This window comes from Mizuhopecten yessoensis, unplaced genomic scaffold, assembly GCF_002113885.1.
Source record: "Mizuhopecten yessoensis strain PY_sf001 unplaced genomic scaffold, ASM211388v2 scaffold10745, whole genome shotgun sequence".
Taxonomy (NCBI): Eukaryota; Metazoa; Mollusca; class Bivalvia; order Pectinida; family Pectinidae; genus Mizuhopecten; species Mizuhopecten yessoensis.
In genome coordinates this window covers 284,136-342,807 of record NW_018408700.1, presented here as the reverse complement: position 1 = coordinate 342,807, position 58,672 = coordinate 284,136, and the positions used below count along the sequence as shown (strand labels likewise).

General features: G+C 36.7%; 2 protein-coding genes, 1 long non-coding RNA gene and 1 other non-coding gene across 5 annotated transcripts; 2 read left to right on the top strand and 2 right to left on the bottom strand.

Annotated features, from left to right (window-relative positions):
* Positions 1–3,457: 3,457 nt before the first annotated feature.
* Positions 3,458–16,379, bottom strand: LOC110462100. The gene is made up of 5 exons (XM_021515932.1): positions 16,181–16,379; positions 12,856–12,987; positions 9,501–9,632; positions 8,682–8,751; positions 3,458–5,667 (listed from the first exon to the last, which is right to left on the bottom strand). The coding sequence occupies exons 1-5, from the start codon at positions 16,364–16,366 to the stop codon at positions 5,147–5,149; spliced, it is 1,041 nt and encodes a 346-aa protein (XP_021371607.1). The 5' UTR covers positions 16,367–16,379; the 3' UTR covers positions 3,458–5,146.
* Positions 16,380–16,567: 188 nt separating this feature from the next.
* LOC110462099 (prenylcysteine oxidase 1-like) lies at positions 16,568–28,787 on the top strand. Of its 2 annotated transcripts, XR_002464233.1 has the most exons (6): positions 16,568–16,682; positions 21,915–22,121; positions 23,687–23,864; positions 25,655–25,863; positions 26,436–27,320; positions 27,377–28,787. XR_002464233.1 is itself a non-coding variant. In XM_021515931.1 (5 exons), the coding sequence occupies exons 1-5, from the start codon at positions 16,583–16,585 to the stop codon at positions 27,254–27,256; spliced, it is 1,515 nt and encodes a 504-aa protein (XP_021371606.1). In that variant the 5' UTR covers positions 16,568–16,582; the 3' UTR covers positions 27,257–28,787. The 2 variants fall into 2 exon arrangements, 1 of the variants encoding a protein (XP_021371606.1); XM_021515931.1 differs by having other exon boundaries at positions 26,436–28,787.
* Positions 28,788–37,312: 8,525 nt separating this feature from the next.
* LOC110462088 lies at positions 37,313–39,687 on the bottom strand. The gene is made up of 2 exons (XR_002464231.1): positions 39,305–39,687; positions 37,313–37,645 (listed from the first exon to the last, which is right to left on the bottom strand). It is a non-coding gene; the product is annotated as an uncharacterized LOC110462088 (long non-coding RNA).
* Positions 39,688–41,852: 2,165 nt separating this feature from the next.
* Positions 41,853–41,925, top strand: Trnar-ucu. The gene has a single exon. It is a non-coding gene; the product is annotated as a tRNA-Arg (tRNA).
* The last annotated feature ends 16,747 nt before the right edge of the window (positions 41,926–58,672 follow it).

Genomic DNA, 58,672 nt, shown 5'->3' with positions numbered 1-58,672 from the left:
GTAAAGCACCTTAAGACCCTTCCATCTATGAAGAGTATTTGATTCTACCATATCTGGGTCTTGAGAAGAAGATTTTTGAAATTTTAGTCAATTTGACCCTTTTTGGCCCCACCCCTCAGGCCCCTGGGGGCTGGGGCCCAAACCTGCCACTACATTTGTTGACCTTTGGCCATGGAAGGTTTCTGCAAAATTTCATTGAAATTGGTTCAGAGGTTTTGGAGAAGAAGTCGAAAATGTCAATTGTTTACGGACGCACGACGGACGACGCCGGACAAAAGGCCATCGCAACAGGTCACTTAAGGTAATAGGATTGTGTCACCATTTCTCAGTAGAATTTCTTCAAATTTTGTAGTTATATTGCTTGAAAGTTAAGAAAATTTTCTGCCACAAAAAAAATATAGGTTGTTAGAATTTTAAGGATTTTAAATGGAAATTTATGTAAAAAGGAGTGAATTTTGAAAAAAAAATGAAAGACACAATATTTTTACAAAATAATGTCAATAAAAATGATACTGACATATATAAGTATTGCATTCATGTATATCAATTTAATAAATGCTGAAATTGTGTAAAATTAATTCTCTATACACGATATAAAAATTGACATTTTATAATAAAACCATATACACATAGTAATTGCAGGTAAGATTTATCGTTCTTGAAAAACTTCACAGTAGTCAAATAGGTAGCCGGTTTCCTGAAGTACAGAAAAATGGACACATGTGACTCATTGATAAAAAAAAAACCTGAATTAATGCCTGGATTGCTTTGAAATACTTTAATATTGAGAGAACACATTGTTCTGTCAATAATAAACATACAATATTCATCAATTTAATATTAAACATTAGAATTTGCGGAAATTGTGATGCTGTCTCCCTACATTGGATATTCAACTAGGGATGTACTTCCTGTTTCCGTTTATCAATACACTCCAATGACCTTAAGACTTTGTCTCAGGTGACCTAAAAATTCCCTGTATCATATTCGGGTGTGGTTTCTGCGAATATGTAACGGTTGATAACCTTCCTTTACAGTTATTGGTTTAAATATGAGAAGTACATCATAGCTGAAATGATGCAAAGGAAATTAAATGTGAATTTAATTCTCAATGTATCATTGAATTTCTATTATTACTCAAGTAAAGACATATGTGTAAATTATCTTTCATTTCTCGATCACACTGTACATCAATATCATACATTGTGCTCTAATATATGGTATAACATTGATGTTATAGATCGTTATTTAATCATTTAAATTAAAATATCATTAAAAAAATGCTGAAAGAATATAATGAAAGTAATTGTATATTAATGCATCTAACTATAGTATACTGTGCTATCAGTATGTATAGTGTAGGACTTTATAATATATTATTATTTTAATTGATTTTGAGCTGACTCTGATAGGCTGAAACAACATCATGTGACCACCTGTAAAGGTAGTTATAAACCTGAGTGGTTTGCAGGTGTTCAAAAAAGTTGGTAGAACAAGTGTTATTGACCTGCTATAAATAGATTCTGGAACAGGTGTTCAAAAAAGTTGGTAGAAAAAGTGTTATTAACCTGCTATAGATTCTGGAATTTTTGTAAAAAAGTTGGTAGAAAAAGTGTTACTGACCAGCTATAAATAGATTCTGGAAAAAAAATGGGAAAAAAAATGGAAAACTATATTTTTGTACATTTTTTTCTTCAATTTTGAAAAACTCAATTAAAATAATAAAACTATTGTAGCATGGTGATTTCGGTCGATACATGGTTTTATCGACCTAGGTTAGCAATATTGACCTCGGACTGCGTCCTCAGTCAATATTGCTAACCTAGGTCGATAAAACCATGTATCGACCTCATCACCATGCTATAATTGTATATTATAGTATATCATACAACATTATAACCAACTCTACGGTTACGATGTGTGATATTCACTTGTGACTTGCTATATTATAGTGTATTTGAAAGTAATATGTTATATTGTTATGATGTGTGTTGTTGCATCTAAGGTAGCAGTGTACAGTAGAAATGACTTGACCCTTAAAATAAAGGGCATGTCTCAGATAAACATGGATAGTGATTTCAACCTGCACAACACACCTACATATATATACATATTTATAAACTACATTTTGATTTCATTTTGTTTAGAAGACTGATTTTTATTTCAAAAACTGTTTTCCCCAGATTTGTGACTTGTGAAAACCATGGTTACCACATCAAAAAAACACCAAAATATGCAAAAAAAAATAATCTTAAAACCCGTCTGAAATTAAATACCGCCTACTCGGTAACAGAAATACTCACGCTTAAGCATAGGTCAGTCCGGTGAATTTTTCACAATATTTACACATGTGCTGAGTACAAAAATAGACTTCATGAAAAGCTAGCTTTTGTTGTGTAGACACAGATTTGTAAATGCCCAAAACTGTAGTCTCAAACCAAATTCGATTTTTTTTTAAATTATGAAGCCCACCTAGTCCACTTCATCATGTATATGCCAATTTTAGTGCTTTTTTTAAATGTTGATACATGTTATATTACAGGGGTTATTCATTGTATAAAAATATCACCCATGGCCATCCTACGCTACTGTACACTGCTACCTAACTGCATTAGAATAATATGTATATCAATATAATATGAAGTAAGATCAAAGTGCATGTATATGTTAGACTAATTTTCATAATATACATGATACTGTATATTATGTAACGTCTTCTCTCAGATGTGTTGAAAAACACAAGGAAATAAAGAATCTGAATCTGAAAAATATTACTTCCACAGATATTCTAAAATAGATATAGTTACTACTAGTACGTGATTAAGAATGTATTGTGCAAATTAAAGAGATGTGATTAAATATACAAATCACCTAATTAATGCTGTTTGATTTTTGATTTTCTTATTGGGGGGAGGGGGGAGTCGCCTATACTATAACTGTTAACTACTTCCTCTGACAGGCTGTATCACTTTATTTAGTCTATACTTTGTATTTGTATGTTGTGCCCCCTGGTACAACAGTCTGTAACCATATAAAAAAAACATGTTTATTTAGTTTGTCAATACCTTTTATTATTCTAAATGAGTGTACCATGTCTACAACGGCATGTTTACCCACTCCCTAAGAGCGTACATATGAATGAACGTCTGGCACAACCAAACAACACCATTTGATTAAGTCAAACCGTCTTATAGAGAAAACAATACAAAAGAACGCCAATACAGATATAGCTTTGAATGCATCCTCGATATCCAGGTGTTATGCTTACTTTCGCTCTCTACACCCTTGGAATATGTCATCGCAAAATTGAAGGCACGAAGATAGCTGTTTGATTGGTCTCAGGTAAAAAAAAACCTGACCAATCGCTACGCTGATACCTGTCCTTTGACGATTATAAAGGAGAGACACCCGACTTCAAAGCCTGTCTTTTTTTTACGGTTACTCGACCGCGAGATTCTTTTGATGTATATCAAAGGAACAAGGTGGCGTACACTGAGCCTTCAATTTTGATATGACATATCCCAGGAGTGCAGACAGCGAAAGTAAGCATAACCCCTGGATATCGAGGATGCTTTGAATGATACTTTGCAGAATATGTGGGTAGTGATAAAACGTTACTCGCTAAGGGTCTGAACTATTTCATCGTTCCAGAAAAAATGCCGGTTGATTATTTCGTCATAGCAACAGAACAAACGTGAAAGGAACTGAGCCATGCTGTAGATGATTAACGGAGATCACATGTGACGTGGGTTCTAAAATCTACAAACATACCAAGAAGTAGCATGACACAAGAAAAGCAGGTCGCACTTAAATATTAGGCAGGAACAAAGCTATTACAATATTATTAGCTGATAGTTGTAAAGCAACAGTCGTCATGGATACCGACAATTATGAGGGAAAGGTTGTGACCATGCTTCGGAACAGCAAAACATGTGAACAGCTTCAAATCAATCCAACTCAAAAGTTAAAAAGGTGCGAATCCAAACATCCAAGATCCATAAAAAGAGGAACCCATTGTGACCTATTTTGGACTATACTGGTTCCAGGTCTTAAGCAGACATTCTTCGACTGGTAGGAGGAAAATAGGACCACCATGTTAAAACATCTAAACATCTAGCGAAAATATGTTCATGATCATGGTTCATAATTAACGACAAAGCATTCATATTACATGATGTTGTATCTGTCTTTACCAACACACCCAGTGACGATGCACTTAGAATCGCTCGAAAACACATAGACTCGAGTAGATCCTGGTGTCATTTCCTGGTACCTTTGTTTTATTCTCTATGTAAGTGTGTGTTTGCATGATATATATTTCTATACAGCTGATGAAATCAATAGAAAGAAAAATTCAGAAATACGACTCACTTTCAGAGCTTATTTTTATTTTACCATTATTTGCATTACATTTGTTCTGTTTAATTCTCATGAAATATTCTGAAATTAATACCAGAGGATTTCAATAATTGAAAGAGTCAAAATTCATAAGTTTGGAAATACAATAATGTTTTGCTTACTACACCAAGAACATATAAATATGTCAGTGTTTCATTCAAGACTGACTGGTCCCTTTTTCAAGTAATGACTGAGGGATTGATTGGCGTTGTTTAATTGTGCAATGATCATGATGTGATATCATAAACACTCCAAAAAACCTTGAAATGCAAAATAAAAGTTGTCTACTTGGAGGCCATTCTGTTTCCCCAATATATCTTAAATAAGAACAATTACAACTATTAACCAAGAAGATACGCCATCAATGTTTCATCATGATCCCTAAAGCGGTCTCTGAGAAATAGCAGGAACAAGCGCCACATGTAAAATCTGAAGATAAATGCTTGGTGGCGATTCTTTCTTCCAAACAGGAGCATGGATAATTACAGACCAGTGGGATAATGCAAGCAAAGTATCATTTCAGTCCCTTCAATATGCAAAATCATGACATGATGAACTGAATATTATATTTTCTCTTATTTACAAACATTTCAACTTGTTACCATGGCAACCATCATATAAAAATACAAATAAATCTTTTCATAATAGTATCAGAGAGGTATTCACAATTAGGGAACCGGTGACTTGAAAAGTCCATTTAAAGGTACAATATGTTGATGGATTTGTAAACCATACATACAGTCCTTTGTTACTGGTCCTTCCACTGATCTGGGTCAAATTTATCCTTTTTTATTTCCTCCAGAAATATTTCTTTTTCCGTGGCTTTGTCATCGGAATCAACTTGCACATTCTCGTTAAAAATACTATCACTATTATCACTCTCAACATCATTGTTCTCCCCCACTTTGGAGTCGTCAACAAAGGTAACATAACGTTCCTTATTCAGCCTATCTAGTTCATCAGTTTTGAAATCTGTTATAATGACCTCTTGACTCTCTAAGTTTTCCTCTCTGCCAGTTTCTTTCTCCCCTTCAGGGGCTTCCTTTGTTATCTTCTCCTCTCCTTCTTGTTGATTTTTTTCCTCATTTTCTTTTTTCTTTTCTTTTTTCTTTTCCTCTGCCTCAGCATGCTTGGTTTCCTTGGCGATGGTTTCCACCTGGATATTTGTGAGTTCCTTCTCTGCCTCTAAACTTGTATCCTGTATACCTTTCAGGGATAGCTGTGAGCTTTGCATGGCCTCATTTGCAGATGACACCTGGTATTCTATACCTAAAAAGCCAAGGTAGTAAAACAGTTTATTGATATACACACAAACACACATGTAATGAAACACCACATACCCACACCATTTATAAGACACCACATACAAACACCTGTATGATACACCACATACAAACACCTGTATGATACACCACATACAAACACCTGTATGGTATACCACATACAAACACCTGTATGGTACACCACATACAAACACCAGTATGATACACTACATACAAACACCTGTATGATACACCACATACAAACACCTGTATGATACACCACATACAAACACCTGTATGGTACACCACATACAAACACCTGTATGATACACTACATGCAAACACCTGTATGATACACCACATACAAACACCTGTATGATACACCACATACAAACACCTGTATGGTACACCACATACAAACACTTGGATGCTACACCACATACAAACACCTGTATGGTACACCACATACAAACACCTGTATTATGACACTACATACCCACACCTGTAATATAACAACACATACCCCCACCTGTAACATAACACCACATACCCACACTTGTGATAAGACACCATACATACCCACACCTTTAATATGACATTACATACCCACACCTGTGATAAGACACTACATACCCACACCTGTAATATAACAACACATCCCCCCACCTGTAACATAACACCACATACCCACACTTGTCATAAGACACCATACATACCCACCCCTTTAATATGACATTACATACCCACACCTGTGATAAGACACTACATACCCACACCTGTAATTTAACACCACATACCCACATCTGTAATATAACATCACATACACACACCTGTAATATAACACCACACATACCCACACCTGTGATAAGACACCACACAAACCCACACCTGTAATAAGACATCACACTTACCCACACCTGTGATAAGACACCACACATACACACACCTGTTATAAGACTCCACATACCCACACCTGTAATATAACACCACATACACTAACCTTTGATAAGACACCACACATACACACACCTGTTATAAGACTCCACATACCCACACCTGTAATATAACACCACATACCCACACCTATAATATAACACCACATACCCACACTTGTGATAAGACACCACACATACCCACACCTTTAATATGACATTACATACCCACACCTATGATAAGATACTACATACCCACACCTGTAATATAACTACACACACCTGTAATATAACATCACATACCCACACCTGTAATATAACATAACATACACGCACCTGTAATATAACATCACATACCCACACTTGTAATATAACATCACAAACACACACTGGTAATATAACACCAAATACACACACCGGTAATAAGACATCACACTTTCCCACACCTGTAATATAACATCACATACCCTCACCTGTAATAAGACATCACACTTACCCACACCTGTAATAAGACACCACACATACCCACACATGTGATAAGACACCACACATATCCACACCTGTAATAAGACACCACACATACACACACCTGTAATAAGACACCACACATACCCACACCTGTTATAAGACACAACACATATCCCCACCTGTAATATGACACTACATACCCACATCTGTAATATGACACTAGATACCCACATCTGTGATAAGACACCACACATACACACACCTGTGATAAGACACCACACATACACACACCTGTAATATGACACTACATACCCACATCTGTAATATGACACTAGATACCCACACCTGTGATAAGACACCACACATATCCCCCCCTGTAATATAACAGCACATACCCACACCTGTGATAAGACCCCACACATCCCCACATCTGTAATATGACACTACATATCCACATCTGTGATAAGACACCACACATACACATCTGTAATATGACACTACATACCCACATCTGTGATAAGGCACCACACATACCCACACCTGTGATAAGACACCACACATACACACTTGTAATATGACACTACATACCAACACCTGTGATAAGACACCACACATACACACCTGCTATGAGTGCACCTGTGATAAGACACCACACAAACCCACACCTGTGATAAGACACCACACATACCCCCACCTGTGATAAGACACCACACATACCCACCTGTAATATAACACTACATACCCACACCTGTGAATACCCACACCTTTAATATGACATTACATACCCACACCTATGATAAGATACTACATACCCACACCTGAAATATAACTACACACACCTGTAATATAACATCACATACCCACACCTGTAATATAACACCACATACACTAACCTTTGATAAGACACCACACATACACACACCTGTTATAAGACTCCACATACCCACACCTGTAATATAACACCACACATACCCACACCTGTGATAAGACACCGCACATACACACTTGTAATATGACACTACATACCAACACCTGTGATAAGACACCACACATACACACTTGTAATATGACCCCACATACCAACATCTGTGATAAGACACCACACATACACACACACCTGTAATAAGACACCACACATACCCACACATGTGATAAGACACCACACATATCCACACCTGTAATAAGACACCACACATACCCACACATGTGATAAGACACCACACATATCCACACCTGTAATAAGACACCACACATACCCACACATGTGATAAGACACCACACATATCCACACCTGTAATAAGACACCACACATACCCACTCCGGTTATAAGACACAACACATATCCCCACCTGTAATATGACACTACATACCCACATCCGTAATATGACACTAGATACCCACATCTGTGATAAGACACCACACATACCCACCCCTGTGATAAGACACCACACATACACACTTGTAATATGACCCCACATACCAACATCTGTGATAAGACACCACACATACACCCCTGTAATATGACACTACATACCCACATCTGTGATAAGGCACCACACATGCACACCTGTAATATAACACTACATACCCACACCTGTGATAAGACACCACACATACACACCTGCTATGAGTGCAGCCTCAGCTGCAGCAGAAACCATGGTGATCACTGTCTGGTACAAAAGGGTCAAGTCCTTCAACATAGAAAATAATTCTATATCTACCAATGAACTTTAATGCTGATAATTGTTAGTTCTATGTCCCTGGCTGATTAACAATATTTTTTTTTCATAAATTCTGTAATCCATATTCACAAGACAGCATACACAGTAAATTATCTTAAAAAATGCATGTCAAATATCCATCAGCGAATTGGTCATAATTATACTTATCAGTTTAACATTACTTTTTCAGTTTATAAACAAATAAGCCAATGCCTTTTCAGATATTCTAGAAAAAGTTGAAAGTTACTTAAAAAGTACCAAAATGAAGTTCACTAACTTAACCCTTTGCCACATGCAAGTCAATACACTTGAGCACTATGTATTGATGGTGGTGCAAAGATACATTGTTGCAATGCAACATTGCTGCGCTGACTGAAATGTGTATACACCATCTCAATGGCAGTTTTAAACAACATGTAAATGAAAGTCGCTGGATTGAACAATATTTGTATGAAGTTCAGTAACTTTTAATTCTTTCACCACTGTAGGCCATAATGGACTCATCCATTTCAATGCATGCATGGTAGAGTCTACTAAAGTTACGTAGGGGTGAAAGGGTTCACAATATTAAAATAGAAATTCACTAGCTACTGATAGAACTCAGGCAATTTTATAGAGTTTTGTAATGGTATATAACAAAATCAAAGGAAGATACCCCAACACAGTTACAAAATACTTGTGATGGTCCTACTGGAAAGCCTAGGTTACAGGACACTTACCAGTCTCCGTTGCTTGAGCTCGCCCAGTTTATGTCTAGTCTGTAAGATCAAGTCCCAGACTCGTTCCTCCTCTCCTGGTTTGCCAAGAACAGTCAGTCTGACCTTCATAAACTTGACCAGAACAAATGCCCACTGCAAAAAGAAGATGTATAAAATATTCTTATCCACGTACAATGTGTTTAGAAAATTACACACTTTCTATTTTACAAAATTTTGAAACAAGCTCAATCAACTTATATAAGTTGCTCTTTCTTCTTGTGCACTTTCCACTTTGCCACCTGACAAATTGTGTTTACTCTCCTGTTACATAACTTAGAACACTGTTGTTGAATTGTTGATATTTGTTTCAATTCTTTAATTATGTTTATTTTACCTTTATTACTAGTTTTCTAAAGAAGGACTACTTTTCTTTTACACACATAATTTGTATTACTTTGGAAAATCCGTTTAATTTTAAAATTTCAGTAATGCACTTTTTATTCTTTTGTATTATTACATCAAAATAACAAGGTTTTTTTCTGCTTTATGCAATAACGTTGACAAATGTTTTTGTTTCTTATGTGCTATATCGCAAATAAAGAACTTTTCTCCATCAAATTAGAAACATTATGTTTTATACAACTTATAATTACACATGTAATTAAACACAAGCTATTCAGATTGATATGTCTCGCCTATATGCCCCACTTTGACCATCAATCATAAACGCAAAAACTTAATGTTGATGGAGATGCTAACAAAGTCAATGGACCATAAAAGGTAGGCCACATCCAGCATTTGACGATGGGTTGAGATGTACTACCTAAGATACATCTATGGTCCAAGTTTGGTTGGTGTAGCACTTATACTTTCAGAGAAACAAACTTAAATGCTAAAACTTAATGTTGATGGAGATGCTGACAAAGTCAATGGATCACGATATGTATGCCGCATCCAGCATTTGATGCACGGATTGATATGTACTATCTAAGATGCATCTATGGTCCAATTTTAGTTGGTGTAGCACTCATACTTTCAGAGAAACTAACTTAAACACAAACATTTAACGTTGACGCTGTCGCCGTCGTCGCCGGAAAAAGCAACACCTCATCCAAAATGGTGAGTGGATGTTACACAAGGTTGGGGGTGTCTTTTCAAAAGTTGTATACCAAAGGTATAGCCATTTCATAACATGTTTCCAATGCAGATTTACAATCTTGGCAATGATACATGGATCCTTAAAAAAAATGTATTCTGAAAATGTACACTGTAAATCTCCAATGGGTTTTGTGAAATTCTTTACGAATCATGTATATTTCTGTTCATTAATCTTTGATTCAAACCTGCTGTTATTTTCAGCACAGATAAACAATATGAGGTTTAAATCATCAAAATTGGAATTAATCTATTAAAAGTAACTTGGTTACCATATTCACCATTACACTGTATTAGCACCCGGAGCTCTTAAAAACTACGTTAAATGGGGGCACACTAATTAGGATAATAAAATGTGAGTTATGATAGAACAATTTGTGCAACATCAACTACATCCTCGATATCCAGAGGTTACGCTCACTTTCGCTCTCTACACCCCTGGAATATGTCATAGGAAAATTGAAGGCTCAGTGTGTACCACCTTGTTGGTGAGACATACATCAAAAGACTCTTGCGGTCACATAACGGTAAAAATTAACAGGCTTTGAAGTCAGGCGTCTCTCCTTTGTAATCTTCAAAGGACAGGTATCAGCCTAGCGATTTGGTCAGGTTTTTTTACCCGACACTAATCAAGCAGCTATCTCCGTGCCTTCAATTTTGCTATGAGATATTCCAGGGGTGCAGAAAGCGAAAGTGAGCGTAACACCTGTATATCGAGGATGCCTCAACTATTGCTACAGTATAACAGAATGACATTATATACATTCCAGAGCCCTACTGCGAGTAAGATATGCTGTTCAGACAGTAAAGTTTTGTTATTTTGGACTAAGTTATGTTAACTTCATGATAACAATTGGGCTACTTATCACAGTGCAATGTCACAAGTTGGACATTATATAAATATGACATTCATTAGCAGGTGACAGTGAATATTGTCAACCCGAGAAAACCGTTGTCACCCAAGGCGAAGCCGAGGGTGACAATGGATTTTTGAGGGTTGACAATCTTTAAATAAATATTTTTGAGCCCTTGGAGGAAAGAATCTCCTCAATATGTAGCTCAGAAACAGCAGCAAACCTCGATAATGACATCTTGTTTGTTGATAGTCTGCTGTTTACAATCGCTATCGCACCGGCGCTTGATAAAATTGGCTGTTGCCATCAAACGTTCTTGTGACCATCACGGTGGGGAAATGTGAAGAACCTGCAACGCACATTTTTCGCGCATGACCTCTGTCTCATGGTAATATCACCTGCGCCCCTTAAAACCAATGTATTTTCGGAGGGTGACAGAGATTTTTGTTTAACTTTCTCCCAATCAAATAGCTAGAAATTCACTTGAGGTGTAACAATGTAATATGACTAACATCCCGACTACGGTACCTGACTTCAACAGACCCTGAGGAGCATCTTTTAGACTCCCTAAAATAAGCTTTGACTCTTGCATTTGAAGGAACATGTCTATTTCACATGTGTCTTGACTCTCCAAATAAGACAGAAACTTTTTTGACTTCTGAAAATGATAACAGTCATTAGTCAACAGAAAGCCACGGCAGCCAACAGATCACATTATCCTGACTATAAGCTAGATAGGAAGCAACCATAAAAAAAAGAGTTGAACAGAAAAAAAGGAAAAGATCGTTGTCACAAATGTTTCAATGGAGTCAACAGATTTAGCTTCATCTGTTCTACAGAAGAGGAATCCAAACACATCACCACTTTTAACACTCATGTGTAAAATATGTGGGTTAATTAGGTTGCCTTACAAAGGGAATTTCCCTTTAGCTCAGCGGTAGAGCATGGGGCTGGAGAGCCGAGGGACGCGGGTTCGAGCCCCAGCGTTGGCACTTTCTTTCTCACTATTCCTCGCCCTATTACAAATTGGTGCTGTTGACCCTCCCCGTTCAAGGTAGGATAACCCTTGGCGGGGAGTCAAAGAACCTTGGTTGGTGTTTGAAAAAAGGGTGGAATAGTGTAAAAGATGTGGATTAATTAGGTTGCCTTACAAGCGTCAGCTGTAAGGAATTTCCTTTTAGCTCAGCGGTAGAGCATCGGGCTGGAGAGCCAAGGGACGCGGGTTCGAGCCCCAGCTACGACACTTTCTTTATCACTATTCCTGGTCCTATTACACATGTAGTCGGTATCAAGCTCATTCTTTTCTGAAACCTGCACGCAACTCATGAAAAGCAATTTAAAAAAAGTAGTCTGCTTTTGTCACTTACCCTTGCATATTCTTTTTCTACGTCTGACAAAGCCACTGTAGTCACAGACAGAAGTCGGAGGGCTGAGTCGAGTGATGACAAGCTAGCATTCCTCAGGAGATATTCTGTTGTCAGTGTGCTATGGTCAGGATCCTACAATTACAACTCAGATCATTTATCTCAGAAAAGACCCAGCAGCTGTATCGTCAGTCTCTAGCGATCTGTCGTTCCAATTACACTCATGTTACCAAGTTGTTGTACACTCACACTCGGTTGGTGAGTGCAAGGGACGACAACTCTGGGTAGAGATTGCTTTATCATCTGGAAACATACATAAACTAAACATTCAACTCAGTTTCACTGCACACATTCTTATCAGAGTGAATTGTTCACGATAGATCAGAAAAGCATTGTATTGTGCGCATGATTTTGTTTGCATGATCCCCTTGGTGCCTGTATGTGAGCTTGTTCAAGAGAACAGAGAAATAAAAAGATTTTTCAAGAATCCTCAAAATCAAAAATTTGCAACATGTTTGAATGACTTACACTTTTGATTCTTTTGACAATAAAAGTCGGCCTAGGTGATTTCTTAACACATTTTATAGCTGTCCTTCCACAGACACTTGCCTTTATATGAGACCCAAAAAGCAAAAGAGATTCCGGAGCAGTCTTAGCATTCATTGCTAGCACGTTTAAGTTATTTTCTTTTTATTTCTGTTCTCTTCTTGAACAAGCACATTATCAGCAAGATTTTTAATGTGAATGTATAAGTCATACACTAATTAACAGGCAAGAATATATTTTGTCTTTAAAAAATGTTATGGGGATAACACAAAATTAAACCACTGTTGCAAACAGGATTGTTGCGTATCAACCTGACACTCCCACTTCTGCGGGATATTTACCAACTTCCACAATAGGAGATTATTTCAGTGGAGGATTTATATGGAAAGATGAAAGATTAAAAACACATTTTGCAGCAGATAGAATTTAGTTTGTGTTTGCAAAGTAATGGTAGAGGCATGATTTGAATGAGTATGTTGTAAGTCTAGACACAATATTAGGTGGGAGCTTATATTTACCCTCAACTCATGTACAGTTCATGGGGAAATGTTACTTTTGGAAAGATTGAGGAATTCCGAAAGGGAGCTGGTTTCAATGCCTGAACTTTCTGACAAGGGGATACAGATTTTAAAACAGCAACTTTAACATTTACACAAAACATATGGCCAGATGAGCTTATCTACATCTATCTGCTTGGGGGCACAGTTATAAGTGGTCCAATATTTTGGAAAAGCTTGAGGTATCCTGATCATGACTCAGTGTGCAGCCCTGCACTACACCATTTCCATCTCATCACTATTTGTTTAGATGTGAGGGCCCTATACTGTGCAGGCATGTACCCTAGTGATGGTTGTACTAGGGATTCATATGACTGCAATTTGGCCGATGATGTTATGTTAAGCCTGTGTTGAAAGGTTGCCTCATAAAGCCTAGCATCGAAACCAACATGCCAAAGTAACACCATTTTAATCTGCCTTGAATAAAAGCCTTTTAAAAAGGGGTAATATACTATACACATAGTTTACTGATGTGTGTAATATACTAAACACATAATTTACTGATGTGTATAGGTATACCTCCCTTTTCTTTTGAGGCAGATATAATATATGGGTAGAACTAATACCTCTCCCTCCCCACTCCATTAGAATCTGCTAGGGCATATACCAGGATATTTATTTCTAACTTCCTTTGAAATATTTCTAAACATTTTCTGCAGGTTGGTAAGTAATTACAGTAGAAAGGTTATTATCAAAACCAGTAAATGTTTATGTGTGACTTTTCAGTCTAGTACGATACGTACTCTGTCACATTCATCAGACAAATGATCAGTGAAGCGCATGTATCCAAAGGTGTAAAATGTGTACCAGCTGGCAATATATGTAATCAAAGTTGACTCAGATACGTTATAAGCATATTTACACTTAGTTGTTATACTTGTACAAAATGGCAAACCATACTGACAATTTGTTCGGATACGCTTTGTTTAATACCAGTTATTGACTGGGATAACTCCAAAGAATTGGACTGAGAGAGCAACCTGTTCAAGCAGCAGATAAAGGAAACCATCTGTTCAAGCCAAAATGGGCCAGTTCTGAACCGAGATGAGGGGGCTCATAGACTTTCGCACATCTATGACCAGGTATTAAACAAAACATATCGGAATCAAATTGTCAGTTCTTCTTTAGTGTCGTATCGTACATGTATAATAACTAAGTGTACATAGCTTATAGTGTATTGGAATCGACTTTGATTATATAATGCCAATTAAAAAACTGGTATATATTTTAAACATTTGGGTACATACGATTCACTGGTCATTTGTCTGATGAAGGTGATAGGGTATATTTATTGCTATGAGTTGGTGAACTATTTAATAAAAAAGGATTATTCTTGTGTGAAAGTGTCATGTTTGTAGTGTTGGCCATTGTAGTTGTAGTTTGTGGATCATGTCTGTTACTGAGCAGCTATTTTTGCTTTGTGTTGAGTGGGTCCCAAATGGAAGAGCAGTATTCAAGTCTTGGTCTGACTAGTGCTTTGTACGCATTTGTAATAGAAATGGGTCTCAACCCAACCGCTCGGGTCGCTACAAAATATGTTTAAATGTAAACGATAGTGTCCAAAATCTGGTTTAGAGTTGGGGTCAACATACCAGGGATGTTTTCTGCTATCAGGGCGGTGCACTGTGACCTGGAAGATGACACACTCTATTGCGATATATTTGACATTTTTTGTCAGCAAAATCGAAAGTAGGCTGCACAGATCTTTACCTCCGAGCGTGCTCGAACGGGAAAAACAACTTGGGTTTTGAGTATCGGGGTTATAAATACAATGTTTCTTTATAGATCAGGGCAGTCAGACGGATTGATTTTCGGAGAGTGCCACGGCATAGTTTTAGAAGTAAGCAGGGAATATAGGTGTTAGGATGGGAGGGGGTGGTTTATGTATTTATCGCTAGTTTAACCTGGAGGACCTATTGGCATTGGCTGTAATGTTGTTTATGTGTTTGTTCCATCTGAAGTTATTTTGTAATGTAATCCTAGGTATTTACTGGATTCTACTTGGTGTAATGTGTGGTTGTGGAGTTTGTAGTCATATTTTGTTGCGTTTCGATGTAATGTTGAGTATGCTGCATTCGTCAGGGTGAAATTTCATTAGCCAGTCAGTCTCCAATTGTCCATTTATACATAAGCACTTGCTGGTTTGGATACATAACCTTCCTACTATTATTACGATGAACTGATGAAGTAATTGCATCAGAATTTGATATCAGGACAAAATTAACCTTGTGTTTGTCCTCTATATTCGACGATTTCTGTTTTGCGTTATCATCACAGAGTGCTACAAATGTCGACAAAAGAATGAGTTTCGGTGCTGGCCTACTTCCTTTGCTGATTGCATTGATAGTAAGCCTCGTCGGAGTCAACTTTCTCAAATGACAGCACATAAAACGGAAACACGTGGACGCCATATTTTTTGTTTACACCGGCAAATGTAAACAAAGCTGTCATTTTATTTTAGAATTTAATATTTTTGCTCAATATTCATTCGAATTTTTGTCATTTTAATACGTTAATAGTCACCTGATATACAATTATTGAATAAGAATTCAGATATAAACTGATTATTGATATGTTTATTAATTTGTGAACCCAAGTACGAAACTAACGCAGGAAAATCAGCGAAGATGGCGGCCTCCACGACTTTCACGACAGCCTGCATCATATTTTGTGTCCTTATTGGAGCAAATGTCGAAGCAGAAGAAGAAACAAGACCTCCGCATATTGGTATAACCATTGATTCTCATACACCTCCATACAATTGCATTTTATTATTATTATGTTTATCCTGTAACACTGCAAATCCCAAGTTACTGGCATATGCTGTCAGTAACGTTACTGTAGACCTACAGTACCTTATATATGATGCTGTCACACACAAGGACATACATGTCGCTTGCTATACTAAGCCTGTATATCTTCCTTTATGTAGCATGTTTCATGTCCATTATAATATCGTTTGACTTATACAGGCAGCCACACTAGAGATTCGATTCTTGCAAACCCACCTCATTGATTGATTGAAACTGTGTTATACTGTATTAATGCACAGGTCATGATCATGAAGACTTAGTAGCGGGCACACATACAATGCACGTAGAAAGATCTACTGTAGTGTACATTGCATGGCATATAAACAAAATTTAAGGGTGCAGATGGGATTACAGATGTGTCGTTTCAGTACAAATCTGTGTAACAGGAGAAAGAGAAATGCAACGACCAGACAGGGGTTATAACCGGGAACCTCTGAACTCTAGACGGACGCTCTACCAATTGAGCTATTTGGTAGCCAAATAGTGTTGTGCTGATGATCGGGAATAATCAATTAATGCTTGATAGGAGCCTACCGATTCCGATGAGCGATCATGGTGTAACAGAGGTCATTATTTTTTCAATGCCTCCGCTAGGAGTCGAACCCGGGACCTCTGGCTTACTAGTCTTACGCTCTACCAAATGAGCTAAAGAGAAATTCTCCCTAGCCGAGACGGTAGGAAGCGGCTAGTATTTTACCAGGGTGACATACTCCCCATTTAAGAAAGAACTCGCCCCGAGTTTTCCAGGGGTCATAGAGATTCCTTTGCAAGTATCGTCGAGTATTTTTGTCAATATTACCCGGGTCCCTACGTGGGCGCCAATGTAACAGAGGTCATTATTTTGTCAATGCCTCCGCTAGGAGTCGAACCCGGGACCTCTGGCTTACTAGTCTTACGCTCTCCCGAATGAGCTAAAGAGAAATTCTCCCTAGCCGAGACGGTAGGAAGCGGCTAGTATTTTACCAGGGTGACAATGGTCATGTTTAATTGATTATCGGTAGATCCTGTTCGAACGCGCCCAACAGTTACCAAAACTAACGCAATCAGCAATGGAAGCTACATCTATCTGTAACCAATAGGTTGTGTTCACTATAAAAAGTTTTGAAGTACTTCTTTAAAACATTGAAATATTTTGAGATAAAAACAATATTGAATCAGTGTACATGTGTGACAAACTCTTCAGACAGCGGGACATGTAAAAAAAAATCACCTTGAACCGGCAAAATGTTTCAAATACCTGCTCGAATGTCCGGTAATATTTTCAGCTAAATCTGGCAAAATGTCCTATAATGTGTTACTGTTATTAGCAATTTGTCATTCCAGAGTTGTAAAAATTAAAATCCACATGCTCAACGCCGAGGAAATCCAGTTTTAGAGCTTGGAAGGAGCAACATTTTGGTTGAAAACAAACTTTATTTTTTTTGTTTTGAGGAAAAAAATTGCCAGTAGAATACTTGCGATCTTTGAGAATTTGAGGCAGGTGAAAAAGAACTAAATTCTGGCTAAAATAGGCCTAAGGGACAAATAAAGTTTATACTTACTTTTTAGATAACTTCATGTACTAGTTACAACTGAATGACATAATTTTTTCCTGAAAAAACGTCTCAGTTTATCAAAGAGGAAGTTGCAATGGCGTGCCTAATAAGTGGACAGATCTGGACCAGGATTTCAGGAATTAAAAACTAAACAATAAACTCACACAAAATTTATAAATGAAATACCTATCACTGCAATTTAAAAATAAAAATTCCCTATCATAGTGTTGCAGTTACTGAAAAAAATAACTCTTTAAATATTTTCTGAAAAGGAACTAGGAAGGAATGATGTCTGAGACAGTATGCTGGGATAAATCTGTTATCGTTTATAAGAGACTGAATGGATGAATTATTAACAAAATGTAAACAAATTAACTAAAATTGTTGTTTCTGCAGAAATTCTTTTTATATGTAATTTTTCTGACCTATTTTGTTTTGTCCGGTAAAAAGGTTTATTTACCTGCCTGAATATCCTGCAATAATTTTAAAAGTTTGGCAAACACTGATATTGTAATCAACATTCAAACGAATGAATGATGTTTCTCAGTTAATAAACTGAGAAATAAGTAAATAACATTCACAATAATAAAGAAGGAATGAAACTTCTAGTCATGTAGTGTTCTATTTTATTTCTTCCTGTTTTTTTTTATTATTATTATCATAATCGGAAAATCGGTTACGACGGTCATCCGATTCCAACCGATAATCGATTGGCATTTTCAACCGATTACCCAACACTATCGCCAACAATCGACCCAGTCCAGTTCCGCTACAACTGTATCGACACTAGTACTGGTATAGACCTTCTGGTGTAGCAGACCTGGATTGGGTTGTTTGCTGGTAACCAGGTAATTCAAGTGGGAAAGCGTCCGTCCAGAGTTCAAAGGGTCTCAATGTTTTAAAAGGATTTTTCGTCACTCAGACATTGTAAATTTTTGTGTCCTGTTTGTTGCCGATTATATATTTTAAATTCCAAAACATTTTCATCTTTACAAAACAGAGACTGAAAAATACAAAAACATATTTATATGGAACAAAATGTAAATTTAATTCAAGATATTTTAATGTTTCCAAAACAAAGGATTAGACAACAGGTATCACCTATACAAGTCTTCTCCCATTCCGGTTACAGCATGTGATACATGAAAATATATATATTTAACACAGTGGTTAGGATGGACAGGTTATAGAGATTGACTATTTAAAAGTATGATTAATTTTGGGAATAGCGAATCAAATTGTTAAATTAACATAGGTTACTGAAACATAAAGGATTCATACAAATGGGATTTTTTAAATGAAATTTATTTTCATAATTTCCAGATATTTGTGGGAAAAGAAATACTTGTAAATTACAATGAAGTGATATTCAAAGACACGTACATGTATCACTACATGAATTTGATATCACTCAGCTTTGTCAATTATATCAATAATATTAATAGCTACACATCTTGCTACAGTCTCCCCATCAGGCTAGCACCCAACAGCCACTCTAAGGCGATTACAATACATTACATGCAGGCAGGTGTCAGGTTTTATATATGATATACAATGGTTGCCTTCAAGCTTCATGCTAGATGGAGTTTCCCTTTAGCTCTATTGGTAGAGCACCAGACTGGGAAGCTGGGGGTCAGTGGTTAATTCCAAACTTTCTTTCCCATTAAGACTGGTGTCTGTGGTCCTGCATTTGATCTGGATTATGCTCCAAACTTTGTATACCTGGCAAATTGTAATTAATCCTTAGTTGAAAGGTCGCACTGATAAAAAACAATAATGGATTCTTAGTGACAATGAAGTTAAAAAAGAATTTTACTGCATTTGCTTTTGAAGAAATATGTTTAATGTATTCAGCCTCATTATTTGTAAATAAAAGAAAATTGTTTTTATTCATTTGTTTCAAAAGATGATGAATTGTAATTTTTTTTATTGAAAATTGAAATAAAAAATGTTTCAACCACATTTTTGCCCCACTTTTTGATCAATTTTCCTGTTTTGAAAATTGACTTGTGGAGGGATGTAGGTACAAAAAATGACTTAATGATGTGCTGATGCAGTGAGGGGGGAGTGGTATTGTCTTACAGTAAACCTAGTATTCAGATTCTGTAAGAATACTGTCATCTTTTTTTTTTAAATATTTGAAAGAAAAAAAATCATTGATATTATGAAAAAAGAAATAGAATTAATGAAAAACTTAAAACAAATATGATTTTAGACGAGAAGATTTCTCTGGGTTTTTTTTCAATGGGAAGTTGTGTAAAACCTTTCCACACAGCCTGTTTGAAATCGAACTGATGGCCTAGGGTCGTTAAATTCCAGCAGATGATCATGCATGCCTAGCTAGCTTCCTATATGTACATGAGTGATAAGTACTGTATCTCAGCTCTGGATGTGCCCCAGGCAGTGCTGTAGTGTTATCAACTCTATGTCAAAGCCTGGTCGTACATTACACCCGAGATAAGATTACAGCCCCAAACAGATAGGACTTTGACCACATAGGTTTACTTCTTTCCGACTTTGCCACATTTTCCCTTATAGCCATAGCTGCCCTATAATCAAGTGATTATGGGCCTTGGGCCAATAGTTTTGTGGAAGTCAATGTAGTGGAATACCAAACTGCATTCAGAAATAGCCAAAACTCTCCAAATTTTACTTGGGTGTTTATAATTTTTGTCTTGCAGTGATTCTTTCAAAATCCACTTCAATACTGTACTAGACGGTTGACTGTTCATATTGCTATTTATTCAGTGATCAGGAAGTCTGTCAATTGGTGTCAGTTTTCTGAGAAACTACAAAAGGGATAATGTGAAAAGTTGGTATACATAATCCCCTTGTCAGCCAATTTTTCGAAACTGGACCCCTCCCCCAAAAAAAACACGGAAGAAGTTAGGTATTAATTTCCATCAAACTTCCATCCTAGAAACCCAGGGATTGAACAGATATTTTAACTCTATGTACCAATTGCAAGTGAGTTTATGCCATGTTGCAGCATCTATCCGTCTCCATCTAAATACTTCAAACAACTTCTTAATAACCAATAGGTCTAAAGTGCTGATAATTTGCAAGTAGTATGCTGGGATAAGGGGATATTAAAATGAAGGGCTTTAAAACAATTTGTTCAATATATTACTTTGTCCTGTTTTCCATATCACATAGGTCAAATTGCTTGAAAAGTGAAAAACACTCCTGAAGAAGAACTGATATACTAATTAAGAGTCTGGTATTTGACCTATAGCATGCTGTGCCAGAGTTTTTTATGTGTCAATACTTAGAACCATAAGATCTAGACATTTTTAAAAGTTCCATGCTTGGAAGAGGGGCTATCAAGTGTATAAAAATTAATGACTTTCCACAGTTAAAAGGTAACAAGTGTCAATTGTAGTAAAACATTAAAAAACAAACTATAGATCATCATATTGAGGTTCTATTACATTGTGCTTGTGGGCTATCATGTTTGTTCAATTAAATGACCTTGACCAGCTTTAAAGGTTAAAAGGTTTGAATACCAGTATGTTAAAACCTTAATTCATACCATTTTTAGGTGACCTTAGATGTTGCTGGATGTTACGTAATCAAACACATGTTATTCATTCTTTTTTTCATTTTTTTAGCGATTGTTGGAGGTGGGATAGGAGGAACATCTGCAGCCTACTTCATGAGAGAGCTCTTTGGGAGTGATGCTGTGATAGACCTATATGAAAAGAACACCATTGGTGGTCGCCTGGCAACTGTAAACATCAACAGCAGAGAATATGAGTCGGGAGGATCTATCATACATCCAGAAAATCTGTACATGGTCAATTTTACAAAAATACTAGGTAACGCATATAGAATCTTCAAGACCTTTTAAATTTTCTTTTTATCCTAGATGATATCCATTACCTTCTGTATCAACATGTGTGCATGATGGAAAATATAACAACGGTGAGAAGATGTTGGAAAAAATTATTAACAAAGGCTGCTTGCAGCCTGACTTGTTTATTTGTCACACATGTAACCCCAAGTTACATTTCCCCCCATAATATATAAAGATATGTGATTGTATCTATTCTACCAAGTAAAATGTAGTGAAAGTATTTTTCGTGTCTACTTCAGTGTCCATTACTTATGATAAGCAAGGTTACACAGATGATTTAGTTAATTAAATTAGGCTGTACAAGGTGCACATTTTATAATTCCTAACTCATTTTTAGCTCACCTGGCCCAAAGGGCCCAAAGGGCCAGGTGAACTTAAGTTGTACTGCGTTGTCCGTCCATCAACTTTTTCTTTTTGAACGACTTCTTTAGAAGAACTGAAGGACCTAGGGTCATCACATTCGACCAGTAGGTAGATGGGATGAGTGCTATAAAGTTTCCTCATGAAAATTACCTTGACCTAGTTTCAAGGTCACAGGAGTTAAAGGTCAACGAACAACAAAATCTGAAGAACAGTTTAAGAGATGTAAAAATGCCTTGTGTTCTAGTTACCAAAGGACTATGTATGGTTTGGGCCTTTTTTGGCCCCCAAATCCATCAAAATTAAAAATCTGCAATATAACTTTCAAACGACTGTTTCTTTAATTTTGAATACTTCCCAAGTACTATTATGTAAACATTTATTTGTGTTTTCAATTTTGGCTGCTATGGTAACCAGGTCATATTTTCAGTCAATTATGACAGGTTTTCACCTAGTTTTTCTCTTAGCTACCATAGAGCGCACTCTTGAACAAACTTTATATTTCTCCTAAAGATGTATTTCAGGTGCCTACACATTATCCTTTGATATTAAGTTTGTTCAAGCATGCGCTCTATAGTTTCTAGGAGAAAAACTATGCAAAATATCACGATATTCACTGAATATTCAAATTTTTCTAATTTATGCAATTTTGAACTTGTTACCATGGCAACAATAATTAGAAATATAAATAAATATTTTCATAAAAGTATTTGGAAAGTATTCAAAATTCAAGAAACAGTCATTTCAAAGTTCATTTAAAGGTTTTGAATTTTGATGCATTTGGGGGCCAAAACAGCCCAAACCATACATAGTCCTTTGGTCTGAAGTTACCTATATGTCAGTTTCATGTAACAAAAGAAATAGGTGAGCAATACAGGCCCTCTGGGCCTGTTTTTTTTTATTATTATACCGAGAGGTCCTTTTTCCAGACCGGTGCCACAAATGTCATTTAAATGGAAAGTTATAACAAAGGACAAGATACATACGTGTTAAGTAATGTATGTAAGCTATTACAAAGTTGTATAGTCAGATTTTTGCATTTTCTCAACAACAAATGATCTGAATATACAAGTCAATGAGCCACATGCACTGTAACTGCAGTTACAAATCCAATTACTCAAAAAGGGAAGGAAGGGAAGAGTAGATGATATGTTTCTATTGTTGTAGGTTTGGAGAAACGAGAAAAAAATTCTGGTGCAATCATGGGCATATTTGATGGTGAGGAATTGAGACTAACGACTAGTCCTTACAGTGTGGTCACCCTGGCCAAAATGTTCTGGCATTATGGTATGGACATCTACAACCTTCAAACGTGGGTCAGCAACATTCTGGTCAAATTCAAAAGGTACAGTACTATTGTTTAAAAAACCCGGAAGTGATTGCCTTGAATTCATTTCTCTATAAAGTTTAAAAAAAAATAAGCATTGTCTCAGATATTTATATATATTATATAATGAGGCGATGGTATGTTTAAATAACTGACATTTTCATCTGGAATGTGATGAAAAAACTGACACGATTTGTTATGAGTTTTCAAGGTAACCAAATGTCAATAAGAACAAAATTACAGGGTTATATCTGTCATCCCTGTGAAGGTTTAAATCTTTGTCAAAATGAATATCTTTGATTTACATATATACATGTAATAAAAAAAAGCACCTTGATGAATATCTAAAATACTGTTTTCCCTTAAAAATGATAGTTTCTCAAAGACACTGTAACCAACTATTCAATATTGTGCTTCATGCAACATTTATAGGTGTTTTTTCTGGTGTAACACTGGCTGATTAGTGTGTACAAACCTTTTTGTGTCGCCTGCAATGCAAGGCGACATATAGGTATTACTTTGTCGGCATCGTCGGCGTCGGTTGTGTTGTTCGAAACAAGGTTTCCATGTGATAACTTGAGTTCCCTTGGGTTGATTGAACTCAAACTTGGTACACATTGCATACCAATATTGCTTTTACAATTTTGCATTTCAGAAGTTTGCATGCATTTTTAGTGGAGTTATGCCCCTTTTATTGCCAAATATAGGTATTGTGTAGTAAATGCAAGAACTTTTTTATTTTTTAATCAATTCCTTTCAAATGTTGTACGGTAATGCTAGAAGCAACAATGTTCAACATATATTACAGGTTTTTCTGTCGAGTTTCAACTTGCTACATTTTGGCATATCTGTTTATGCGATAACTCCAGCCAAAACACATTTCTTACTAAAAGCACTGAGCAGGGGACACATCCACTCCTGTGGGAATCTTGTTTATCATGGTGGTACTTTACAGGGTATTCCCTATGCCAAATATCCCGGGTGCTGCTGTGTTCCTTGCACTCAATGAATTCTATTCTGTTCTGAATGTCACTGTCAAGCACTTGGTCATGTATCTGTATGTCTGTGCTGGCAGTGACCAGTATACAGGTAACTGGACCTTATCGTATCCGACTAACCACACTAAATTTCAATAATTACCAGTATTGTTTAAGTGCAAAGGAGGTTTCAGTGAAGACTTAACAAAGTTGAGCCACAGACCCATGGAGATCATTATAGAGAAGTCATGATACTAAGTATGTTTAACATCTCTTTGATCAATAAGATGCGAACCCAGGGCTCATAGCTGTGCGCTCAGTGCTAAAATATTTTTGGGCAAGTCCCTTCTTTAACATAAAATAAAGCATATGTATTTATTGGTGCTTTGCACTGTAACCTTATGAAGTTTTATTTTACACAATACTTCTTAGCTAACAATGCTGGTAATTGTTTGCCTGTGTATTATTCGGATTGTCCTCGGTAGAGTTATTGCCCCTTGCATCTTTAAAGCTCATCAATTTAAAGTCTTGTAACTTTATTTTCAGATTAATGTTAAATTAGCTTCTTGTAAACTCCAATTTGAAATTGTTGGATTTTTATTTTTAACTCTGGCATATTTGGTAGACTTATTATTCACTGTATATTTCTACTGTAATACACATACAGAGCTGTATATTATACTGTAACTATCAACACACTGCACTCATTTCAACAGGGCCTTTTGTTCAAAATATATAAAACATGGTAAATTAACAAAGGTAATATTATAATCTTTTTGTACACAATGTCTACACCATATAAACTGATTACTTCCCCTTTTTACACTCCAGGATCTACACAACACAGGATGCTGGCTATGCGTATACAAATGTTCCAGAACTATTAGCTTCAATGGATCCATCCTTTGCTAACTACTTAAAAAAATCTGTGATAAAGGTTATGCGTGAGGAAGGATTTCATGACGCCCTGATCTATGAGCTTGTGTTGGGGGCCATGCGGACAAACTATGGACAAGGGGTAGAAATACCAGGTTTTGTGGGTAAGGGCATGTTTGTATGTTATTAAGCAATTAAGGATTTAGTTAATCTAAATCTTTGCAGAATGTACATTTCTTGTTAAAAAGGAACAACAGTCACAATGCTTTTGGAACCTTAGCAATATCTATAAAAATGTTTATCACTTTAACACTGAAATCACTGATATTAATCAGATACACTGAAACATGCTTAACATTTTTTTATTCATGACTAGCAGTACATGTACATGTATTTAACCCAAAAATTAGGAAATATGCTAACTTTTTTTTAGGAAATTCATGGAAGGATTAAACAGTAGAAGACTTAAGGTTATTAATAAAATGGCCCACTGGGCCAGATAGATTTGACAACTATCATGAGCCTATATTTGGCCATCCAAATATTTTCCAAAAAAAAAGAAAGTTTTTTAAGATGTTCAAGTAAAGAATCTAATTAAAGCAATGCATTTTTGAAATAACATTGATTTTGTTTGAAGTCTTATGAACAGATTTCCTTTAATTGAGTGAAATATGGCTAACTTCTTAACATTTTTCTGTATCTTATGCTTGATGTTACCTGTCTACCTGTTTGACAGGAGCGATTTCTATGGCTGGAGTGGATTCTGGTCTTTGGGCAGTCAAAGGAGGCAATAAGATGGTTCCAGAAAATATTGTGAAACATTCAAAAATTAATGTTATTGCTGCAGAGGTAAAAATGGTAGAGTTTCTGGAAGATGAACCATTTCTGTATGAAGTTTACTACAGGAAAGACAACAACAATGAAGCCAAGAGCAAACGATATGACATGGTTGTCATAGCAACTCCTCTTCACGATGAAATTTCAGACATTAAGTTTGAGGGTTTTCAACAAGATATTCACAACTTTCCCCAGAAATATCACAAGACGGTGGCAACGTTTGTGCACGGTAGAGTGAACAGCTCGTATTTTGGCGTGGAACAGCCCGCCGACATGCCAAATGAAGTGTTTACATGCAATATGGATTTATTACTGAATTCATTTGGTCAACATCTTCCTGTAGACTACAATAGTGCATCAGATACAGTTCCACCCATAGACAGCAACATTGTAGGTAAACTTTTCTCAAACAGAGAACTGACACAGGAAGAGGTCAAACTATATTTTGAATCCATAGAAGAGGTTCATACAGTATCGTGGATGGCATATCCAGAATACAATTTTAAGAAAATTGACGATCTACCTCCCTTCCTTTTGAACGAGCGATTGTACTATGTCAATGCAATAGAATTAGCAGCTTCAGCCATGGAAATGGAAGCTATAGCAGGACGTAACATTGCCCTGTTAGCTTACAATCATTGGCATGACAATCTAGATAAGATTGATGAAAAGTATGTAGATCCAGCTCATGCGACTAGTCCAGAAACTGGTGATCTGTAATATATCAAAACAGGGGTGAAGTAAGTTATTGACCAGGTATAGTGTGGTAACTGCAATTTACCAGGTAAAGTGTAGTAACTGCAGTTTATTAGATAATGCATGGTAACTGCAATTTACCAGGTAAAGTGTAGTAACTGCAGTTTATCAGATAAAAAATGTTGACTGTAAGTTATCTAGTACAATATGGTAACTAATTTATCAGATTAACCCTTTCACCGCTGTAGACCATAATGGGCTCATCCACATCATTGCATGGTAGAGTCTACTAATTATAAAGTTACATATGGTCGAAAGTATGGTAAATGTAAATTACCAGGTAAAATGCATGTGACAAATTGTAATTTACAAAGTAAAGCATTATTACTGTGATTTACTGGGTAAATACTTATGACTTGAACTTAATTAATAAGGAAATGAGAAGTTAAATTAACAAGTAAGACACTGACAAGCTGTTACCAGGCCAAGTATGACAAACAGTAAATAAAGGGTAAAGAATCACTCATTGTAAGTAAGACCATGAAAACATTTGTGAAATCGGGTATAACGAAATGTAATTAAGCAGGTATCATACTTTTAACTTGTGATTTATTACTGTAGAGATAGCACCTGTTATTTACCAGGCCTGTAATTGTCTACTGGAGTAGATACAGTACTGGAAAAATAAAGATATATAATTATAAAGATACATATAAAGATGGTCTTGACCAAGTTACATTATTAGTGTAGTGTATATGTGTATTGTAATATACACTTTTATGGTTGTATTGTGATAAGTAAGATCTAAATTTGGAAAAAAAAGGTTGATAACTAAGTTAAACTTGTCCATTTTTTATAAGGGAGGTTAGGGGTATGAAAAGTATAGAAAATTGTGATAATTGTTTTCAATGTTCTGGTTTTCAGATTTATATATTTATCAATGTAAGGATAGTTGCATAGTTTTCAGGGAATCACTTTTAGTCTGTTTCCTTTAATAAATTTGTATTCTTTAATATGGAACCACCTCAATCTCAGATACATCCCCACCCAACTGTCACATTAATATCCCGGATTCATTTATAAGTCACAAGTCAATTATGTTTTATATAGGATGTTTTATCATATATCCTCTAGCTGCTTTTGACATAATTTATCTAAACCAGGATGGAAATTTTGCTAAATAACTTATAATTAGCAGGTATTTGCTATAAAAGCTAGTCTAAGCATTTGTTAAATAGCGTGGTGAGCTATCGGTCAAAATACTCATAGATTAATAACTGCGTAGGACAAACAAATTATTGAAGACATTGTCGTTCAGTATTTTGTGTTTGTGAGTTATGTAAATATAAATATTGCAATAGGTACAATCATTCCTGGTAGTTAAAATCACACACAAACATTATATATGTATGTAGCTACACTCATAAAGAAATGATGCCACAATTAAAACAAATAAGGCATTGGGACTCATTTGATCTTCTTTCATTGGTTGGAACATTGATAATAATAATTTGAGGTTCTTATATACTGCTTTATCACAACCTAGTTTGTAGCTCGTCTCAAAGCGGTTCACAAATTATTATCCGTGGTTATAGGGCCTTTGCAACCATCCAATACCTTTCTCAACTCCCTGGGGAGCATACAGCCGGAGCTCCCATTTCGATGCTAACAGCTTGCATTCAACAATTCTAGCACTGCCCAACCATGTACCCGGGTACTCATTTACAGCTGAGTAGACTGGAACGAGCGGAGTAAAGAATCTTGCTCAAAGAAACAACACAGTGTCGTGCCGTGACTCGAACCTGCAACCCTTCTGTCACAAGCCCGGCCTCCTACCACTAGACTACCGTGCCTCCATATTGATTGACGTGTTTGTGTCATCAATCTAAGCATTATCAAGTCAATAATATTGATATACTGTATTCACCATAATTAGTGCCCCTCCCCCTTTTTCAACACCTCTCTAGTTAGTTAACAGAGTATATTACTATATATATACACTTTACATCAGTCACCTAAGTCTCACAATTTTAATATTTTGAGTGGCTTAGAACAATAAAGAGAAGAAAAAAATACATTCTCCCTCGGAATGTGTCCGACAGTTATGTATATTTACGGGGTGGGGGTTATTGCTATCTTATTAAGCACCCCATTTACCAATTTTTCATGTGCACTTGATCTTAATTATGGCAAAATGTGAACATAGTTAGGGGTATACAAACATCTGTTAAATATCTAGTATTTGCATTATAATGATAAGGCACCAACAGACACACTACTGCTCATTGATGTGTTCTGTTTTATAGTACAAGGATGTCAACATTAGGGTTCTGTCAGTAACTACTGAGAGTTTTTAAAATATGTTGCATGTATAATATGATAGTTTCAATGGTTTGTGTCTCATCGCCACAAAGTGGAAGCAAGACTAAGGTGTTGCTTTTCTGGCAAAGGCCGTCTCAACATTAAGTTTTTGCATTTAAGTTAGTTTCACTGAAAGTATAAGTGCTACACCAACCAAACTTGGACCATAGATGCACCGTAGGTAGTACATCTCAACCCATGCATCAAATACTGGATGGAGCCTACCTTTCATGATCCATCGACTTAGTCAGCATCTCCATCAACATTAAGTTTTTGCGTTGAAGTTAGTTTCTCTGATATATGCATTGATGGTCAACCAGAATTGTATTTTCTGTTGACTGCATTCAAAGGTGAAGGTGGAATAGGTAGTTGTTTTTTGTATATCTGATACATAAACTAAGGTATTTACACAACTTATTGGTGACTTTTATATGAGCAAGACTTTAGCAAACATTTAATGTTAATTTCCGTTGAATACAGCAGACATTTCACTTGTATGGCGTTAACAAAGTCATTCTGTGGTACTTCTGATGTATACCTATATATGGTATAACAAGGCGATCATTGCCATCATGAGAGTCGTGCTCCACTGCAATAACTGTATATTAATGTAACATTTTTTATACCTCAATGTTAGAAACAAATTGTTTCCAGATGCTTTGAAAACCGCTTTGGGGAACTTTCTATTGTAAATAGACTTTTTCTTTATTTTTGTTATTTAATTTATTTAATTCTTTAAAAGAAAATTATTACCTAGCTCATATATATCATTTCAACACAAGTAATACCTATTTGCCTGTGTCTGACATCTGCATGATTAATCTAGAGCTCTGCATTACATTTTGTAAACACTTGTGTAATTTCTGTTCAGGTACTGTGTGACAGGAAATATTTACTGTGTACATACTGTAAACACTTGTGTAATGTTTGTACCTACAGGTACTGTATGACAGGAAATATTTACTGTGTATTTGCTGTCTCTGTTTCCATGGAAACATTCTGTAAACACTTGTGTAATGTTTGTACCTACAGGTACTGTATGACGGGAAATATTTACTGTGTATTTACTGTCTCTGTTTCCATGGTAACATTCTGTTAACACTTGTGTAATCTGTGTATATGTACAAGTACTGTATGACAGGAAAAAAATAATGTGTTTTTACTATCTCTGTTTGTGTTTCCATGGTAACATTCTGTAAACACTTGTGTAATCTGTGTACCTACAGGTACTGTATGACAGGAAATATTTACTGTGTATTTACTGGCTCTATTTCCATGGTAACATACTGTAAACACTTGTGTAATCTGTGTACCTACAGGTACTGTATGACAGGAAATATTTACTGTGTTTTTACTGGCTCTATTTCCATGGTAACATTCTGTAAACACTTGTGTAATCTTTGTACCTACAGGTACTGTATGACAGGAAACATACTCTCTGTTTCCATGGTTACATACTGTAAACACTTGTGTTTCCATGGTTGAAGTGGATCCACAAATGTATTTATATACTGTGGTATGCAAAATTAAACTAGCAGACTATGAAACTTGGTAAAGAGCAAATAGTTTGCAAAGAACATTTTGTGTGATAAAACTATATAATCATTACATAAATACATAATATACACTTATCTTATTGGTGGGGTTGAAAATTTAAACATGAAAAACTAAAATCACATTCCAGTAAGTTTTCATGTAAACTTTTCATGTTTTCATGGAACAGGGTACAGTAACATTACAGAAACAATAATTGCCCAGCAATGTTTTGGCATTTTAATAATATGTATCTATATATCGGTAAAGGAATTTTGGTGAAGAAACAAATGACTTATTTAAATATGTTTGCATTAAGCAAGGTAACAAATTATGTTGTAATTGTGAAGTCATCTTTTGTGTGATCCATGTATGATAAAAATCAGCGTAACCTGGTTTTACCCAGATTGATGTGAGGGTAGTGAGCAGTAGGCCCTTATAGTCCAAGTCTGTTATAAATGCTGTAAGGCTTATGATCATGTGAACAAATTTTAACTGCTCTCACTTTAACACTGAAGGCGACATGATACAAAGTCGGTAATAAATATGTAAAAGTGTGAGATTTGGGACAACAAAATCACCAGTTATTGCCCGTTATCTTAGATGTTAGTAAGGGCCCGTATTCATGAAACCGTTCTCATGCTCAAGCAGGGATTCTGTGCTCAAGCCAGCTTTCTTGTAACCCACCTAAATCATGTCAACCATCAAAAAGTCATTTAAATATTGAAAACCGGTTTTCGGCTTCAAGTTTCATTTTTTTTACAAAACTTTAACAAAATAAGTGTTTTTTTAATGATTTATAACTTGAACAAGAAATTAGACTTGAGCACAAAATCCATGCTTGAGCATGAGAACGGTTTCATGAATATGGGCCCGGTTTCATTGTAGATGTCCACAGTAACAAATCGGTTCCATTGTAATTATGAACAGCATGTCGGAACACATCATTGTCATTAGCATTTTTGTTTAATTTTTGATTACATGGTACTGTAAGGTGTTTGTCTTTCATATCATCTCTGTTATGATAGAATTGAAGTTGATTAAATGGCATAATTAAACACTATATGTGATATTAATTGCATAATACTAGCAGTGCAAGGATTTCAACTGACATCTGGTGTAGTACAGTGTATGTATTTCTGTAATTTAATCAACGTTATGAATCCATTTTCATAGTTTCACAATTGGACTCTAAGCCTAAAGACTTCATTATTTTCAGGACGTCAAGTTAATGAAAACATTCAACTCATTTAAATATGTTGTAAATACACAAGAGATATCAAAATTCAAGGTCTACAAACGTCAAGATTAAACATGAAAAAGACCTGTAACATCTTACCTATCTGGTCAACTTGATCTGTGGTAAAAACTAAATGACCTTCAGACAGCTTAACCCTTTCACCCCTAAGTAACTTGAGTAGACTCTAACATACGTTCATCTGGACGAGTCCATTGTGGTCTACAGTGGTGAAAGGGTTAGTAATGAATATTATTGCAAACAAGTTTTAAAACATCTCATTGTGAAATAGGGTAAGTGAGTGTGTGAAATATGAATCAGCAGAAATCAGATTCACTTGCAATACATTAGAAATGTATTTGAATAATAAAGAAAACATGTCTGGTACACTGTAAAAAACGAGCAGAGAAGCCTAAATATTTTGTGTGATACATGTTGTGTTTTGTTAGTTTAAGACTATAATTGTATGTTAAATTGTCACTATTTACAGTTTTGGTGTTAGCAATAAAGCAGAGCTGATATATACATTGTACAGGGACCACTCCAGCAGGCGCGTCCACACAAATGGTTTCTGCACAATAACTCTTGAAGGGATGTGAAGATTTTTATGAAACATTCTACACATACCTGTAGTATCAATTTAATATCCACTCAAGTTTGAATTTGAACTATGGTAAATCTAAATCACATGTCTGAAGAGAGTGGTGTGCTTCCACCTGGAATCAATCATCAAGCCAGCAACCGCAATACCTGATAGCTCTGAATTACAAATAGCGTGATGCTAAGCTAGAAGGTGACCACAATCCTATGCACAATTAAAATCTACCACACAAGTGCTACCTGTAGATATATGTCTCACAATGTTTATGAAACAATTACTCTGTCATTAAGTTAATGATATCAGTTTATCATATACAGGTTCCTAGTATACTGGGCCCTGTGTAAGGGATTATTCTCCCAAGAGGTAAGGACCAACATAATAAATCCCTGTGATGTTAAAATTGTGTAAATATTTTTATACACAACAATAGAGTGGGGACCAGATACAATATTTTGTCATTTCTGTCAGCTTGACATTTTTTTGTTTTAAATTGGTATTTTTATTAGCCATACATGTATGTAATTGATTTTGTCTGGTGCAAGTTATGTGTGTATCTAGGCCGTGGACGTCCATATGGTGCATGCTCACACATTGTTATAAATAAATCTATTTTGGATTATGTACTGTTGGTTGTTATAAGTACTAGTGACTCACCCAGACATCGCCTTATCAGGTCCTGCTGTTCACCACAAACAAGTTCAAGGATGCATTACTCATTTACAAAATATATTACAAACCAAAAAAAAATAAAAAAATTTAAAAACAAGTTGTCAGACTGGAGTTGTAAGATTATGATTATAAAGAGTATGCCTTTGTGCACTTGTTTACCAGAAGTTGTATTCAGCTGTTATACTACTGATTCCCGGATGCGTTTTCTATTGTAAAATGTTCTTTTGATTAGACTTGGTATACATGTCCACTATTTTCTTGTCAGTGGATGGAGTTTGTGACCATCAACATTAGAAGTACCACTAGAGGATTGTATATGTGTAGGGATGAAGCACAGGGACCTGATAATTTGTTACAGCTATATTTTGGACCTAAACTAAGGTGTTTAGAGTAATAGCACACGGTTGTTTTTTTTAGAACGATTTTCGGTAAAAATGCAACCCCCAATGATAATCCATCTAAAAACCCCAAACATGTAAAATTACTCTAAACACCTTAGTTTAGGTCCAAATATAGCTGTAACAAATTATCAGGTCCGTGTGGGATGAAGCTGTAATGTTCATATTGGTAGAGCTAGCAACACTAACCGTAATGGCATTTATAAATACATTCTATTGAATAGGCAGAATACTGTTTGACGATCTATTTCATAAAATCATACAAGCAATCCTGTATTTCGTGTTTTGATGTGATTATAAGGTTTGATAACAACTTCATATAATTATAATTCATACATAATGATAATGAAAGTCGGCAGGCCCACCATAGCCATGAATACCATCAGCATTTACCACGACCGTGATTATTAACTGGAATCGCCGAAGACCACGAATACTATCTGCATTCACAGCGACCACGAATTCCAACTGCAACCGTAAATACCCCATGCTTCATAACTACGATGAATATGCATTCACAACCACCATTAATACAAACTACATTCACAGTGACCATGAACAGCACCTGTTTGTATTCACAATGACCAATGAATAAAAACTGCATTCGTGTTAAGTCCACTACGTTCATATGATCTAGTGACTAGTATGATTTCTACTTGCGTTAGATAACGGTTCTAATATTAAACAGTTTTGTGATGAGAACGCTAACATAAAGCAAAACTAATTAAACTGTCAAGGTTTTGACTTCAGACTCCCAATTAATTAATCAATTGTGTATCCGCCATCCCCAGATTATCGCCTGAAGATGTGCTATGGGCGTATCTGGTCCAAGTGGCCAAATCGAGGCATCGCAATGGGGCAGCGTCCGTTGTCCATTCGCCCACAGGGACCTGAGAATTTATTACATTTATATTGGTACCTAAACTAATGTGATAAGAATAATTTTACACGTTTGGGGGGCTTAGATCGATTTTCGGTAAAAATGCCACCCCCAATGATCGTATAACTGATCATTGGGGGTGGCATTTTTACCGAAAGTCGAAATTCTCAGGTCCCTGTGCAATCGCCCGGTGTAACCGTTTCCTTTAAAGGGCTGCTAGTCTAGAAGGGATTTTGACTTAATTTGGCATGGATCCTGTCTTGGAACCCAGTGTTATATAGATGTTTGGTATGCTGTCCTGGGAGGAGCAGAGTATTACAAAACGACGACATTGTGGCTCATTTAAAGCCAACTCCTCATAAGTACAGGTAAAAAAAATAACCTTATTTAGCATGCTACATCACCGGGCCAAGGTTTGGTTTAGTTTAGTTTAAGTTTGTGCAACTCCTATTAACAGCTAAGGTCATTTAAGGACGTGCCTCCATGTGTGTAGTGTATGCGTGCTTGCGTGTGTGTATGCAGGAGACAGGGTATGTTGGCGTGCTTGCCTCCTTGTGATAGCGCGGATCTGATGCCGACTTTATAGTGCTATCTCACTGAAATACCATGCCGAAGGCTCCTAGCACAGAATTTAGCCCGGTTATATTATACTGACAACGGGTGAACAAGTTGTTGACATACCCTAAATGCTGAACGTTAAGCAGAGAATAACAACTACCATTTTTAAGGACTTTGGTATGTTCCGGCCTGGAGACAGAACCCATTGCCTTCCTCACCTGGGCGAACGCTCAACATTATAGCCAAAAGTGAGGTACTACCAAGCAAGACGCTATGAAATAAAAGGTAGTTAGAAGTAGAAAGAAAGGTAAAGATCCCAACTATCGCAATTGGTGCAGCAGATTAATTTTGGTCGCTTTTGTGTCCCCAAATAGAAAACACCAAAGTAAATCCCCAATTCTGCAGGGGGTTAAAATATTAGTCGCCTCCTATGATACATGCCGTGGGTAGGGAATTCAATGCAACAATGTGTAAATGAAGGTCGTGACCCCCTTGGGGCAGTAGGCGCGATCTTTAGGTAGGGTAGATGGATATGACCGACATGTTATGATGAATGGGATTGTCATTGCGGTGTAAATGAAGGACGTTATCCTCCTTGGTAACAAAGGGAAGGAGCTTAGTAAGCGAAATGGAACAAATTTCGACGTCATCTTTAGTTGTAATAAGCGAGGGCTAGAAAACTCGTGCAAACGACAATCTATAACAAATCGCAAATCTTCAGTGTGATATTGAAATTGAAGATGTCTGTATTGGCCTGTGATTGGCTGAACGATATTCTAATTCTTCTCATTTTCCGGCCTTTTTAACAAACGTTATAAGCATGTTCCTCTCTAATCTCTGCCCACGTTTTTTTTTCTAACCTACTCACAATCAAAGATGACCGCCTATCCTCTGACTGTCTTAACTTCCACTAGATCAGTTTTAAGCATGCGTCGTCTGAGTGCCCTTACGAAATACAAGTAATATTTCAATTCGGCCATCACAGTATCAATTAAGTAAGCTGAGATGACAACAGAAACCGGTGCGCTACACAGGCCTGGGGTGCCTCTTCGTTTTTTAGGGGTTCGTTTCGTGATGTGTTTCTGATTGTTTTGACTTCTGCTCGGTTCTAGTTGTCTTACTTGCAAACTGATCCATGCCAAACACATCGACAAAATCTGACATCCACAACTCCTACCTTTCTCCGTGTCGTCGTTACTACAACTGTGGATGATATTCTGTACAGCTTCCATTTTCTAGAATCTGCAATGCTTCTACATGACGTCATGGATAACAAATGTTCAGTCGTTTAGAAGATCTTACCATTGGTCGTGACCTTGATCGTGTGGGTACTTGGCACACCATCTGGACATGATAAATCACCTCCAACGAGGAGGAAAGTTCGTGAAATAATCTTGTTGTTTATTGGTGGTTTGACCCTTGACATAATCTTGACCGAAGGGATATGGACATGGAGCTGTACCCAAAACACCATCTAGTCATGATCTAGTTTCAAGTTCAGCAACCAGTCACAATCTGGATGTGCAAACGGTTTGACGGGGTTGGATGAACGGCCTTCTTTTAACAAGTTGTCGCGCCCATAGGGACACAGTCATTTGTTAGGGCTATGCTTGGACCGCCATGGCGGTATAAACGATCTAGCTTCTAGTATATACCATATACCGTCATTTACGAGGGGGTTTCGAATGTCTAATAGTAATGTAAATACATCAGTTTAGGTCCAAACATAACTGTATTTAATTATCAGGTCCCTGTCTTTTCCTCTATGAATGGTCGTACAGTTTTTACCACCGCCAGGGCACTTCTAATATGTTCTCTTAAAATGAGGAGACATACAAAGATGGTGACAACTTATGTATTTATTACAAACTTTTCGTACAAAATAAGTTACAAAAAATACAAAACACATTCTATATACCTTGCCATAGATGGCCATGCTTACTAATCTTATTCAAACACAAAACTTTAGTTTGCCTTCAATTTGCTAAATGACATTCAATTTGCTTTCTCGTTGGTCCCTTTCCATTTTTTCTGTCCAGTATCAGACGATTTTACTGGTGAATAAAGATATATCACCGTCGTCTTGATTGGTCCGTTCTGCCGTCAGTGTATCGCCATTGGTCAGTAGTCCTTTCATCATTCTGTCGGTCAATATCCATTCAATGGGGAAATCCGGCTGTGAAGAAAAAAATCGTAAGTTCTAAAACAATGATGAAAATTCATAAACAAATTCCTTTTAAGATGTAAAAGTAATAAACATATTTGGTCCCTGACTGTAGCGCAGAAACGTGATAGTAAGGAAAGGACGTAAAGTTAGTTAGAAATGAACCTCATGAATAAATGTATGTTTTTGTCTAATCTGAAATTGATCACGCGAGTCCAAATAAACCATGTCATGTATATTTTTTTTTATTATTATTGCAAGCACAGTCCTGATTTAATAAAACACACATTGGAGATTCCTACGCATCATAATTGTCAACAAATTGACAGGGTAAACAAAACCTGACATATCGAGCACAATACTGTTTTTATGAAACCTACAAGCAGACTCTGCTAGGATTGTTATTGTTTACTCATTAGAAACCGACAAACAGACTCAGGTTTTTATTGTTGACTTATCAGAAACCCACAAGCAGACTCAGGATTGTTATTGTTTACTCATTAGCAAAATAGCAGATTTGGTACACAACGAGCCGACTGTTTACTCGAGGTCAGGCCAAGGTTTCTTTCCTGCACGGTTGATTTATAGAAGTTCATTGCCCAGACTGTATGGGTTTACTAGACCACGTGACAGACCCAAGGTCAGACAACCATGTGGTCGGATATGAACTGTATCGCGCGACTTCCTCCATAGTTATAGGGTTAAGTGAGGCGTCTAAGTGTTTTGTAGCAATACGGCGGTACTCTATACACTCGGCCTGATAAATAATTTCAATATATAACCTCACACTGAGACAGACTAGCATCACAGTGCGCATTCTTACTACAATGTACGTCCGATCTAGAGGCAAGTGTGAACCTACAGACTTAAAGACAATCTGTCAAATATCTTATATTTGGATCACTGTAAAATATCCGAGTTTTATTTGGATTATGACATTCATAAGGTATGCATGCATTGAGAACGGAATGGAGAAAAATGCAAGGGAGAAAACTCGAAGCTTGCTATTTAAACGATTTCCTGGCGTAGCTGTTGTTGTTTCAAACACAAAAATGCCCAACTCTGCGCTGATGTGTAATCAAAGCTCCCCTAACCCCAAAAAGATAGGCTCGTTCGTTTCAAACTTCATTGAGCTAACGATAGGATTTTTTAAGACAGAATTTGAACCATTTGCATAAATAAAATATTAGACTTGGGGGAAGGTCGTGTCTTTTAATTGAACGTTATCATATTTCGTTTTGTACACCATGAACAGCAATATCCAAGATACCTACATATTAGAGGGAATAGTATGTAGGTTATCCAGGGACGTATACAGCCATACGTAGTATATACGTCTCTGGGTTTTCTAATTCCCATTATCCTAATAGATATTAGTTGAATCCATCTCCCCACCTCTGGAATAACATTTTCATATAGAATATCTAAGACATTGTGAAGACATTTAATTTACCAAATACAATGACTTCACCTGTCCTTCAGCGAAACGGAACTTTTGACAATTGGGTAATTTTGCAATGAGAACATTTCTTCGATATTGCAATGTAAAATATATGTCAATTACCAATTATCCTCACAAGCGTCCACAATATGACGAAGAAATTAAATTAGGAATATTTCAAAAACGAGTTATGTCCAAATAATATTGATCAATATAAATAGTATACTCACAGTTATAAAACCCGACGTATCAGTTCTTTGACCTCTGCTTTAGTTTGTTGTTGATCAGTTTCTGGACAGCTTTACGGGTATGTCCGGTGGGGTCGTGGACGTTGGTGTGAAGACTGGCCTCCCTCTTACTCCGTCCCTTACCACTGTGGCCATTATGGATGTACTTGTGTTGTTCTACGCTGTACATGTCGATATCGTCCAGATAGTTAGCTACAAAATAGTCAGACATGTCGACCGCTGATTTATAAATCAAATATTTCTGATAAGATATGTGTTAAACGGTCGATCTATGCCGGATCGTACAAGTAACGATTTTAGAGTAATACACAGCGTGAACACTCGATCAAGAGTAGCGTCAGTGCTGTAATCCCTTGAATATATATACAGCTTTTAGCACCTGGTGAGTCATGTGATCTACGATATGTTTGTAAACAGTGTTCTGATGATGTTAGCTTTAAAAATAGATCGCCACGCCAGCGTGGTAACAGTGGCGTGGTAACAGACGTATGGCACGCGTGACTTCGAAAGAGTTTTTGTGTGCAATTTCAAAATATAACGTGTCCAAAAGATCGTTCAATTTAAGTTTATATAGATACAGGGATATTTTTACCTCCACATAATAATAACTATCTTTCTTTTGAAAATTTGACAAATGGAACATCACCATTTACATCTTTCAAAGCTAACAATTCTTTTAAATTGCGGTTAATAAACTTTCGTTAACTCCGCCCCCCTAAAATGACGTCATGAAACGATAAGGTCACTTACTGTGATGAAAACAACTTGATTTGATTATTAAACAGACGCTGTTATTCGAGACTATTCACTTTAATTGTGCATATTTTGTGCTGTTTAGTGTTCATAGTCGAGATGAAATTAAATAACAAGAGGTGGTACTGTGCATTCTCAGTAACATATGGCGAGCAAGTCCTATATTACAAGCTGATGCAATCGGCGGAAACGATGACCTGGATGTCATACATATTTGTGTTTACGTATCATGAATAACATTTAGGTGATGATGAAATGTTTGTCAACGTCTGACAACACACTAGATACTTCTATATCAGCTGTCTATACCAAACAAACCAAGATTTGTACCACGGGCACGTCTTAACTGAATAAATAGTGTGTTGACATGGCATTTAATAGTCTACATGAATGCCATACGGACTTGATAGGGTCATTTAGCGGCAATGCCGCGGAATAACGACGTCTTTAGCATTTCTCATAGTTTTGAAAAGGAGGGATCTATAATATAATATGCCATGACATGAAAGCTGTCGGTATCACAAGAGTAAAATTCATAAGGTAGGCAATTAAACCGTATTGAAGACGAATGTCACTTTCTGATTGTATGTGAGTTTTATTCTGGTGTCAGAACTCATCTTTTTATAACAGCTGAACAAATTATGCCAGGGTTCAACTATTTTAACACTGTCAGAAACGTGTTGTTTTAATGAACGAATCCAGTTTACATTCACCTATGTCATTAGATGTATTATAGAAGAATGTGTTAAAAATTCAATCTAAATCTTTTTAGTATTTTAGTAATCTAACGAATATATATTGTGTCTCGTAAGCCTTAGTAGGCTGGGTGTCAATCATATATTGTTTGTACGTTTCAGATCATGATTGCATGTATGTATTTTATGCAAAATTGACATGTGGCACTTCTAATAAAATAAATTGTATGGTATTGTATTAAAAACAGTATGTTTCTAACGAAACCTGAGAAACTACGTTGGTCGAAACTAGTTATATAACTGTGTACTTTTAGGACAAATCCTGACTTGGGGACTATCCGACACAAAATATCCATCACGATTATTTTCTGTTATATATAGAAATATATAACAACTTCAAGATAGTAATGTTCGATGTCTTTTTTTTATTATTTATTGAGTCACGTACGTACTTAAATACAAAAACCTGTAAAAAGGAAAACCTAAAGATAAAATAGAAAATAAAGATTGTAAGTTTTAAAACGATACAGACTTATTTTGGGCCCCATTATTGTGACACTTGATGTTATTCATAGGGAAAGAATTTGTAGGGTTAATTTAATTGATTGTCCCATGATATCACTGTTCGTGTTCTATATATTCGTTTTTATACATCTCACCAAGAAATACCTTTCAATAGAACTAAAAATATGAACATTCAAATCAGAGACGTATAAAACCTCATACCTATTGCCATGCATAATCAATGAGATATCTTTTCTATGAGGTGTACCTGTAACTGAACTTCTTCCTTATCGTTACATCACCTCATTTAAATGTGACAAGCCAGGAATACCAAGGAATTATATTATACTATATGTATTATAAGTCGTTATTTGAATACTGATATATTACATAGGTACATATACTCATTTCTCACCTGAAGCCATGACTTTTAAAATAATGTTAATTAAAAGCTTAATCTAAAAAGAATTTAAAATCAAAAGCAATCAAAGGAAGCACGTTGTTTTGATTTTTATATAATAAGGTTACAAGATTATAAATCCATCATTGAAAACGAGTACGTCTGTTCAAAGGATGAAGTCCCCGTAGCGCAGTGGATAGCGCGCCGGACTTCTAATCCGGAGGTCGTGGGTTCGAATCCCACCGGGGATGCTATTTTGTTGTAAATGTCTTTGAAAACAGAATTATGTTACCGAAAGCTTTGATCACGATGACTACTAGTGAATGATTTATTTGGATAATATTTTTGTATGGGAAAAATTGTTGTAATTTGTGCATATCATTTTATGATGATACATTACTACTATCGTCACTATCATATCGTTTACTATTGATATATTTTGACACCTTATGTTTCTTATTTTTATGTATTTAGGTTTTTTTGAATGTCCAGTTTACAATGTTTTTTGGCCATAAATGACTCAAATTGACGATGGGCCGTAAAACAATACAAAATAAATAATATAATATTTTATTTAGTTCTTTTCAATTGAAATTTCCGTAAAAATCTTATTGCCGCGCACTTTACAGAGAAGCAGCTGACTTAAATTTGAATGTTTGGAAATATAAATAATATAAACGAGAAACAAGAAAACTGCATGAGTCGAACTCGGGCCCTGTACATTGATAAAGCCTACGCTTTATTAATGCTGCCATAAAGACGCTATACAAACAACGTCTCAATGAGTATCCAAATTATGCTTCTGACCAAATATGGAACAAATCCTTTCATTCCTTCAGACGAAGAAGGATTTTTTAAGAATTTGCAATATTTCCCCTATTGGGCCCCGACCTAAGCCCGCAGGGGCCCAGACCCACGGTTTATAAAATAAATGTATTCCCCTTCCCCCAATGATGCTTCTGACCAAATATAGAACAAATCCTTTCATTCCTACAGATGAAAAAGAATTTTAAGAATTTGCAATATTTCCCCTATTAGGACCCGCCCCTCAGCCCCAAGGGCCTGACCCAAGGTTTATAAAAAATGAGTTTCCCTTCCCCGAAGGATGCTTCTGACCAAATATGGAACAAATCCTTTCATTCCTACAGAAGAAAAGGAATTTTAAAGAATTTGCAATATTTTCCCTATTGGGCCCCGCCCCTCAGCACACAGGAGGTCTGACCCACGGCTTATACAAAATTTGTTCCCCTTCCCTCAAGGATGCTTCTGACCAAATATAGCACAAATCCTTTCATTCCTACAGAAGAAAAGGAATTTTAAAGAATTTGCAATATTTTCCCTATTGGGCCCCGCCCCGCAGCACCCAGGGGGTCTGACCCACGGCTTATACAAATTTGTTCCCCTTCCCCCAAGGATGCTTCTGACCAAATATAGCACAAATCCTTTCATCCCTACAGTGGAAGAAGTTCCCAGAGGGGACTGAGTGGCGGACGACGACGGACTACGGACGCCGCGCCATGGCATAAGCTCACCGGTCCTTTGGAGCTAAACATGTCATTTTTCTAAGAGACTTGAAGGGTTCGGTCTGAGATCATGTCTAGTCTTCTACTTAAAACTTCAAACATATTTTATTGCCAATGGAATTGTGCAGTTATTGCAACTTATCTCAGCCTTCTCCCGTCATAAAATAGGCATACAAATAATACAGATGTATATAAAATAGGCATACAAATGATACAGATTTATATAAAAAAAAAAAGCATACAAGTGATACAGAGATACACAACAGAAGTGTCTAAAAACGTAAGAGTTATAGTGTTCAAAAGTGTCGGATGACTGTTTTCCGTCTATCCGGCATCAACTTTTTTCTTTAATCATTTTTTTTCTGTATTATACTAGGACGAAGGGAGTCTGCTGAAATGAATTCCATTGACTCGCTCTCAAGATCAAATCTGATAAAAATCATATGTTACATGGCTTCGTTAACTTCGTACTACGCCTGAACATCTGAGTGTGCCGCGGTCATGGTCACGTTCAGGTGAAGCCATGTAACATATGATTTTAATCAGATTGTCTCAAGATCATACCTTTAAACGAATTTGTTTGAATAACCAAGATGCCTAGTATAACGATATACGGCTAATAAGTTCTAGGTTACGTGTGAGCATATGTGTTCATTTAAGGATTGAACGTCTGTTAGATTGCAGTTACGGTCAAAATGAATGCAATCTGGGTGACAGAGAATGACGTCAGTGACGTCACGAAAACCATGGTCATGTTACCAGATAATGACTGCAGTTACTGTCCAATAACTGCAAACTGACTTTCCATAGAGTTAATAGAACATGGGAAGGGCATAATAATTTATGCAAATACATAAATGACATCGGCCAACTTTGATAGACCATGATCAAAAGAAATTATATGCTTCCAATCTTGACCCAACAATGTCAAATTCATCTGTGAAAGTAATCCTACACTGAACGTCAATACAATGTCTCCGAACACCCATTATAACCGTCATCATAATGTGCAATGTCTAGATATATCGTATCACATGTCAACTCTGTGTGTCCGTTTTTGGCGAAACTGGACTGGGTCGATCGTTGGTGACCAAGGCCGTTTTCGTTTAAACGGTTTAAACGGGCGGACCACAGTTGTTCGTTTATTAAATAAGGTCGGACCTAGTAACCTGATGCTGCTTTCAGGCGAGCCTTGACAAAGCCTTGCATGGCCTGCATAAACTTTTGCAGGTCCGCCTGGATTTATACCCGAAATTGTTACATTTAAAAACGGACAAAACCGGTTGTTCCGCATTAACGAACAGGCCCCAGGTATCTCATTTGGGAGCGCCCGTCTAAGGGTTCGAGTCCTGTCTGGGCTGCATATCTCTTTCTCCAGTTACACGTTTATCAACGTTCTCATCATTGCCGGGGTAATGTAAACGGTTTGGTTTTATATCAAACATTTAGCCACTTGCTTATCGGTTTAAATTAACGTTCTCGCAACAATCATTATTTGAGCAATCGAGCCAGCTATTAATACCACAGGGGTATGGATCGCTTTACTTGTAATATTAAAAAAGGGTCTCCTATACTAATAAATACAAAGGGATATACCGACAGACTGAAATCCGTTACCCCCTTTTCTCTTTCAGCTCGTGTCAATCACAAATCTTTGTCCATATTGGATATACCTCGGTTGAATATTGAAGACAAATGATTTATTTACAAAATGAAACCATAATTACGACTGTCTGACACATAGTTATCCACTGACACCGCTTTAAAGTCGCAATTACACCGTTAAATTTGGTCATTTCTCGGAGTATAGAATTTGGTTCGGTCGCAATTTAACGGTGTAATTGCGACTTTAAAGCGGTGTCAGTGGATAACTATGTGTCAGACAGTCGTAGTTATGGTTTCATTTTGTAAATAAATCATTTGTCTTCAATATTCAACCGAGGTATATCCAATAAGGACAAAGATTTGTGATTGACACGAGCTGAAAGAGAAAAGAGGGGTAACGGATTTCAGTCTGTCGTTATATCCCTTTGTATTTATTAGTATAGGAGACCCCTTTTTTTAATATCACAAATAAAGCGATCCATGCCCCTGTGATTAATGCTACACCATTTGAATTTACATCGGTTTTAACAAGGAGTGAGATAATTTGTTTAACAGCTATAAACGAAGATTCAGATATTTCAAAAGCTGCACCTGTTGGAATAATAATAATTCGAGGTTCTTATATACCGCTTTATCACAACCTAGTTCGTAGGTATTCTCAAAGCGGTTCACAAATTATTATCCGTGGTTACAGGGCCTTTGCAACCAGCCAATATCTTTCTTAACTCTCTGGGGAGCATATGCCGGTGCTGCCATTCCGGCGCTAACAGCTAGCATTTTACAATTCTAGCACTGCCCAACCACGCACTCATTTACAGCCGAGTAGACTGGAACAGGCGGAGTAAAGTATCTTGCTCAAACATACCACACAATGCCGTGCCGTGACTCGAACCTGCAACCCTTCGGTCACGAGCCTTGTGTCCTACCACTAGACTACCGTGCCTCCTTCTTACATATGTGCAATGAAGAAATATCAGAGGTACTGTTGCATAAACATCTTGGAGTTCTTTTTTCGAATAATTGCAGTTGGTTTATTCAGAAAGCAACGTCTAGATTAAATATTATGCGATCTCTAAAATTTAAACACGACAGGCAAACATTACAAAATATATTTTTTTCGTTGATACTGTCTGGGATAACATTCCCAAAGAATACATTTCTAAACTAGAGAATGTTAATTTGGAAGCTGCTAGAATTGTTTCAGTGCTACTAAACTTGTAAGCTTAGACAAACTATATACAGAAGTTAGATGGAATAAATTAATAGACCGTAGACTTAATCATAAATTGTTAAAATTCCATAAATGTTTTATCAAAATGCTCCAGAGTATCTGCATTATCTCTTACCTAATTCAGTTAGTGATGTTCATAGTTATAATACCAGACTTTCTGACCCATCATGCCTGACACCTATTCTTTGTAAAACAAATATTTATCTAAATGCATTTCTTCCTTCTGCTGTAAACAATTGGAATTCTCTTCCATTACATATTAGAAATAACCCTTCCATTTCCCATTTAAAAGCCTTTCTGAAATCTAATAGTAAATCATGTCCACCTTCATAATACTTTCAGGGTTCAGGTCTGTGTCAAATCTACCACGCAAGACTGCGTATGTCATGTAGCTCCCTAAAAGAACACATGTTTACGAAAAACATCATACCATCCCCGAATTGTTCCTGCGGTGCCATTTAGAACTCAACACATTATTTGCTAAGATGTTATAAATATACAGCACTTAGCTTCATATTCTGAGTTTGCCGTATCAACTATCTACTTATCTTTTACTCTTTGGTGATGACTCTCTAACCCATCAAGAAAACACTACGATTTTTCTAGCCGTCCAAAATTATATACTCAATGTATATATTTCAAATAACTGAATAGTTCTTTAACAATTTCATTTTGACATATATATATATATGTAAAAATGAAATTGTTAAAGAACTATTCAGTCATTTGAAATATATACTCAATGTATATATTTCAAATGACTGAATAGTTCTTTAACAATTTCATTTTGACATGTAATTGCGACTTTAAAGCGGTGTCAGTGGATAACTATGTGTCAGACAATCGTAGTTATGGTTTCATTTTGTAAATAAATCATTTGTCTTCAATATTCGACCGAGGTATATCCAATATGGACAAAGATTTGTGATTGACACGAGCTGAAAGAGAAAAGAGGGGTAACGGATTTCAGTCTGTCGTTATATCCCTTTGTATTTATTAGTATACCTCTTGTTTATACAGTCCAATTCCTAACTATTTCTGCAAACATTCTTCTGAAATCAAAAAATAATCTTCTGATTTGGTTTAAACTTTGTTTTATTCAAATTTTGTTTGACAATACATCGAAGTACATGTTTTCTTGAGTAGTTTGTAGAATTCAGCATGTGCTTTTTTCGATGTATTGTCAAACAAAATTTGAATAAAACAAAGTTTAAACCAAATCAGTAGATTATTTTTTGATTTCAGCAGAATGTTTGCAGAAATAGTTAGGAATTGGACTGTATAAACAAGAGGCCCAATGGTCCTTTATCGCTCACCTGGTATTAACCTCACATTTGTAATCTTAAAAGTGGACTAATATACAGCTACAGGCAAAATATCTGAGTTCGATTCATAAGAATCTATTAAATGATTTAAATATATGAAGCCTGTGACCTTGAAATTCGAACAAGGACATTAAGTTGAACAGAGTGTATAGCATTCCGTCCCAGTATGCTTCTGGCCAAATATGATTACCCTGGACCTTTTGAATATTCAGAACAAGTCATTTAAAGATTTAAACATATTTTATCCCTGTGACCTCGAATATGAGCAAAGGTCATTAATTTGAACAAACTTAGTCGCCCTTCATCCCAGCATCTAACTGGCAAAATATCATAACCCTAGGCCTCTTGGTTATTCAGAAGAAGTCGTTGAAAGGTTTTAAACATATTTGACCCGTCCGACCATGAACATATGTCAAGGTCATTCGTTAGAACAAACTTGGTTGCCCTTTAACTCAGCATACTACTGGCCAAATACCATAATCCTAGACCTATTGGCCATGCAGCAGAAATTGTTTAAAGGTTTTAATATTTTTGACCCCTGTGACCTTGAAAATGGGTGAAGGTCCTTTTTTTAACAAATTTGGTAGCCCTTCATCCAAGCATGATACTGGCCATATATCATCATTCTAGGCCCTTTGGTTATTGAGAATAACTCGTTTAAAGATTTTGAACATATTTGATCCCTATGACCTCGAAGATGAGCAAAGGTTATTCATTTGAACAAACTTAGTCAACCTTCATTCCAGCATCTAACTGGCAAAATATCATAACCCTAGGCCTCTTGGTAATTCAGAAGAAGTCGTTAAAAGGTTTCAAACATATATGGTCAAGGTCATTCGTTAGAACAAACTTGGTTGCCCTTTAACTCAGCATGCTAGTGGCCAAATACCATCATCCTAGGCCTCGTGGTTATTGAGAAGTTGTTTAAACGTTTTGAACATATTTGACCAGTGACCTTGAAAATGGGCAAAGGTCATTTGTTTGAACACACTTGGTAGCCCTTGATCTTAGCATGCTATTGGCCAAATATCATTATCCTAGACCTATTGGGCATGCAGAAGAAGTTGTTTATAGGTTTTAAACATATTTGACCCCTGTGACCTTGAAAATGGGTGAAGGTCATTTGTTTGAACAAACTTGGTAGGCCTTCATTCCAACATGCTACTGTGAAAATATCATCATCATAGGCCTTTTGGTTATTGCGAAGAAGTTGTTGAAAGGTTTTTAATATGTTTGACCTCTGTGACTTTGAAAATAAGTGAAGGTCCTTTTTTAACAAACTTGGTAGCCCTTCATCCAAGCATGATACTGGCCAAATATCATCATTCTAGGCCTTTTTGTTATTGAGAATAACTCGTTTAAAGATTTTGAACATATTTGATCCCTGTGACCTTGAATAAATGTCAAGGTCATTCATTTGAACAAACTTGGTAGCCCTTCATCCAATCATGTTACAGGTCAGATAACATTATCCTGCAAATTTTGGTTATTGAGAAGAAGTTGTTTAAAGATTTTAAACATATTTGATCCTTGTGACCTTGAAAATAACTCAAGATCATTCATTTCAACAAACTTGGTAGCCCTTTATCCTAGCAGGCTACAGGCTAAATATATACATCCTGTGCCTCTTGGTTATTGAGAAGAAGTTGTTTAAAGTTTTTTTTAGACAATTGACCCCGGTGACCTTGAATATAAGTGAAGGTCATTCATTTGAACAAAGTTGGTAGCCCTTTATCCCAGTTTGCTTCTGGACAAATATCATCACCCTAGGCCTTTTGGTTATTAAGAAGAAGTTGATTAAAAGTAAAATATTGACGCCGGACGCCGGAGGGCCGACAGACGGCCGACGGACGCCGCACCTTCGGGTCAGGTGAGCTAAACATGACTATACCTTTCATTAAATTTTGGTGCCAATACATTTCAACTCAACTTTTGAATCCTAATGGGTATCCGTGATCCAGGTCCAGACCACACAGTCTTATGTATCGTAATATTACATATTACATACATAGTGCAAATTCATTTAGTTGGTCTTTGACCGTGAGATCTGAAAGCTGTTGACAGCTTTTTTTTTCATTGATTTGTTTTACATTTAATCTGTGATCCAAGAATTTCCCCCGTTAAATTGTGCTGAATTCTACAAACTACTCAAGATTGAAGCACTCGTGCGAAAATACCGCTCATCAGCATGTGCTTTTTATTGCTTTATATGTTTTGAAACATTTCAGTATATTGTTAAATATGTATCAATAATAAAGCAAAAGTTCAGTGTGTGAACTTTTCAGCACCTCGGAAGAATGCAGCCTTGAAAGAGTGGGGGTAAAAATAAGGCCAACAACGCAAACATTTAAAAAGAAAACAATTTAACAACAAAAGTAAGTACATTGTCATTTTTTTCATTTCTGTGACGAATGAGGAGAGTTTCTCCAGCTTCCTGTCCTCCGATACAGAATATGCACTAAACTGTCTCACAATTACACCTTATTGAGATCACGTGATCTGTCACCTTGATGCAGGTAATCAAGTCAGTTTTGGTCAATTTCATTCGCACGTGACAAACCCAAGTGGGAGGCTGACCTTCAGCATTTGTACGAGATCCGACATCCTTGTCCATTTATTGCAAGTCCCGAGTCTTTTTGGTCAAGTCCGCCCTGTTGGAGAAAATAGTAAAACACTATAATAAAAATGTGTACATACTGAGGTCGGTCATATAGTGTATAACATCAGATGTTACGGTAATTTTGATAAAAAAAAATAAGTCGGGGTGGGGGGGGGCAAAGAACGTAATTAACATTCATTCAGTTACATCTGAATGGTGTTGGGGGAAGGAGCACATCCTAGAAAAAAATGTTCTTATTACAAGGAAAGTATTTTTAACAGAGCGACGTTTAGCAGTAGCAGGGGAGCGAGGGAAGTGGGCTGGGGCGGTGGACGGTACAGCTTATACATTAAATATCCAAACACCACAACAGATCTAGTACGAGATGATATTACTATTTACTCTGTGTGGCCCTTCACCCGTAGATACCAACATACATGTTTATTTCAGTAATCTTGTACAGTGTAAATACTGTCGTCTGCTGATTTATGGTCAAACAACAATAACACTCTCTAGATAGTATCAGTAGGCATGCCATTGTTATTTGGATCAGAGACACTTGTATATCTATAGGTCTCTGCCCAGGCCAGCAAAGAATTTTAATATGAATGGCAAGGATCCAGATTTCTGACAGAGTCCTTGTAAATATTTAAGATAGGCCTAGTACAGTGTCACCTTCTGTTCTGTATATAATAAATTAAGTCAATAAGTGGCATTATGCCTGCAGGTATCGATGATCTGTTATGTCAAAATAAAGCTGAATAAGATGTTGTGCATATATATGATATATATATACGTCAACACAGGTCCAGTACACTCTGCCGATTGAGCTACATACTAGCTGTCAAGACCTATAATAGCTCTATTAACCTATCTGAAATAGGTCTTTTGAGCTATTTTTATGTGATTTTCTTTTTTAGGAAAACGAAACAAAGTCGCTTTTAAAAGAAGATTGTATCATTAGGTTGATAATAAAAGACATTAGATATAAGTATTCCTTTTAAAAAAGAATGATGTAAAAAAATCGAAAAGTTAACATTGATGAAAAATGAAAATAAACATCTAACTGTATGCTTTTCGTAATCAACATTACCATAAACCTTATTGTTTTATGCGACTTTGCTTTGATTTAATGAAAATTGAAATCTGAGAAATTATAGCTCAATACAGCTATAATTTATAGGTGAATACAGCTATCTATATAGGTCTTTATAGCTATATAGCTCAATCGGCAGAGTGTACTGGACCTGCAACACATCTGATCTACATGTATATATATACCAATTTCAAAAATACAGTATCGACGACGAAGTTGTGTTATCAATAAAACAAATGCGAATCCTTACCCTAATGATTACTGTTTTGGTGGGTCTCGTTGGTTGTGTGCATTGTTGACGAGCTTCTGAACGTTTTTTCTGTCGTGTCCGCCTGGGTCGGGATGATGGTGTTGGTCGACCTCCTTCTTTGTCCGGCCCTTACCACTGTGACTGGAGTGGACATGCTTGTCCTGCTCAACCTCGTATTTATCGTATTCGTCTTTAAAATACTTTTGGTCTTCCTCGCTCATCTTGAAATGTTCTGTCGCTAAATTATCGGTACACAAAAATAATACGTGGCAAAAGGTTTGTAAGTGATGCCACTCGATCCGTAACAGTATGTTACGCTGTCGTTCATTGGCTGTACTATATATACCTGTGATGAGAGTTTAACAGAGGACACGAAACACGTGCTACCTCACATAAACTTGTAAACAGTTTGCCGACGATAAGTTCAATAGGTCAAGGAAGTCCAGAACGGCTTGAATAACAACTTCTTAAGGAACTGATGTTTCTGACACAGGCACTTGATAACTTGTGTATTTTTAAAAGGATCTTATCCTGGTGTGTAGGGCGTATAAGATGTTGTATACGCGCTCTCCCAAAAATGAACCACTCCTTACTTTCTCACTGCAACTGTAATTTAATTGAAAACGGGTTTGTTTGTTTATTGTATTATTTTATAGCATTTTAATATCAGCTTCTCTTTTTTATACATTCACACAGGAAACATATAAGGTTATCAAGTAGACACATTGGATGTAAGTGTTATTGTTAGATCAACTAAACGAGGCAGATGGCATTTCAATCTTATACAGCTCTGCCGCAAAATACAGATAGTGCATTGGATGGCGCACTCGCCTATCACCAAAACGGCCGGGGTTCGATTCCACAATCGTACCTGCATGCCCGACGACGTGGATTTCTTAGAGTAATCCTGTGGCTTCCTACATATGTAAAAGGTCATTGAAACATCAATCGGCTTGTTAATACAATTGATAAGAAATTCACAATGACAACTTAGTAACAATGGTACTTAATTCTGCGGCAAGCGGAGGACCCTCCGGGGGCCACAGCCTGATGGTTGGTTATCATGCTGTCATTTTATCACTCGAGTTAGTTAATTTTCAAATTGTGTAAAGACACGAGGTTTACCGAGTGTCTTTTACAAGGTAGTCACATACATATCTCTCAGTATAAAACATTCAATTATCTAAGGATAAATTACATAATACCACTGTGTTGAAGAACTTTAGCAATAATAGCAATGGATTTTATTCTAAAGTCCTCCAGTCAATATGGAGATAAATGGAGAATATTTTATCTTGAAAGGCCATATGTTTCCCTTGAAAGTACACTATGCATGCATCCGATGGTGGAAAAAATTGCCGTGAATCATGACGTCATAATGGAAGATGACGTCGCAAAGCATTGTTACGTGACGTCATAAGTAAAGAAATTGACCAATGAAATCATGTCCAGTGTGTTACTCACTAGTAGGTAACCAAAAATGTTTACCAACTCCTAGCATGTTATCCAATGATTCGGGAGAGAGGAAACCTATAATGATTGTGGGAGAAAAGCGAAAAGTATATAAATCCCGACCAATCTGCCCTATTTTTTTAAGGCATGCTACCAGAAGTTTATTTTCTATCTAACCAGTCTAAATACCATGAAGGAGAAGGTCTGGGTACCACTTTGTTTTTACAATAATGCTAATTCATATTTCCCCTGCGAGAATGTATAAGAAGTCTTCATCAAATCATCTGATAAGAAAAATAAATTCTTGTAGTTTCTATCGACAATATCGTTAAACCCAAAACTGTCTTATCTACATTGAAGGAAATTCAAATGTGTCCAGGCCCTGTCACTGAGACGGTGTCGTCAATAGATTGTGGACAACTTGTTCTGAATTGATTTCTTGCTGGGATTTAAATCCCATGTCAATGTACAATGGTCCTTGCTTGAGTGTCTTGCTTGGATTTGGAAGGGTCCAAGCACGTGCTTTGCTGTGTGCTGGCTTGGGCCTGCGGATTGACTTGTTAGATTATCAGCAATATTTGCATGTATCGGGTTTTTATTAACCGACGTCGTGGCAGGGATTGTGTCACCCTTTAAAATCAGTATTACGTGATATTGGCTTAAAGAAGGTGTATATATCTTCTTTGAAATATTGAAAGGCTTCTTCTTTTTGAAAACATGCTTCTGTCAACATACTATAACACCGAAAATACCGGATTGGAAGTAATAGACGACCATTACATATTAGATATTCCGGAAAGTATGATGTAGTATTATAATTATTTAGTATAGTTAATACAAAGGTCAAATAAGACATTATCTTGATAACATGGTGTCATCTTTTGTTTTGTTTCATTGGCTACTTTTTTAACAAATGGCACACACGGATTTTTTATGTGTAAGCCCGAGCTTATATTTTCTTTGGACGCTACGCCCCTGAGTCAGGGGGTCATGGATTGCAATAACGAATACAGAATACTTAAGGAGTCCTTTGTCTTTTTCTTTTGAAAAGTATCATTATAGTTAAAGTTAAGGATTGTTTATTGGCGCGCATTACTAGAAGTGTGACCACAGGAACTAGCCCCGTCTTATAGGTGTATTGACAGACGAGGCTATAGTAACTGTGTGGTATGACAATTTGCTCACTCAATCTTCGCTTAGAAAAATACTTACTAGAAGTGTAACCACAGGTACTAGCCCCGTCTTATAGGTGTATTGACAGACGAGGCTAGTAACTGTGTGGTGGTATGACAATTTGCTCACTCAAGAGTAAGTTAAGGCTGGCAGAGTTATCTTCGCTTAGAAAAATGAAATTTTGGTTTTGTATCAAAATGAAGTGGTTCTGGTGCACGTGGTGACTAGAGGGATTAGCTTGTTACGTGTTTTCTGGATTTACAGCGGTGTTTCAGTTGAATTAATGTTCGTTTGGTTTTATTTATTCGTTCATGTATTTTAAAGCCCTAACTCTGTCAGAACCCCAATATTTTATCTCCAATTCTCTCCAAATGACGTATTTATAGCCCTTTAATGCATTTATTTTTTACAAATATCAAGTGACAACGCCATTGCGTCATTCGTATTCTCCGGACACGAAATCCTGCTAAAACATTAACGTCAGATAAACACGTACACATCTTTTCTGTTAGACGGGAAAGGCTACATTCGTTGGGATGGGTTTAGATAACAAAATATTACTGAAGTGTCAACAATACCATAATTCTAACTCAACCTTGATAAAAATCGGGCAAATTATGAGCAAAAGATATATGTACACAGATACCCTTAATTGACAAGGTTCAATGAGAAAAAAAACCCGGATAGAAGCTATAGGGTGGTTGATTCTGCTTCAACATCCTTCATGAAAATCGAGATCAAATCAAAGTGATTTCACGTTCTCAAAGCGGACTTATGAACATAAACAAATGCCCTATATATCACACAAAGAAACCGCATATTTCCCAATGAAATCACGATGACGACCATAAATCTCCACCAACCAGCGTCTTTGGAAACTCACCGTTGACAGTTTTGTCAGCAGTCGACATCTATCCCGAAAAGCATGATATTCGGAGCGAGCTCTTTTTAATACGGAAATAAATGCGACAGATAAACAGCGCAGTTGGGGAAGCCAGAATGTTAGTATCAAGAAAGAGAAAATTTTCACGGTCGGAAAATTATGGTGGCTGATTTCTGCCACTCGACAGTGCGACAACGCGACAATGGAACGTGTGGAACGAATTTTTTGTCGCGTTGTTGTGGCCGAAATCAGTCACCATAGAAAATTGAATTCGTTAGAGACGATGACTGTTACGTCAAAACATCACACCGTGGCATGATTTTCACTTTCTCCGTTGCTACTGACGGATTCTCCCGTTTTTGCATACATTTCGGTCTGCATGGACAACGCCATCCTATTAAAAGTATCACCAGACACCAGAACCCAAGAAGTATGCCTGACAGGATGTCTTACTATATAACACCGCCTATGGACAGAAAATGTGCTTGCCTCTACCCCGCTTTAATCCTCTCAACCGATCTGATATTACTCGAGATGCACCGATCGTCACATGATCCTTAAATTAGACTGTCCTCTTTTTGGTAGAAATCATGCAGTTACTTCGAAACTATCAGTAGCGTTATCAACTTAGAAATTACATCACTAGACAACAGACTACCGCACATTAAGGAGGCGTGGTTCACTATACATCGTTCAATGACCATGGGCAACAGAAATGGCTATCAAACGACATGACAAAAATCTCCCCTACATCATGCACCAGAAGAGCAATCGAACTGTTCATCCTCAAACACACGTAGATGGTGTATCACAAGTAAGGAGAACACGATTAGGACATTTTGCCTAAAAACCTAACGCTTTTCCATGGGGAATTTAGCATCATTGGTACCACCTAGGACACCCGTGCACAAGATGAAAATGGTTTTTAACAAGAGGCTACGGATTCTACTAAAATCAGCGTAGATCACAATACATAACTGGATAATCCCCTGAGCCAGTATTGCATTCGGTTGATAACATACAGTCGGTGGAGTATCTTTTGTAAGAGAGTCTCAGAATCAGGTGTCCTACCAAGCGACAAAAGACCGAATACGGCATGGCGTCTTACAATTCAGGTTGGCTTGTAGTCATGATATTTGATACCATCGATTTTATATGTGTATATAGCTTGGTTTCGCGCTAGAATACAAATGTAATGATTCACAATGATATAAAATAGTCAGGTCGATCGATTGATACAAATAATTCAATAACTTATTTAGCGTCCCAGATGTTATGGTGCCATAGCCATTTTTGTCGATTAAGACGTTAGATCACCTGGTACAAAACATTCGAGCGAACGAGAAATGACCTGAATTCAAATACTGATATACAACAAAGCAAAAACTGGTCATTTTGTTATGCATGCCCGGTCGAGATTCAAAACCCAACGATGATGAATATGATCATTGTCTCTGAATTCTACAAGTAATTGTCCTACGTAATCCTGTGCGCACAAACGGACGGGAACGTGAACACTTCTATTTCTTGTTTCATGAGAAAAAGTAATGATGAAAATTGACAACATATCATATCAACGTCTAAACATATATTTGAATTCATCTGAAAATATCCCATTTGTTATAAATAATAATTGTTCCGTGGACCCATTGAACCAGATGGAAGCACGACTGTGGACTACGTAACAAAGGGTCAAATGAAGAATGTTGGATATAATCTCCTTCCAACTGTCTAGATACTGCTGTGGAAGAAAGTAAGTGAATTGGTCTGATTCACCAGCAGATATTTCATCCTCACAGATCTTGAATAGCATAACGGAAACGGCCAGTGAGTTGTCTAAGACAAGGGTAAGTGAGATGTACACATCACTTATACAATGACGGAATTGCTAAGTTATGCACCTCCATACAAGTTTCATTATAAACCAACTAGTATACGTAGTTTCTGAGAAAACGTGCGTACAATTTCACGACGAAAGAAGAAGAAAATCATTATAAAGGAGGTACAACCAGTGATTTTTAAAGTAAATTATTTTCCAATGAATTACGCACTACACCGTGCACTGCTGTATGGTGCAGTGAAATGCATTATTGGCATACTGCATCGTCTTACGTTCGATATTTAAAATACAAGGAGGTAGATTCTGATGATGGATTTGTTAGTCCCGAGGTTTGTTGTAGCCTTGATGGTTAAGTTGTCGCCTTTCACTAGTGACAAGGTTACCTTCTATACCTAAATTACCAGTATTTTAAAATTAAAAGTGGGAGAATTCGTGTAATTGAGGGGATTTACCCTGGCTGTTGCGGGGACGTTAAACCACATACAAACAAATATAAGCTAGGGATCATTAGGTGAGGACACGGATGAAGCGTTTATTATTGAATTCGACAAAAAAAGACAAATTTTACCGATAAAATTCGAAGTCCAAGACCTACAGCTAGAGGGATTACAACACGTCCAGTTACACTGAAAGCATTGAAAATGCATATACGATAGTGGATTGACGACACCATCGAAGCTGTGCTCTATCAGGCTGTGCTCTTCTCGTTGGGCTCATTCTACGTAACTGTCCTATGAAATATTAAACTGTTCTTGCGATAACTGAACCCTTCAGATTGATGTTTGATGATAATTAAGTAACCAGGATATCAATACAGAGTATAAATGCCCTAAATACCTATGTAAGGCCCCCTAACTCCTCTGTGGTTAAACGGACGTGAAACCAACCAACCAATCAATGTAATGCCCAACACCTCAGGCTCCAGGGGTCTCGCTAACTTCAGTTCTGCAACATATGATCGCCTTGTCTCGGGTATGTTTCAGACCCAAAACATCAACATTCAGTGCTAGAGCTCAATTTATGCACCATCCCAGGTTCGCAATACAAAATAGTATTGCCGTGCTCCAGTGATTTTTATTACCAACTATTGTAACAATCCGTGCAGGTCTTTTGAACAAGTAATATTTTGAATATCAAATTGCATGTTTTTGCCACTATTTCAGCTCCCCTCCTTAAGGAGTTGCTGCCTCCATTTACACATCATTGGATTCCTTAGTCCTTTTGTCCGATGTTAAATATTAAATTTCGTTTCAATCCACCAGGTTCTTCTTCAGAAGTAACCAATCCACATTTAGCGACATTTGATCCTGTGTCTCGGGGGGGGGCCCACACCCTTCTCTTAGACAACATTTTATTATTTGGTCCCAAAGATGCATCGAAGCAAAGGTGCTTTGGTTGAATACATCTAAGCCAACAGGATTGACCTAGATGTCTGGCTCTGCACTTTGTGAATTACCAATTGAGCATTGCATGGAAACGATTAAGATTCTAACCTTATGCCCACATATACGGTACAATTGCTAGGTATATATATCCCATACCTATACACAAAGTAGGCACGATAGCTGTCCCCATTGTCCTCTCCTATATTGGGAACTTGTTGATATACATCTGCTCCTATCCATGTTAGGCTTAAATGGAACACGACATATATTTGGTAAAAAGCACATCAAAGGCCAAAATGAAATCTACTGAGGATGAAATTGTGAGAATGATTAAGATCCTGACCAGCAATTTCTTTATTGAGTTCGACGACTTTGTCCAGCAGACAGTACGCAGTCCCATGGGAACGAACTGTCCATCTTCTGGCCGTCAATTTTAGCTCACCTGGTCCGAAGGACGGTATGGTCATACCGTGGCGTCCGTCGTCCGTCGTCCGTCCGTCGTCCGTCCGTAAACAATTTCTTTGAACGACTTAAGCTTCTTCTTCTTTACCACTGATTGGAGTTTGACTAAAGACTGGAAGCTTCCCTAGGTGGTAGGGATTCAAAATTGTACAAATGGTGGGGCTGCCCCCCCCC

Bases quoted from the DNA above. Each gene is read 5' to 3' on its own strand.
- LOC110462100 (XM_021515932.1), bottom strand. From the start codon at position 16,366: ATGGCGTCCACGTGTTTCCGTTTTATGTGCTGTCATTTGAGAAAGTTG. The intron at 9,633-12,855 runs GTAAGTGACAAA...TTCTTTTTGCAG, and splicing joins TAGAAAAAGAATATGCAAGG to TGGGCATTTGTTCTGGTCAA. The intron at 5,668-8,681 runs GTGTGTATGTGT...TTGGCTTTTTAG, and splicing joins TGAGGCTGCACTCATAGCAG to GTATAGAATACCAGGTGTCA.
- LOC110462099 (XM_021515931.1), top strand. From the start codon at position 16,583: ATGGCGGCCTCCACGACTTTCACGACAGCCTGCATCATATTTTGTGTC. The intron at 16,683-21,914 runs GTATAACCATTG...TCATTTTTTTAG, and splicing joins AACAAGACCTCCGCATATTG to CGATTGTTGGAGGTGGGATA. The intron at 22,122-23,686 runs GTAACGCATATA...CTATTGTTGTAG, and splicing joins CAATTTTACAAAAATACTAG to GTTTGGAGAAACGAGAAAAA.